The sequence below is a fragment of the Cyanistes caeruleus genome, chromosome 3 (assembly GCF_971803275.1).
Source record: "Cyanistes caeruleus chromosome 3, bCyaCae1.hap1.1, whole genome shotgun sequence".
Classification (NCBI taxonomy): Eukaryota; Metazoa; Chordata; class Aves; order Passeriformes; family Paridae; genus Cyanistes; species Cyanistes caeruleus.
The window spans coordinates 85568767-85640315 of NC_141703.1; the positions used below are offsets into that span (position 1 = coordinate 85568767).

A 71549-nucleotide genomic window follows, 5' to 3' on the forward strand; every position below is an offset into this window, starting at 1 on the left:
AAGCAGACAAATACCTTGGAGGAACAGCAAGGTATGACATTGCCACAGCTGCCTTTATCAGCAGTGGCTCAGGGGCTGAAGTGTGATGAATGCTGATGAAGGTTTCCTTCTCTGCCATCTGACTGTTTATAGACATATGTCCAGATTGCAAGCTCATTGATAAAATCCCAAATTAACCACCCTATTGTTTTGCTAAGAACTGATGGTGCTCACTCTTCTGGTTGTCCCCTTCTACTCTGCCAATATTGCCATGACCTAAGCCCTGTGCCAGCCCATTCCTTTTCCCATGGCTCCCCAAGGCTTGCTAGATTTCGTGTTGGTGGCTCTTTGGGTCATCTCTTGATGGCTCCTGGCAGTGAGTTATCCAGGCCTCTTGATCTTACAGGTGCCATTGCAGCAGACACTTCCCCCTTGCTGCAGATGGTTAGCTCTCAGCTCCATCCACTTTGTCATGCTGCCTTCTTCCAAACAGCATCTGGAGAAGTCTGTCAGGGATTTCTGAGTGACTGCCTGTGATCCTGCTGAGCACATCCAGTGGTCAGCCTAATCTTGACCTTACACTCCCTTTGTATGGATGAAATATTTTAAAAGATGCCTCTGAACCTCAGGCCTGGAGCTTTCAGAGCCTGAGACAGACTGCTTTGCCCTATCAAGGATCTACTGAATGAGCTCAGTTATAAAGTTTTAAATTTACACCCATGCTTACCTAAACTTTTCTGCCATAAAGAAGTTAACCTGAGGCAAAGGCTGAATCTTAATTGCAACTCATTCCCTGTCCCCAGCAAAATCAGTCCTCCTTGGACAAGATCAATCAGAAGGAAAGGGCTTTTGTTTGTTGTTGGGATGGAAGAAATATGGATGATCCTCTTCATTTCCCAGTGCCATTGCCTTTAGCTCTGATAGAAATGTTCTCCTCTGGTGCAGTGCTGTATCTTTTCATGGATGAATTTGGTGGCTGTGCTACTTGTCTGGAGGTCTGACTGACTCATCTCAATATAGATATTACAGAAAATTGATAGGCACTGTCTGACCAAATGATAGGCAAACACTCATGAGATCTCATATGAGATCTGTGTGGCAAAAGCCACACAGGCTTTTGCTTTGGAAATGCTCCAGAGACTTGCCATGCTTTGTATTTTGCAGTGACTTGCATCCCTGATGAGGCTAACATTGCACCCTCCTCCTGGCAGCAAAGTGGCACCACCACCATGAGGAGATGCAGTGTCATGGGGTCCTAACAAAGTCATCTCAAGGGCAGAAGAAGTCTCACTATTTATGAAAAGAGAGGATATCTAATAATTTCTTTTCCCCCATGAATGCCTGCAACCTCTGAACAAGCAGTGACAATCTATGTCACCCTGATGTCCCTCTTAGCAGTTCAGTGTGGCAGCACCACTTCTGCTGCCACGGCTGTGAAGGGGATTGATCAGAGGCTGCCACCCTAGCCAGACCCTAATTCCCTCCAGAATCCTGTCCCAGTACAGGAAGGTCAGCAGATGCTCTGCTCTTACTTCTCTGTAAATAGAAGCTTGCCAGCACAATTTACCTGGTGATGGGGCAACTTGTGACCAAGGTCACCATCATGGGGCAATTTCTGTTCTTATCTCTTCCTAACAGAACATCCCCTTTGTTTTCTGTGCATGCTGTCTGCTCCCTGTTTTACCTACAGCATGTGGCAGGTGCCTGGGAGAAGAGCAGATCCCCCAGTTAATTTCTGCAAAGCTGATAAAAACACTACCTGCTGCATCCCAGGCAGTGCCTGGGGCTGGAAGGTGGTTAATGAGGGAACCAGCCTTCGGCAGGGGCTCAGCAGTTCACACATAGCTGAAACTCAGCATCGTTCCTTGTCAGTCATTAATTTCGTCACCTCGTTACCACATCTGCGGGGGTAAAGACTAGGAGTCACCTGCTCAGGCTGAGGCTGGGGAAGTTTCAGATTAGAGGCTGGGGAGTAGATTTAAATGAGACATAAGGAAACTTTTTTTGTTGTTTATAAGGGTGTTGAGACAGTAGCACAAAGTGCCCAGAAAAGCTCTGGATACCCCATCCCTGGAAATGTTCAAGGTCAGGCTGGATGGGGCTTTGAGCAACCTGGTCTAGTGGAAGGTCTCCCTGCCAGTGGTAGGGGGCTTGGAAGTAGGTGATCTCTACAGTCCATTCTAAACTCTTCTATCATTCTATGATTAAATTTTGAGTGAAGAGTTTCACAATCATCAGGGAAGATCTAGTATATAGTGGATTTCCAGAGCCTGTTGGCCTCGGAGATTTTGTCCTTTCTTCCAACTGTTTCTGAGATTAGCCCAATCCCTGGGAAGAGCCATTCATCTTTTTTTTAGGCTTTCAAATGTATCTTGAGAATTTGAAGGAGGGAAGATAAGTGATAATGGCAAATATGACAAATTCATCCCTGCTTATGCCCAGCACCACCTTTGTAAGATGGAAGGAAAACTCTGTTCTTGGAAAAGCAAGTATTTTGCTCAGAAGTGTTTGAGCCTCAGGGATCTTCGGATATACGAGAGGTTTGGAGTCTGAACAGCCCCTCTAATCCCAAGTCTGTAGCCATCCCCGTTGCTCAGGTTGTCAGGCACACAATCTTGCACTTCCCAAGCTGAACCAAGAGCGTAGGGAGGTGTGATGAGGAGAGACCCAAGCTTGTGGGACAGAAGCCAGGCAGGTCCAGCTGTAGCCAGAGTGCCTTGGCTGGGTGTCAGAGGAGCTCAGTGCCAAAGCTAATAAGCCTGCCAAGAGCCAGGACTTCCTTGCTTGGCTGAAAAACTAGGCTAATGGTGCTTGGCTGGCTCCAGAGCTCTGCTGGAAACTGCATAGCTGCTCTGCCATGTGAAACTGCTGCTTCAGACTGGGCTACTAACTTCTCTTCTGCAGCAGATAATACAGGGATCTGTGGCACTGAAATGGACATGAGGACACAAGGATTGTCCTGGGGATTTTCTTCTCTGCTGTGGCTTGCAGAGAGAAAAAAGACAATTGCCACCTCATTTCCATTATGCTGCTGGGGCTGTTACTGTAATTTCAGAATTCCTTTGGTGGCACTAGGATGGGATCCCTGACAGCTGTGGGGCTTCCATTCTGCTTTGGAATACTGGAAAAATGCATACTTTATAGATCTGACTTTTAGCTTCAGGAAGGGGGAAGATGTAAGGGTGTGAGGCACTGGCACAGGTTGTCCTGAGAAGTTACGGACATCTCATGCTTGGAAATTTTCAAAACCAGCCTGGATGGGGCTCTGAGTACCCTGGTCTAATGGAGTTGTCCCTGTCCATGGCAGGGGAGTTGGAATTATTGAACTTTAAGGCCCCTTCCAACTCTAACCATTCTATAATTTTATGACTCTAACACTGCTTCCCTGGAGTGCTGAAACCCAGTAAACTGTATTTGCAGAGTCATCTCAGAAAAGCACTATTTCCCCCATGAAACAATGAACCCCAAACCCATTGTGAGCCTGGTAGTGTTCTTTCCCAGAACAGCATCTCTGTCCCTGTTATCACCAAGTGTCTTCACTTTTTCTGTGGAGCAGGGATTTGTGTGTGAATGTAGATTTCTATGTGCTGAATAGCTGAGGAGCAGAAGTAAAGACAAGAATATTCTTATGGGGAATGTTTTAGGCTGAAAAGGTGTGTCACTGGGGAATTCAAACCCAGCTGGGAAATAAATTCCAAAGGCAGAAGCCCATTCGGTTTGTCAAAAGGCTTGTCACATCATTAGGGCCGTCTTAAGGCAAGCAGGTAGGGACTTGATGGAGTCATTGTGGGCTCCTAAAATGGCCAAGGAAAAAGTACAACACAGGTGAGTTTTGGGGAAAACTTACTGAAACACAGTATTAATCATCTCACATTTTCTGTGACAATATCCTTTTTGGATATGGTTTGCAAGACCCCTGGGGCAGGATCCTTTCCAATTTAGACACGGTGAAGCATTTGCCTTGGGAGGTCGAGGATGCTGCCTCAGGACATTTAACAAACAGTGGTAAATATAGCATTGTGACATGATTGCCACCATGGATTGTCCAGGCATGTCTCATGGGGTATCATAGGTATATGTTGCATGCCCTCCCTTTTTTCCTGTTTATTCAAGAGGATTTTCACCTCTGCAGTCCCTGGCATGCAGGTCCCGGATGGCACTCCGACAAACAGGCAGCTGCTGGGCGAGGGGGGCTTTGAAGGCAATCACTTCATTAAAAATTTAAATGAGAAAAATTCCATGAATGAATATCTCTGGGGAAGGTGAAGAATTTTTACACCAGTGATTAGGATTAGGAGCAAAATAGGGGAAAACCTTGCCCTTTGTGTTCCTGTGAAGGAGGCTGCAGGTAAGGACCAGACTAGAAGCTGTTTCCCGCAATGCATCTCACAGGAAAAGCTATGCCCTCTTCAAAAGTTTCTTACCTTTGACACAGACAGCAGATTAGCAGGTCTGAGAATGACCACAGGCCTAAGGATGGCCCCTGTGGTCAGTGGAGGGTTATCAATGCAGGTGATACCTCTGGTGATGCAGACCTTGTCTTTCAGGACATTGTCCAATCTAATAGTCCAACAGCTCACAGTCCCACACACATTTATCTTCTCAGCAGACCAACAGGGGCCAAATTTTAGGTTATAAGTAGGCAAGATGCTGAGGGGTACTTGGGAGCCTTCAGAACACCTGTTTTGAACCTAAGATGGATACAGCCACCATTCTTAGAATCCAGTTACTATTGGGAGGAGGGACTTGGAGTGCTAATTTTGTAGACAACCATCCTTTTTTAGCTGTGCATTCTTTTTAGTGACTGCATGGCCTGATGGGATGGTGTAGCTCACTGATCTGCCTGAAAACTGGTGGTCTTTGATCTTTTTTATTATACTTTGAAGGGCTACACAAATTCCAGTTTTTGTCTAATGTAGAGAAAGGTCAGGACAACCTCTATCTAATGTTCTGCAGTCACAGGGTAACTTAAACCACCCATTCAAACACACCTCATAAAAATTGTCATTTGTGTATCCAGTCCAGCATGGTAGAGGGGCTTTAACCTAGTTTCTGGGTGAGCAACCCATAATTTGTGGCCCTTCCTAGGTTCTCCATTGGCTGAATCCCCCCCCCACCCATGTCATGTCAGGACAGGGATGTCACACACTTCTGCCAGTCCCTTGCCCACCTCTGGACCATTTATTTGCATTTAATCCCCTCTGAATTCAAGGGGCAGCTTGATTGCCCCAAAATGCATCATCCCATGCCACTTAGCAGCACCATGCTACCAACTTCATTGCTGGTAAAAACCCACCACCTCGTGTGCCATGCTCCCATCAAAAGCAGCTCTGGGAGGAAGAAGCCGCGTGTTTCCTTTAACCTACAATAAAGCAACGCAGTTCAAAGAGCTGGAAAAGGAGGTTAACAATCTCTTTGAAATGTAGGTTCAAATTCCCAGCACGGCCACAGTCAATTATCAGCAAGTGCTGTGACACTTCTCCTACTGACGAGGAAGAGGAGGGAGGGGAGCATGTGGCACAGAGGTCCAGACGGGCAGCAGCGGGGGTTAAAGGACATCACCAGGGTGGTGAGGAAGGTACCAGGATTTTTTTCAGGCTGATTAACACTTCTGCAGTGCGCCCAGAGTAGAGGCACTGGAGTGGGTGGAGCTGGGCAGGGTGGCAGCACATTCCCCTGCCCAAACCCCTTTGTGTCTGGCAGGGCTTTTTCGAGGGATGCACAGCGCCTGGCTGTTGCTTTCTCCCGGGTGTTCCTCTGTGGCAGCATGAACCACTTTTATTTTAATCCCATTAATGAAAGGCGGTGAGTGCAGGGGTGGGGATGGGGCAGGAGGGGGGTGGGTTTGTTTTGGCGGTGAGGATGGGTGCACACAGGCATACAAATGCTGGGAGACAAAGGCTGTGATTAAGGGCCAGTACTCCAGCTCCCCACTTATTACAGGAAAGGATTTATCTGATGGCCTAGCTTCAGCTCCAGTTTTCCACCTTTTAATCAGGTTCCCAGGTCTGCTTGTCCACTCAAAAAGAGAAGGAAGAGGAAATCTCAGGGTGATGAAGCAGGAATAATACTGTATAAACATGCATGGGTCAGAGGGTTTCACTGCCCCAAAACTTTCCTAGGAGGCAGATCCCAGGGCAGGCAGAAGGATTATGCCCAGCCATGCAGCATTAGTTTCTGGCATGGCAAGAGTGCATCTGTGCTTTCCCGCCTGACCAAGCCAGGGTTGTGTGAAACAAACGTGCTGGAAATAAAAACCTTCTGCAAAATGGAAAATGTACAGAGGAGCAGCTATTTTTAAAATGGACAGCACCTACTGCTGTTATGAAGTCAGCCACATAATCAGTCAGGAAGGGACTTCTGTGGGCTGACAGCTGACAGCCAGGAGAAATGGTTCTAGCAGATTGATGAGAAGAAAATGAGAGTTTTTGGGTACTGGGAGGTGCATGTTCTTTAATAAAGAGAAGAATTTCTGTCCTGTGCTGCCCTGGGCACAAGGCAGATGGGGGGAAGTGACTCTCCCTGTCTTTCCCCATGTGCTGGAAAGGAGGGATGAGATGCTGATAACTCTCCAGCAGACAGAACACCGCAAGCAAATGCAAGCTCACTCACTTCTTCCTCCTCCCTTACCCAGCCTGGCCTTATTGCTGAGCCTCTGCTGAGGTTTTCCTGCTTCTAAAAATGTTGAGCCTGTAATTAAAACGCCCATCTTGCTTGCCAGGGCAAACATATCTGACTGTGGAGCTGAGCTGGTTTGGTGGAGACATCCAAAGCTTGCATCTAACCAACCTGGCTGGCCTTCCTGGCAGGGATGGCTTTCCTGGCACGGGTGGTTTTCCTGGCATGGGTGGCTGTTGATGCCTGACATCAGGTGTCCTTCACACCATGTTATCAAGCTGACAGGAAGCTTGAGTGAGGGCCTCCTCGACTCATCCAAGCCTGATGTGCCCCGATGTGCCCTTCTTCCTCTGTGGGGACATCAGTGCTGTTTCAGGTGTTTGTGCCCTGCTGGTGAAGAAGGGACTTAAATGGGAAATGTGGGGACACATGTTGCCTGTTTCTTCCCATTCAGAGGACTTTGGAAAGGCTATTTAAATAAGAAATTGTAATCAAAGCAATATTTTAATTAGCAATAATTGGAATAATAAATTAAGAATTTAATTAAATAATGAATAAAAAGCAGTTGCAAAATAAGATATTAAGGCAAGGGGACAAAGGAGTAGCAGGAGGGACAAGATCTAACACAGTGCTGGAGCATCACACATGTGGGGCATTCACAAGGAGGTGGGAGACCTTCAGACCCATAATAGGTCCCAGGATGTTGTCCTTCCCCAGGAGAAGAGGACATTCTCCACCACTTTGGCTGAGCCCACACCCCAGGTCAGAAGTGATTCCAGCCCCAAGGGGTGTGGTGCTATAGCCTCATGGTCACAGCCTTGTGATGGATACCAGAGGAGCAGTCATCTCTTAATGGTTGGTGGTGGTGGCTTTTCCCCTACAGTCTATAGTAGTTCTATGAGCAAGATTTGGCCTTCCCTGGTGATCTCACACCCCAGGCTACTGTCTGACTACCTTGTATGCCATCCTGAAGGACAGGGCATTTTGGGGAAACTTTATCTTTTGTGATAAAGAACCAACAGCCTCTTCCAGGCAGCCTGCAAGTCTGCCTGCCTGGGTGGAAGAGGCAGTTGTTCCTCCTGGCTTGGGAGGAACAGGAACATTGCAGCTTCCCAGGGCAGTTTCCTCAGTGGGTCTCTGATTGCACCATTTTATACACAGCACCAAGGAACCTTTAAAATTAAATTTTCTATTTAAGAGCAAGAAGACACCTCCAGAGAGGTTTCTATTTATTCTTTAGGTGCAATGGCTCTGCATGATCTTAGCCCTCTGTGCAGGAGCCCCAGCTCTGCAGAGGAGGGTGCTGAGACTGGATAATGTGTGTCTCACTGCTAGAAGTGCTGTGGTCTGGCAGTGTTCAGCTTTCTGTGCTGTGGCATCACTTCTGCACCCCTTTGCTCCCTCTTACCCCCACAGAATCATAGAATCTTTAGGGATGAAAAAGACCTCTAAGATCATCAAGCTGAACCCTTAAACCAGTACTGCCAAGTCCACCCTTAAACCTTCTCCCTAAGCACCACATCTAACATGTTCTTGAACACTTCCATGGTCTTGTGGTGTCTCCCCACATCACCCCACCTGCTGCAAATCCAGTCTTGCAACACTAGCAGACCATGTCCCAGATTGCTCAAATCCATGATCTCCACTTGCTCCACAAGCTTTGGAGCAGGTCCTGGAGCAGGGAATTTGCACCACATGCTTTCTGCTGCTTCACAGCTATGTGTTCCTAATTTCCTTCAAGTAAACCAGAGAAGCTGTCAAGCCTTTCCATCACTGAAGAGCACAGTAAGCCAAGCACCGTGGGACAAATCCTGCCCCCAGTCTGGAGATGCAACACCCATGAGGGCGGTGGGGATCAGCAGAGCAAGGAGAGAAGCTGTGTTGCATTTCAGACCCAGCGACAGCTGCCACCCGCTCAGCACTAAAGCAATAAATCTGGGGGAGCTGGGTTTATTCTCCTCCAAATTACTTTATTATATTGTGAGCAATCACAAAGCCTTACAATGCTGCAGAGGTTCTTTAAAAAAACAGACAAACACAGCGACAGTATTTGCCAGCTTTTGCTAAGACTAGTTTAGCTAGCAGCTAGCGTGAGATTACACAAGGAAATCTTGCAGTCTTCAATTGGATTGTCACATTGGGTTTTAAATTTACCACAGTGCTGCAAAGACAGTAACTTTGACAGGAGGTGATAACCGTAATGTTTCATCTATGTACAGGCTTAAAAAAGTAAACAGCTTTCTTTAAAAAAAATACATTTTCTGCCAGCAGAAAATAATTCTCTTAAAAAGGCAAGATCCAGTAAAACCCACATATCTTTCCCCACAAACTGCCCCGTCTTGCACTGCAGTTTGTTTCTGTTACCCTCCAGATCTCTGCCCATAGGCAGCCCCATTGCCTTTTTAAGAAAATCAATATGTTTCCTATGATTGTGAAGGCTGGTCAAACATTGCAACGGCTCAGTATAGGGGGAAAAATCCCCAAAACTGATGGAAGGGTTAAAAATCCCACCCTAAGCTACCCAAACAAATTATTGAAATGGAGATAGATGGAAATGTGGGAGTACCAAATTTCAGTATCCAAAGTTAGGTGTTGACTCTGACTTTAATGGAGTCTGTGGGTTTGGGCAACATGGTTTCCACTTTCCAAGACTTTTAGGGGTATGAGGACAAAACCTGAGCTTCTCCCAACACTCTCAAAGACAGTTGTGAGATGAGTTTATATCTGCATCACCTTTACATGGATCTCCCTAACTCAAACATTAAAAGTGGCCCTGATGCAGGGCTGGGTTTAAGAGACCAAACTGCAGTTCAGCTTGGGCAGGACCCCCATCCACAACATCCCATCCCCCCGGACAGAGCATGCCAGATGTGGAGCAGACCTCAGCAGTCACCTCCATTGCTCCTACAAGCAAGTTGAAGGCTTCACACATGGCATTGAGTCGTGCTGTGCTGCCTTCTCCCACTTCCTCTTAGACTGGAGAAAAAGAGGGTCCAGAGGGGTTTTCTTTCGCTAGCATTTGAGCAATGGAGGGAAATAAATGAGTAAAACTTGGAGGACCAGGCTTTTCATGAGATTTCTGTTTATCAGGTTCACTTGGCAACCAAAGAGCTGTGTGAGAAAAAGAAAAGCCACAACTCTGGAAAAAAAACCCCAAAGATCTTTTCTCTGATAAGCAAAGTGCTCCAGGGCCACATGCATTAGTGTTAATTCTTCCCTTGGCACGTTCTCAGAAGTGTTTTGGCACGGCAAGTTGCCTCACATATGCCCAGATGAGCTGCAGATGTTGCATTCAGATGGGGAATGTCAGCCTGGAAACAACCTACTCTCATATCCTCTAGGACTTCATCTTGGTTTGATAATGTCATCAAGAAAAAATCCCTGTCAGAATTTCCTTCCAAGCTTCCCCAGAAAGGGCAGAGGGATTGTTTTCCTTTTTTTTTTTTTTGAGCTAGCCTACACAACCTCTTCCCTTTGCAACCTCCCTCATCCCAGGCTAGTTCCTGGGTGAGATGTGGCTGTTAGCAGACCCCTCTGCTGCACACCACCTCTGACCAATGGCTCACCGAGGTTGAAAAGACGGGAGGCTGCCAAAGCCGGACCTAAGTTAATTAGACATGAAAAGGATCAAGGTGGGAAAACAAGGAGAAATGGGTGGGAAAATGTCTCGACTTACTCAGTGTTCATTGCACAGCTATGCAAATAACATGTAAAACCCAGCACACTGGGTGCACCCTGTATTCAGGTTTGTCTGGAAATGTTTCTTCAAGACTGAAAGTGCATGACAGAAAACAGGGTGCTCCTAATGAAGGCAGCATCCAGAAGGCACATTTTGGGGAGTAATAATTAAAAGAAGGATGATGCATGGGTTTGTAAGCAAGCAGCTACAGAGCTGGTACATTTTGGTGTGTGCTCTCCAGAGGTATAGCTTTGCTCCTACAAACGTGTCTGAGGCATGAGGGGTTTGCTCCAGACAGACTGTTCTGCCCTGGGACCTGCAGAGCGACTTGTCCCTGCATCTTTTTTTTTTTTGATACTTTGAAGGGCTACACACATTCCAGTTTTTGTGGAAAACTGCTCTTGAGCCAACAGGATGAGTGAGGACCTCAATGCACCGGATAAAATCTGGAGCCTGCAGATAACGCAGGCTGAGATTTGAGAGTTTATAAAATCCACAAACAATCAACTATTGGCAAGTACAAATATATAAATTATTGACAGTTTTACAAAAGGCACACTGCAAGCCATCTCAGTCCGACACCTGTACAAGTCCCATGGCCCCCCACCCTCCCTGCCCCACTCCTCCTTCTCCCCAGCTTTCATCACGAAACATAAGGTGCTGCTGCTACGGATCCATGGCTGTCATAGCAACTGAGGACTTCCTTTTTGGTCAGCCCAATTTGTCGGTGGTACTGTCCTTCTTTGATGGTCTTGAGACACTGAATGTCCTTCCCTAAGGTGATGCTTTTGATGGAAGGCAGGTATTTCAGCAAAGTCTTTGGCAAGGATGTTATGCCTGTCCCAGACAGGTTGAGCTCTTGTAGGGAGTTCAGACCAAAGATAACCTCAGCAGTCAGCGACTTCAAGTTGGGATTGTTGGATAAATCCAGAACCTGGAGAGCTTGGAGTTCCTTGAAGCTATGAGGAGATAGCTCTCTGAAACCATGCAGGCCACTGAGGGATAAATGAATCAAGTCTTTCAGCCCCGTGAAGTCTCCTTTCTCAATCTTAACCAGAGGGTTTCCATCGAGATTTAAATATCGGAGAGGAATGCCTTGGAGGTTTGGTACAAATGTTAGCCTGTTTCCAGAAAGATTTAAGTTCTGGATGTTTGGAATGCTCTTTTCATGGTGCCTTGTAATTGTGCTGAGCATATTATTGGATAGATCCACATTCAGGGATTTGCCTTGACCTTTTGAAGCAAAAATGTCCATAGCTATATCCAAAAGTTTGTTATTGCTCAAATCTATGTCACTTAGAGGAGAACTGGAGAAACAGTCCTCCGGAAGGACTTCCAGAGAGTTATGACTCAGATCCAAGGACTCCAGGTACCGAAGCCTGGAGAATGTTGTGGAGGAAATCTTGGCAATTTTGTTGTAGCTCAGGTCGAGACTCACCAGGGTGGTGTATCCAGGGCCAGTAAGCATCGATTCATTTATTGTTTCCAGTTTGTTTGATGATAGATCCAAGTAGGAGGTATCCAGAGGGATTGGGACAGGAACAATGTGTGAGCCTATTCCGCTGCAGTCCACCTTGGTCAAGCTAAAGCTGTCAAAGAGACCAAAGGTTTCCACTTCACAGTGGCAGCCAGGGAAGCAGGTTTTTGTGGTACCAAAACAAGGAAGGAGAAGCAGCAAATTGAACCAGGCCAGGAAATGCATTGTTCTCCTGGAAAACAAGACAATAGAAAAGCAGATTTAATTGCTATAGAAATTACTTGATGAAGGATGTATAACTGTTTGACCTATACAGTCTTGACCTTTCTCTTTACAAAGGGAGAGATTAAGCATACCCTTGAAAAGCATGGATATCCCAGAGACTTTTTCTCTCATGTTATGAATCCCAGTGGCAACTTAATGTAGAAAAAAATTGGGTCAGTAGTCTTTACACACATAACTAAATAAAGACAAAATTGGAAATGAGCTGTAAGAACAGTTGGCTGCTTTAAAGCATGATCTATCAAACATATATGATTTTAAGTGGGCCATGGAAGAAGCTAAGTGACAGCTCAAACACTGAGTCATTTCACAACCTGGCAAACTTCAGCATACAGACGTCCTTCATGTCAGGGCCTTCCTGTGAGATTTGGGAGCCCTGGCTTCAGGACCCTGCATTGTCAGGTTGGAGAAATAATTTAGGAGGCTGTGGGAGCCTTAGGTGTCTAAAGGCCTTACTGGGAGAAACCAAAATTCCATTCAGATTTCATACAGGCAACAACATCCTCAAAACAACATCCAGGATTAACAGCTGAAAAGACCAGCTCCTTACTGCCCAAAAGGACATCACACCTCCCTTTCTTGGACTTCAGATGCAAATTTTAGTAGTTTGGATTTGTATCAGGTGGCTAAAAACAACCCTCCTTGGCCTGGTGGCAGCTCCTACCAGAGCAGAGGAAACAAGGCTTGTTCAGCCTAACCCAGCCTTTGCTGCAGTGGGCCCAGCCACCAGCACAGTGGAGAGAGACAATTTGCTTCATATAGAGTCTTTGGGGAGCCTCTGCTAATTGCATTAAGTATTCTCTCTGATTAACAATGCCAGTAAGCAAGGATTTCTCTCCACTGCTTTGGTTTTGACCCTTCTCCCTCCAAGACATTTCTGTCTCTCCATCATCTCACACAAAGAGAGGCAGGGAGCTGATCTGCACCCTCCAGATTTGCTGAACATCTTCAGATGACATCCTAACAAATCACCCACACAACAGTGGGCAACAACAGCTGCATGATTTCAAGAGAGCCAAAAGAATCTTTAGCTCTGAGTCTCTGGAGAGGCTACATAGGAGCATGTCAGAATCCTGCAGGTCAGCAGAGGCAGCAAGGACTGTCCTCACCGGTTCCTATTGCAGTCATGCATTGCACTCCTCGTGCCTTACAAACAAGGTCTCCAGAAGGCTGGAAACAAAAAAATCTCACCAAACAAGATAAGCAGATCCATCAGCACTGGTCCTTGGCTATGCTGCTGGCCATAAGCAGACACTCATGTGCCAACTGCTCATTTAACAAGAAAAAAAGTAAAATTTACATGAATGTTTCCATCCCCACCTCAGTCTCCCTGGTCTCTTACCTTTCTCATCACTGTTTAAAGCACTTCATTAACTTCCTTGCAGTATCATCTTTCCCACACACCCTTTGATCTGGCTGAGATTCCTTCCTCACCGCTCTTATACCTTCCCAAGACCATTCCTAGAAATTCACACTTCCTCTCCCCTCACCCATCCCTTGTCATTAATTTCTCTCCCTTTTCAGCATGGTCTTCTTGACCCTGCTCTCATTCCCAGGAAACTGACTGGGGACTACTTGTCAATGCAGAAAAAAAAGTGCAAAGTGGGGAAAAAGGTTGCAAAAATACTGTCCTGTATTGTACAACTCACTGATGTGAGTTGTACAGCAGTGTCTCCCAGATCTCCTGCAAATAGAGAGCAGAGACTGAGACTCTGGCCAGGTTGCCTGCAACTAAACCTTTGCTAATGGCCAGCTTGTAATCCTCTGGGGTCCATTATTCTATAGAACAACAGAAAATTGGTAAGACAAGCCCTAGCCTCAGCCCATCTCAACTGTTTCTTGAGAAAACACATATATATGCAGAGGGGACATAGGGGGTAGGGCTCTTCTCTGCAGATGCTTTTCCAGATATCCCTTTCCTAATGACATCAAGGCTGATCCCCTCTGGTTCTGTGCACACAGATATAGCTTGCTGCCTTCTGCAGTCCCTCCTAAAATAAATACTACTGTTTTTATTTTATCAGGAAGCTGCATTTGGATTGCACTGAAATGTTTTATTAACAGGGGAAGTTACAGCAGTGGGGAACTCCTTGTAAACTAAAACTGCAAAACCTCAAATGTTAAATATCTCACGTACAGGGAAGTACCTACATTGGTATCAGCCCAATCTACTGGTATTTCTCTTTCCAAATCCTACCCAGTGGCTATTCCCACTTGATATCCCTATATGGAAAGGACCTCCCAGCTTCTCCTTCAAAAGTGCAGCTCATTTCCTCATAGAATTGTTTTAGCTCTGGTGGGAGCTGGATCATACACCAGGAAGTCCAAAGACACACCAGTGTGAAATTTTACTTTCTGAGCACTGCTAAAACCTTCATTTGCTCCTTCTGGGGCACCTGAACAAAAGTAAGAGGACAAAATCCAAAGCCCTAATTCAACTGGGAACAGACTTCTGATGGGGCCTGTAGCGATATGACAAGGGATAATGGTTTTAAACTAAAACAGGGGTGGTTCAGACTAGATCTAAGGAAGAAGTCCATGTGATGAAGGTTGTAAAACATTGCCACAAGTTGCCCAGAGAAGTGGTAGATGCCCCACTCCTGGAAACATTCAAATCCAGGATGGATGGGGCCCTGAGCAATCTGGACCAGTTGAAGATGTTCCTGATTATTGCAGGGACTTTGACTGGGTGGTCTTTAGAGGGTCTATTCCAACCCAAGCTATTCTATGATTCTGTGAATTGAGAGAAGATTGAAAAACGGTGCTGGGCTTTGATATGCAGCTGCTCAAACCCTTTTGACGTGGGAATTCCCCTTCTGATCAGCCTCAAAAATGATTGCCAGAAGTGGGCAGATACAGTGACTCTCACTGCAACATCCATCACTTCAGCCAGCAGTAAAGACAAAACATTACACAGCTGAAATGCAGTACACAAAGCTCAGCTGAAGTATTTGCACAGCATCTATTGCCTCTTCCCTCCTCACAGCACTGCCACAGATTCTCCCTTACTGGCTCTGCAATTGCTTTGCAGATGGGCTACAATCCATTAGTACCAGTCAGAAACTCCCTTATGGAGCAGCATGGAGCATCATAAGCTAACATGCCACTTGGTTAATATCTCTGATAAAAGATAGGAGAAATAAAGTTACTGGTCATCTTCCAGTCCAAGAAAAAGACTCCTGCATTGCCAGATAATTGGCAAAGAGCTTAGTCAGGTACAGGCATGTTTTATCATTGTGTGGAACAATTAATAGCGCTCTTTGAAATGAGGAAAGAAACACACCGCAGGCATTTACAGTTCTGTGTACAGTGTGTATTGGAAACTGCACCAAAATGCCTTTGGATTGCTGCCCACCAGCTGCTTTGTTGATAGAGGCAGAAAGCCAAGGTATCCCTTTGTAAAAGGAAGAGGAGTTATCCTCTTGCAGCACTGAGGAGTTTCACCTAGGGAAACACCATGAACAAGAAACTACCAGCACCATCACCTAAGATAGTGAGGGGAAAGCCACTGGGAGAAAGCAGCCCACCCTGGGGCTGGTTTAGCCATGTCCTCTTCATTTGAGCTATTGGGCTATTGAGGTATGGAGACCCCAGTGATAAGTTTTGGCCATCTGGCAGCTCTAGGGGGTCTTTTTAAACCCACTGATTGCAATAGGAGCTGCTGGGGGTGCAACATCTCCCCCCACGTTTCAGGTGCCTGCAGTGACTGCAGGGCTCTGGTCTTTATATCTTGCTCATCCTTTCTGCAGGACAAACCTAAGGAGAGCCTGTGGTGGTAAATGGAGCCAGTGTCAGACCAAGCTTCTACAGGATACCAGATTTCCTCTGAACCCACATCTCTCCTTTAACCTGCAGCTGCCCTTATGCCTTCTCCCCACCATGCTCATCCTTTGCAATGCTGTGTGGCAGGACTCACACAGAAAACTCACACTGAGATTTCCCAGCCAAACATTAAAAGCAGAGTGCAGAGGAATGGCAGGCCTCAGATGATGATCAGGGAGTGAGGTGGGAGAGAGGAAAGCTTTGTTATGGTGCTGTTGCAAATTCACACTTCTCACTGCACTTGATTTCTTCTCCTCTCCCTTAAAGACTTTTCTCATTAGGGAGATCAGCTGACACATCCCTCCCTGGATGAAAGCCCATTGCCTGGTCCCCCTCAGGAATGGGGATATTAAGAGGATGCTACCTAGGCTACCTCCAGTTGCCCTGGCAACCAACAAGCTGGAATTCCCCATGGCAAATAAATCAATTACTAATTAAAGAAATAATACAAGGGGAGGTGTTTTAAAGTTTGCTGTTTGATGGAGTCAGGAAACAGCTGCCCCATTCTTCATTCCCTCAGCCTCCTTCAACACGAACAAAGTACTGTCTGAAATGCAGCTGGGGTTGGGGCTAAAGGCCCAAATTCACCCAATGACGCTTGAGGTACATGGGTAAGAAGTGTGAAAAAAACCCCAAAACACCAGGTTGTCTCTACAGTGGGGTGAAGAGGAGGAAATTGCTCCAGAAGGGGATGAAACCAATCTAAGGCCATGCACATCCCTGGAGATATCCCTCTCTCCCTTGTCCACGGCAGAGTAGGATGCCTAGTCTCCCTGGTTACTGCTTCCCACCCCACTCTTGGCTGCATCTTCCAAACCCTAGTCTCTCCCAATAACCAGGTCCACTTGGATAAACCAGTTTGGCTCACTGATCCAACAAAAACCCCTCTGATCTTCCTCCTTCCCCTTTCCTGGGTCAGTATTCCAACAGATTCAGGTAACCATCCACAGGGTTACCAGCTCCCACACAGGAGTGGGGAAAAGAGAACCTGTCTTTTCCACAGTAGCCCACAGTTAGGCCAGATCAGATATGACATGAATCTTTTAAGGCAGTGTGGACAGATCCTGGTATTTTCCATGTTTCTTGCCAATATTAATTCTGGCTCAGCTGCAAGTAGGGAAGATTTCAAAGAAAAAAGGCAAAAGGAAGAGCTGAAGTCCACCTGTCCCAAATACAGTTGTTGTTCTAGGACAGAAGAGTTGGATTAGCAACAATATTTCAGGAGGAAAATTTTGGTATTTTCTTCTGTCTCTTTTATCAGCCAAGTAAAGAAAACCAAGTCTTTATAGTGAAGCTCACCAGGCCCACTTGGCTGCCAGCATTAATTGGGGTCAGGGGAAAAAGAACGTTACTGGAGAGTGAAACAAGTGCATAGGTTATGACAGAGGCCATAAATCCTCCAGACTGAAGGAAAAAAAAAAAAAAAAAGTTGGCTCTGGCTCTCTTTTTAAATATCTTGGAGGCTAAGTGGCAGCTGGGACAGCAGATCCAGAGCACCAGAACGCTCCAGAGTTGCTTCTCGACAACAAAATTGCATAAGAGACCTTTCCCCCCTTTCTCCACCCATTAATTATTCTGTAAAATTAGAATAATTACCGACTAAAGTGCAGCACTAGCAGCAGCTACACTTTTCCAGTGTGGACTCTCCCGGCTGAGCCCAAGTGACGCCACAGATGCAATCGCGGTCGGGTCTCCAGATCCCAGATGCCAATTTGAGCAGGCAGCAAAACTAGCTCAAACCAGCCTACAGCCAGAGACCATTAAATCCTTGCTGCAGACACACACCCCTCCCATAATAAAGAGACTGCTGCTGACAAGGTTACACTTTCTTTGTTGCTGTTTTTTTTCGTGTGAATCTATTGAAAGTAAAGGTCATTCAGGCTTCTGCTTCGCCTGCTTCAGACTGGCTCTTCCCGCAGAAGGGTTCGCCACACAAATGCTGCAAAGAACTCTCAATAAATATTATTAAATAATATTTAATACTTTATGAGTAAATATTATTAAATATACACTCACAAAAAAATGCTGGTGTAAATCGGAACAGTGTTTTCCGACCCGCTTGTTACATTTTGTTATTTGTTGCTTTGGGCAGCACTTTGCAAACAGTCCTGGTTTTATACTCATTGTTTGAGACTTCTGGGGTTTAGAGAGAGGAGAGCTAATGGGAATCCAAGAAGTATCTGGTTTTTATGTTTGATCCTGCATTTGTTAGATGGGCTTGAGAGAGTTCAGTGGAGTTACTCTAGGTGTAACTCTCTCAGCAATTTGGACTCAGTCCCTTGGCTCTTCCAAATTGCACTTGATTTCATGGAGGCCTCCATCCAGAGACATTGCACAAGCCACTTTTAGGAGATAAGTTATCACCTTTCACTTCACACTGATGGTTTTATCTGTGGGACTTGGAAAGCTGCTTAGAACAGCAGAGCTATCCCAAATTTTCCAATAGGATATAAAGACAGGGATTTTCAGCCCTATTTCCCTCACCAGTGCCTGCAAGCATTAGGATGAGGGGAAACTCACCCACTGGGGTGGTGACTTTAGCCCTTATGGCTTAATGTAAAGAGACACCAAGGGCTTGAGCAGGAGTGAAAAGACATCCTGCAGGTGCCTGAACACTTTTTGCTCCATGTTCCTGCTCCCTCAGAAAAATCAGAATGAAATGCAAGGAATGCAAGAAGAAAAACAATAATAATAAAAGATTTCGCTATGAATTCCTTTATGCTTTAATTATTTTGCCTGGCAAGATCATGGAGCAGATCCTCATGGAAACTTTGCTAAAGCACACAGAAAATAAGGAGGTGGTTGATGATAGCCAACGTGACTTCACTAAGGGCACATCCTGCTGGACAAATTTCACAGGTGTCCATGACACAGTTACAGAGCTGGTGGATGAGGGAAGAGTGACTGGCATGATCTACCTGGACTTGTGCAGAGCATTTGACACTGATCCACATCTTAATCTCTACAGAGAAACATGGATTTGATGGTTGGATGGCTCAGTGGATAAGGAATTGGCTGGATGGTCACATTCAAAGAGTTAAAATCAACAGTTTGATGTTGAAGTGGAAATCAGTGAGGAGTGGAAAAATTGCATAAACAGAGACAAGACGCTACTTCCTGATCTGGACAAGAACCCCACTGCTCTGCATCAAGTCTGTCTTTGCAAGATTTGAATCTCACCAAATCCCATGTAATAGAGGTTGTGGACAGCCAGAAGGGGCAAAGAACAAAAAAACCAAGATGCATTCTACATTTTTCTATCTTGGCTATTTCCATTTGCTTTCCTCCTCTCTGGACAGAAATTGCTGAGCCAAGACTGCAATGACTTTCTAGCATCCAACCATGTTCTCCATCCTTTAGGGAAGATTTTTGTAGATGTTACAGGGGATGGGATAGATAAGATCACCAAAGACAAAGCTAAATTAAACATCACAAGCATCAAAAGCATTTCATAACCCCAAAGGCAAAGTCAAGCAGCCCCTCAACCCACCACACGGGCTACAGAGAAGATGTGTGATCTAGAGGGAGCACCTTCAAACCCCACAACTCCGCACTATGGATCTGTTTTCAAATATAGAATCATTTAAGTTAGGAAAGACCTTGAGTATCATTGAATCTAGCTGTTAACCCAGCACTGCTAAACCCACCACTAAACCATGTCCCCAGGTGCCACATTTGCACATCTTTTAAATATCTCCAGGGATGGTGACTCTAACACTTCTCTGGGCAGCCTTTTCCAATGCTTGACAACCCTTTCAGTGAAGAAATTTTTCATAATTTGCAATATAAACATCCCCTAGTGCAACTTGAAGAAGTTTCCTCTTGTCCTGTGACTTGTTTCTTGGGAAAAGACACTGCAATGCTTGCTTGGCTGAAAGTCTCTGCTCTATTTTTTTTTTTAAATGTAAAAAGAATATCTTTTATTTAATAAAGAAATTGAAAGACCTATTAAAATAAACTTCGTTACAACTGTTAATGTCACAATTCCCATCTGCTTTGCAAGAGGCCACAGATAATTTATCATCCTAGTGCTTAAAACAGCTAGTAGTTTATTCCACTTGTGCAATCTTCCCCCCCAGGCATCCCTCATTCCCCCTGGAGGAGGAACTCAAGGTGCAGGGTGGTGTATTTTGGGATCTGACAAAAGGAAAACATGTGCAGGCAGGTCTGCCAGCCCATACAGTAACTTCTAGCTCATTTACATACGCTGCTGAAATGAAGTTTCTGCTGCACTAAAAGCTTTGTGCCTTGAAAAGATACATTTTGTGAGGGAAGAGTAGCCCAACTCCAGGGAATTTTTCCTCAAGTGGGAAAATGTTGGTGCCACATGCAGCACAGGAAAATTAAGAATTAAATTACCGTGGCATCAGGATTTGCAGAAAATTCCCACTTCTCTGCTTAGCCCAGAAAGCTGTCAGCTTAATAGCAGTTTATTTCCAGGTGGAGGAATTAGTCTCCCGTGGCTTTTGAAAGCAATTTTGCTCTCCAGCCTCAAGTCAAACTGTGCTTGTGCCCAGAGGGGGCATTCCCAAAAGGAAATTGTTTGCCAGGCCTCCTGAGTGGCTGGGGGCAGGGGAAGGAAGGTGTTGGAGTGATGCAGCACCACTGCAACATGAATGAGAGATTCACAGGGTTTTCTGGGAGCAGACAGGATGCGAGTATCCCAGCCCCACCATTGCCTCCTGGCTATTCCAGCTGCAGAACCACTCAAACTGGGAGTGTTGGCAGCTGTAACTGGTTCCCAGCAGCCCGGGATGCATGGATTCTGCAAGGTGCCTGCAAGGGATGTAAGAGCTCAGGACTTTCTCCTGCTCTAGAATCACTGCCAGCATGACCACCCCAAATTCTTTTATCCCTAACAACTCCTATTTCTCATCCTCCCTGCTCTGCTTAACTGTGAGCATTTCCAGGAGCAGAAGGCCTCACTACCCTGGCACTCACTGAGTATGAGACTTCATCTCTGCCAGGAACACAAATATTTTCTTAACCATCTCAAACTCGGCCCAAACAGAATTTTTATCATAGCAACATGCCCCAGAATGGGAGGTCTCCATTATTTTGGCACAAACTCGGGAACAGACCAGCCCTTCAACGTGGTGCTTCATAGCCAAAGGAGAGGTTTACACAGAGTTTTGTGCCAGTCCTAGTGCATTTTGCTGTGGGAAGACCTGGTGAAGCTACCTGCCCCATCACCTCCAGTGCCCAAAAAGCAACCATGAGGCACAAAGGGAGCCTGCAAGTATCCAGGCTTTATCCAAATCACAGCAATAACCTTGAGAGGATTAAACCCTCCTTCTTCCCTAACTAGTTGGTTATTGAAAGTGAAAATGATCCTAACAAGCTTCTCCTGGAGCCTCAGCCCTTGGCGATGCACACCTGACAGCCAACCCCAGACAGTTCCTGCACTTGCTCCTGCTACGATGATACTTTTTCTCCACACTCCACCTCCCAGAGACATGATATAATTCCAGAGGAATGCGCTCCAGGATGAACACCATATGCCAGCAAGGAATGTTAAGAGGTGCAGCACAGGGAGAGGAAACCTCCTACCCACAATGGATACCTGGTTTTAGCTGTTAGAAGGGCTGATCAGCCATGTCACTGTGCCCAGCTGGGAAATGCCACATGCCATGCACATCCCTGGGATGGCATGTACCATGTTCCATGCCAGGGAAGAGCAGGTTTGCAAGGAGCCACCAGCAGCTGTGAGGTCAATGAGGGAAAGGTACGATGCCTATGGATGTGTACCCCACACACCTTATCTAGATTGCATCCAATCACCCCAGAGGACCTGCCTGAGCTGCAGAGACCATGCTGTGTGGGTAGACATGGGTGGGTTCCCGCAGAGAAGATGAGCTAGGCGGGGGGGAGGAAACAAGAGAGAGGAGGAAAGAGAAGGTGATACATCCCAGGCTGATGCCTCTGCTCTCCCTGGTGAGACACAACACACCAAGAGCAAACAACTCATCACAGCCTCATCATCCTGTATCTCTGTAAAGCCTGTGTCTCTAATGGCTTTACAGCGCTTTCTCCTTGAATCATAGAATCATTAAGGTTGGAAAAGACCTCTAAGAGAATCAAATCCATTACAACAGAGGTGGCTCAGATCAGGTCCAAGTACTGCCTCCAACAGCATGCCTTTGTCATGGTGCAGCCAGCACTGGAAAAAAATCATGAGAAAGCATAGGGAAAAGAAATTCAACCTGGCTGGGCAACACCTTCAGCCCTGGCAGAAGGATTTTAAGAGGACCCCATGCAGCTTTAGCTCTGAAAGGCAGCAGCTGCCAATCTCCCTGCTCCTAACAGCCCTGCAGGGCTGCTGACTTCAGTGAGGAAGGGCAAAACGAGGGGTTAAGCTGGGTGCCCCTTGGCACTGCTCCAGCTGGCCCAGGGATTCTCTGTGGGCTTTTTATTTATTTTTGTGCCTGGTCTTTTTTTCCATGCACAATAATCTCCGGGCCCCTTTGCTGTCTGTGGCTCTCAGCATGCAGCTGCAGACCCTCCACTGAGGAGATAATAAATACAATCCTGGCCATTATTGTTGCAAACAGCACAGCTGGAGGCTCCCATCTCATTCTCCTCATGGCCTTTCTTTGCTCCCCCTCTCCAACAATTCTTGCAACATGATGCTGCAAATAATGAATGCCAGTGAAACTGCTTGGTGGAGCATCAGCTGGGGCTTCAGGAGCTGTCCCCACCCCAGCGAAGCATGTGAGACATTTACTAGAGCCAGTGGGTCTCCTACAAGGTTTGGGAAGGGGGGATTTGGGCAGGAGAAGGGGTGTAGGTAGGGCTGATAAAGGGTTTACCGGCTGAGTGTCATGCCCACCATGATTCCCACTGCAGATGATACTTCATTACCCCCATGATGTGCAGTATCTCCTCAGCTCTTTTCATCCCCTCCTTGGCCCAGGATTCTCCAGTCCCTCTTGGCTGGTGGAGGATTTTGGAGAAAGATCATCTCAAGTGGGTTGGGAGAGCCATTTCCCCAGCAGGACCAATGTTTCACCACTGATGGTGCCGTGAGTCCCCATTTAAGTGCCTCAGTTTCCTTCCCAGCACTTTAAGGATGACTAGCAGGAGGTCTGAGAAGTGTTCACGCCTGTGTGGGGATGGTGGTACCATCCCCAGGTTTAATTCCCACCAGTTTAACTGGGAAGGGAGCACAAGGCCTGTGGCTCTCACCCCACACAGAAGTCCTCAGCCAACACTGCCACTGTCATAACTGGTCCAGCCAAATGTTACCACTCCCTTTGGGCACCATGTCCAGCTCCTGCCTTCCTGAACACTCTAGGGACAGCAACCCTGCTTTTCCCTCTGCAAAATGGGCAGCCAGGCCAGGGGAGAAAGAAGGGGATGGATGAGACTGGACAGGTTCAGTTACCCTATGATCATATAATTCTTTGAACTGGAGATCGGTTGCAGGAGGTTGCAATGTTTTGGTCCTGGACAGATACAAACTGAGCTTTTGCAGTAAGATTAAAGTGCTTTGGAGAAAGGATCTCCCCCATCCTCCTCTGTGAAGTTTGCCCTCACCATGCCAACTGCTACGGACATATCATTCTCAAGGATGGGAGGAAAATAGGCACTTTTGGAGTCAGGGACATGTCCTGCCCCACCTGGAGACAGGTGACACAAGCCCCATGCACATGTGTCACCTCAGACGTGAGGAATCACAGGGGTTTGACCCATCAGTCACAACAGGAGTTTGAATCTCAATTTTTCCTGAGGAGGATTATCTTATTTGAAGTAAAAAAAAAGAACTTCCTTGAAAATGTAGTCCCCATCCCTGAAAGTGCTCAAGGCCTGGTTGGACAGGGCTTTGAATAAGCTGGTCTAGTGGAAAGTGTCCCGGCCCACAGCCAGGGTGTTGAAACTGGATGATCTTTAAGGTCCAACCCAAACCATTCTGTAATTTCTCTCCCCACCCCTGGGTCTGAGCTGCTGGCAAGATTCAGGGGAAAGGAGAAGAGACTTTTTTTCAGACAGACTGCAAAAAAAAAGAATCAGGAAGGGAGAAAGGGGAAGGAAAAGGAACCCCACAGATGCTGGCACTCAGACATTACACACAGCACGTCTCTCTCTCTCTGCTATGGTGAAGATAAAGTGCTTTTTTCCAGTTTGCTGCTGCTCTGACAGGAGATTTCCAGCCTGGTTAATGCAACTCAGGAATGTCCCATGCTAAGGCAGCCAGGATGGTTTAATCTCTTGCAGTGTCTGCAAACAGACGGGAAGGCTGGGGAGATTCCCAGAGCACATATTTCCTTCCCCCCTGCTGCACACCATGAGTACAACAGAAACTCCCAGAAAATTTAAAAAATATACAAAAAAAAAATAAAAATTGAAACAAAAATTAAAATCCCAAGATTTCCTTGTGATGAATGGCTGAGCCATTCATACATTTGCCTCGATAAGTCCAGGTGCCAAGTTTTAAGACAAGAAACAGCTTGCTTAAGCCAGCCTTTATCTCTTCCCAGCCCTCAACATCTCCGTGTTCAGAAGTTTCTTTTGATAGCCTGCCAAGGCAGCCAGCGCTGTGGCTACCGTGCAGAGCCTGGGGGTGCAGGGGTCAGGAGGGCTGCCGGACAAGGATGCCTTGTCTCATCCCACCCTCCAGACTCTGCTTCTCCCCACCAACCAGCTAACAGAAAAGGAGAAGGAGGAGGAAGGAAGAGAGACTGAAAGAGGATAAAAGAAAAGCAGTTAGGGATGGAGGGAAAACTCTAAACCTCCGGAAGACGGTGGCTCACCTTTTATTCCCAGCTCGGTCTTGCACAGGGGTGGCACGCACTGCTTCTCACTGTGTGGCTGGGGGAGCACAGGATGCTTTTCCCTCTATTAAAAAAAAAAAAAAAAAAAATCCACAAAAATCCCTAAAAACTTCTGCATGGGTTTTTTTTGGGTTTTTTTCCCCTTTTCTCCCAATTTCTTCTCATCCATTCAATGCTGGTTTATTCCTTGCACTTAGTTGCAAATTCTTAGTTGTAAAGAATAGGGGTGCAGGAGACCCTCACTCCAACCCTGCAGCCTTTCCTGCCAGTCCAGCTTGTCATCAGAAATTAATGTCCCCTGGGATGTCTGTCACGTCCTCCTTCCCTCCAGGCATTTTGTTATTGCTCCCCACTGCCTCTGACAGCAGCTGCTCAAATTCATTCACAAACCAGCAGCGTCTGCCCTGCCCCAGGATGCCGCAAGGGAGAATCCGTCTGAGCGCTGCCACCCAGCCTCCTGCGTGCCCCGGTGCCAAACAGCGCTCACCCACCGCCTCCGGAGGAGCCAAGCGGCAGCTCCTGCTCGGCCCATTTATACCCCGCGGGAGCAGGCACCTCCCACGTCCTCTCCAGGCCAGGGGCTGGGGCTGGCTCCTCGGGTCAGGATGGGACGAGAGCCGTGCCCCGCGCCAGGGCGAAGGCACACACTGACCCGCTTTGCCTGCGAGCGCCTGGCTGCCGACAGCGAGCCCCCGGCCAAGTTTAGCCTGCAAATCCTCCCAGGGACGTGCCAGCTTCCTCCGGTGCTTCCAGCATCTAACACATCCGGCGTGCTTCTTATTCCCGGAGAGATCGGCGAGACGGTCCGACCCTGCCTTTTTCCCCGGCGCCTCTTCCCCCGGTGTTCGCCCTGCTCCTCCCGGCTGCGATAGCCCGGCGCTGCCAGCCGAGCTGCGGAGCGGCAATCAATGCGATATTTCAGCGCCAGGCCGGCGATCGGCACCGCGCAGCAATGGCACGGTGTCCACCCAGACAAGTTTCCTACTGTAACTTCAGTGAATGCTGTTATTCAGGAGAAGGGCAGCTGATTTATGGTGGCAGGCGCACGGGGAGAGCTTTCCATTGGGGAGAGCGGGGGCTGCTCGTCCCGCTGCCGCGGCCAGCGCCGTGAGCTCGGCAGGGTTCGCTGTGCGCTCCTTTCAGCCCCGCTCCAGCGCCTTCGCTGCCGCGGAACCGCATCCACGAGCCGTGCTGGCTAGCGGAGGCGATGCCACTGCCCCGCCACAAAAGCCACCGGCTCCGTCCCCACCGCGCCCCTCCCAGCCCTCCCAAACCCCAAGCAGGAGGAGTGAAGTTGACAGACCCTTTTGTTTCCAGAGAGCTTGGCACGTGTTGTGGTTCACCGAGCTAATAAATCTGCCGTGGGCTGCGCCTTTTAATGACTGCAGCATTAATAACAAGTTTCCTGGGAGCTGCTTAAAAGTTTACAGGGTGTGTGCAATATCAGGGGAACCCCGGGCTTTGACCTCCTGCTTCAGAAGTCACACCCGGCAGCTTCTTTCATTCTTCTTTTTTTTTCTTTTTTTTTTTCCTTTTCTTTTTTTTTTTCAATGAGAGAATGAATAAATCTTGCTCGGCTTCCTCTCCCCCCTTCCCAAACACACCTTCCCCGTCAGCTTAATCCACTTAGAGATGGGAAATTCCCGGGCAGGAACGCCTTTGCCATGCCTTTATCAATGCAAACCGGGGGGGAAAGGACACCCCCCCACTCTCTGCACCTTTCAGCTTCTTCACCCCATCCAGTCGACCCCTCTAAGCTTTCCTTTCTTTCTCCTTTCTCTGCTTACCTTGAGTAAGCTGCAAAACCCTGCGAGCCTCCCAGCACCAGAAACCCACCAAAAAGCTTCTCTTCGCTCCGGAGAGTTGAGGGGAGGGCCCGGAGAGGAGGGAGAGGAGGAGGAGGAGGGAGAGGAGGGGAGACAGGGAGCCCTGTGTGAAATCAAAGCCCCGAAGCCGGGCACGGGAGGCGGTGCGGAGCCTCCAGCTGCTGCTCGGATTACTCTGCAGCCGTGGCAATCCCGAGACCTCTACAAACCACCATTCCACTGGGGGAAGGAGAAGAGAAGATCCCTTCTCTTCTCCAGCTGGAGACGCTTCATTCCGGGAGGGGAGCCGGGCTGGGGGCTCGTACGCACTCCCCTCATCTCAAAGCTCCCCCTCTGGAAAAACCAGAGATGGGGAAAAAAAGTAGTTTACCTCCACCCCAGACCTCTGTCCTTCCCCCTGCCCTGCACCCCCGGCCGCTGAAGCCCCTGGCGAGGAAAATCTCATCACACACAAAAAAGTTTCCGCACTCAGGGGCTGGGGAGGGCTCCGCAGCGGGCACAGCCGGGGCTGGCCCTGCGCATCCCCGGGGAGGCGGCAGGGAGGGCTCGGCCCATCCCGGTACAGCTGCCCCCCTGCCCAGAAATGAGCCCCACGCTTCTGCACTCCCGGGGAAGTTTGCAGGGAGGTGCAGAGAGGGCATGCAGGGGCCAAGGAGGGGACGGAGGGCGCGAGGAAGGGATGGGGGTCAGGGGGGGGATGCGGGGGTCAGGGAGGGGATGCGGGGGTCAGGGAGGGGGTGAGGGCAGAGGGAGGGACTCACCGGGACCGGGGTCGGTCCCCAGCACCGGGCCGGTTCCCACGGCGGGAGCGGGCGCCGCCGGGAGCCGGCAGCAGCAGGGCTTGGGGCCGGCTGTCCCCTTCTTCTCTCCTCCTTCTCCCTCCTCCTTCCCGTCCGAGGCGTGCAGCTGGCCGGGCAAGCTGGCTGCCCCCTTCCCCGCAGGAGGAGGGAGGAGGGAGCTCAACAGATGGCTGCACACAAGGGAACATCTGGGAGGAGGAGGAGAAGGAGGAGGAGGAGGAAGGAGGCAGGAGGCAGGACTTGCGCTAGACTGTGCCACTCCTGAGCTGGCAGACCCCCCTTAACAAGGGAAAAGGCGGGGGGAGGTGTCGAGCCGGCTTTGCACACACACACGGCCCCCCTCCCTGCTGCTTTGCATCCCCCCTAGCTAAAATTCCTTGTCGTTCCTTTGCTTTCTTGGGGATCACACCGGAGTTGCCCTTTCAGCACAACCTTGTTTCTAGCCCTGACCTCTGCAGGGCTGTATTTGCAGACGTGAGTTCTATTCCCGAACACTGCCTTCATTCAGTTTTCCAGGCATTTAGTGCCGAGGCCAGCTCCAGCACCCCAGGGCGCAGGTAGGACCAGGCAGCACCAACGCTTGAGCAATGCCAGCGGGCAGGAGACCGGGGCCTACAAGTTGCGTGGTGTAACCCTCGAAATAGAATAAAGGAAAAACAAAACAAAACAAATGAAACCAGATATTAATCCACAGTGTGGGGCACAGAGTCTGAACTGAGGATAGGCAGTGCCTCGGGCTGTGAATGAGCAGCCCTGAGTCAGAATTTCTTGGCTATTAGCTGTAGCGGCCCAGCGGTGGCTTTAGTCACGATGGTGGTACTGGAAAGGGGATCAGAAGTCACAGATTCACAGAATGTTCTGAGCTGGAAGGAACTCACAAGGATCATCAAGTGCAGCTCTAAGGTGAATTGCTCATACAGGGATTGAATGCACAACCTTGGTGTTTTTAACACCAGGCTCAAACCAACTGAGCTTGTCTCAGGGTGTCACGTGCCTCATGTCATGGTGCCATGACATTGGAAAAGGCAAAAGGGACTGCAAGGGTCCGTGAATCACAGAGGACATATCCTGTGGCTTGCTGCAGCATCTCATATTCAGCATCTTGTACCCCTTGGTACATTACTCGCCTGTGCAGGTCTTAAGATATGTATCTTAAGATAAAAAAATTTAGGTTAAGGGAGTATGATCAGGCTTCCTGTTGTTTGCTTTTAGTAGCATTGAAATACCCCACTTGCCCTATACTGATGATCAGGATTTGCTCAGACCACAACCTCCAAGCAAGCCTGGTGCTGGGATCTGTATTTATGATGAAAAAGTGTTGAAAAGTGGTGAAAAGGGTTTGGTTTGTTTTGGTTCTGCTCAGCTGCTTTCTCCAGGAACATCACTGCATGAAGATTTGCTGGGTGACCTCCCTGCCCAGCAAACGCAGCTCTGGTCAGAGGGGCTGAAGCTCGAGGCAGGAGGTACTGGTGGCATCAGGAAGATGTCATCGTTGTTCCTCTCCACCCTCCGCATTTCCGAGTATGGCTTATCCAGGATATGTGCTCACTCTGCCCCCATCTCAGGAGCTGCTTTTCGGGAATCACCATCAGATTTCCTGAGCTCTGCCAAGGAGCAGCCCCAGGGAGCCAGAGAGAGGAAATGTGTGCTCAGGACTCGGCTGAGCCAAATGCTTTCTGGGGAAAACCATGGGAAAACCCCCTAGTCTGGGTTGTGATTTTCCATGTAAACATCATGGTGATATCTCCAGACATGAACTTGTAAGGATCCATTCAGTAGGGTCTTTACACTGTTCAGTTTTTGTAGCTCTGAGTAGGGAATTTATTAAACTGGAAACTTTTGTTTAATTTTCCATTTTGTTCATTTTTTCTACGCCTTATTCTAGGCCTTTGCCATGTCAAAGCTGACATCCGTAAAGCAAAAGGCCAGTTCAAAGGTGAAAAAATTGGGAATTAAATCCTTTGGCTCAGATCCAGCTAATATATAATATCTATATATGATATAAATGTAGATATATTACACATATGTACACATACACATCTATATCTATATATATACATATACATCTGTATATGTATATATATATACATATATATATATATACACACAGACACACATAAATATATATTTATATAGTCATATACATATAAAGTCATGACAAGGGGCAGTTCTGGGTGATCTAGAGATAGGGATTAGACCTGCTGTGGTGCTACCACAAAATTAGTTATGCGTCCATCTGATTCTTGGCTACTTTAAACAACTGTACCAGTGTCTCACCAGCATCGCAATTTCTTCCTAAATTCTAATCTAAACCTCCCCTGCCAGACAATTTGAAGCCACCCTCCCCCTTGTCTTATTACTACAAATCCTTGTCAAATGTCCCTCTCCAACTCTCTTGTAGCCCCTTTAGACACTGGAAAGTGCTCTAAGGTCTCCTTGGAGTCTTCTCTTTTCCAGGTTGAGCAAACTCAGCTCCCTCAGCCTGTCTCCACAGCAGAGGTGCTCCAACCCTCTGAGCCTCTTTGTGGCCCTCCAGAACCCTCCAGCAGATGAAAGAGTTAATTATCATAACATCGTTTTTAGAAGATGTTGAGTCTTAAGGTCATGTTTCCCACTATCACTATTTCTATTTCTTTGCCACATGAGAGTATATTTTTGTAAAGATAAAACAGGGTTTCCCCAGAACCCTGGACTGAATCCCATGGACTGAAACTTCCCATGCAAAACCAGCCATGCTGTATTTGGACAAATTTCCCCATCTGTCTCAAACAGTTCACTGCCTGGGACACCAGGGAAAGGTGAAATACAGAAATGGAACTTCATTTTTCTCTCTCCAAATAGCCCTCCTGTACTGCTGGTGCAGAGACCCTAGCAGGTCTGGGAACCATAGGACATCTTCTCCCAGTTATGTTCTTCCAGGACCATGCTGAGCTTTCCTCAGATCTTCTGTTCCCAGAAAACACCACTCAGTTCTGTGTTTTTCAATGTTTGATAACATCATGGCTAGTTAGACTTGTTAAAATCCAGAGAATTCTTAAGCTAAAGGAAAGGCGTCTGAGTCACTCTGACTTTCTCCTGAATGAATCCTAGTAGACATGTCAGGGAAAAGAAGTTAAAGTAAGAATAAGGATGACATAAACTAGATTAGTAAGAGGAGCTAGAGTTGGAGTTTTGCCCCATGATCTCAGAGTCCCACCCTGAGAGCTCATTTCCCTTCCTCTGAATATGCAGTCGCAGGAAAGGAGGTTTTTCATGCACCAAACCATTGGGAAAAGCCACAAAGCCAGATCAGCGGCTGTCAATCCCCAACTCTGATCTTGTCCCTCACATGAGAGTACTCCTGCAGAGGAGGAAGCTTTCCCTTGCTGCTGTTCAAGGGACTGCTCATGAACTCTCTCCTTTGTGGTGGAGATGGAAGAAATGGCTTAGGAAGCTGTCCAAGCTCGATTGCCATTGATGTGATTTCTCAGAAGGAAGAATCCACAGCAGCAGCCATCAGGATTACTTGTGAAAGAGTTCAGTTACTGCAAGAAGTTTAGATGAAACACTGGCGACAGCAGCAGCTAACAACATCACCAGTGGGAAAATATGAAACAAGCAGGTCTACCTGTCTGCTCTTGGAATGTTTCCCATCCTTGTGGGAGTCCTGTAGTAATTAGAAGCAAAGATTTTTTGAACTCCTGTAGCAAGTAAGACTTAAACAAACAACCACTTGCAGCTGTGTTTTTTATTTCATTCAGAGGAGTGTGGCAGACTTGGATACACATTGCACTTTAATGTATACAGCCTTGGTTAAAAAACCAAGGTTTTTCCTCTCCCTCTCCCTCTCCCTCTCCCTCTCCCTCTCCCTCTCCCTCTCCCTCTCCCTCTCCCTCTCCCTCTCCCTCTCCCTCTCCCTCTCCCTCTCCCTCTCCCTCTCCCTCTCCCTCTCCCTCTCCCTGAACACTTTCAGGCATGGGAGAGTCACAGCTTCTCTGGGCAAACTGTGCCAGTTTCTCACCATAGTAAAGAATTTAGTCCTAGTATCTATTCTAAACCTACCCTCTTTCAGTTTAAAACCATTTCCTCTTGTCCTGTCACTACATGCCTTTGTACTAGATTTCTCTCTCCATGGACAGCGGAGGAGGCTTGGGCACTTATGATAGCTTTATTCCCACTCTGGGGCTGAGCATCTTCTTTTCAGGTATTGTGGAGCCTAAATAGCCCACCCAAGTGGGCTTTTGTCCATCTGCTTGTATTAGTTGCTCCTGGAAGTGGGTGGTTATTTCCCAGCAAGCTGCTCACTGGAATTTTTGTTTCTTTTTTATAAATGTCGAGACTCTCATTGCAGATATTGACTTCACATTGACATGAAGTCAATATTTAGCTCTTCAATTAATAAATATTTAGGATTGCTTATTTCAAATCAGTGTATCCTGAGATTTTACTACTATGATCCATGGTTAAGCTCTGGGGCCAACAAGTGGAAAAACTCTGTCATGCTTTCAAGACCTGTTTCTGCAATGGTATTGGTGGATTGAGTTCATTCTGCTACTGAAAGGCCACATCCTCATCTATGTTGAATGCTACCTGGAGTCATGAAGGCTCATAAGGTCACACAAGGAAGGAAAGAAAGCACAGGGATTTTTATATTTGTTTTTCTTCTCAGTTTTTTTGGAGCTGTTTCAATTGATAACAAGAAATCAACCTGTAACTGTAAATTGAAGGGGTGTTTGCAACCTTTTAACACCCTGTCGGGATTTTCACTCATGTCCTTAAATCCTAAATACTCAGAGGTTTCTTTGTCTCTATTCCCCATATAAAATGGATAGAATCAGAATCGTTTTGAGAAGGTGGAATTCTCTGAATTCAAAGCCAGACTGCCTGGCACATATTTAATCCACCCATCCACAATGAAAGAGTCTGAGTGGTGTGTTCGGGTAATTAACACCCTACTCGATGCTGCAAGATGCTTTGGACATCCCATCCCCAAAGATGATATTGATGCATAGGTTGAGGTCCTTTATCCAGAAAAAAACAGAGACTTGAAAATTCTGTAGAATTCTGGTCTGCAAAATCAGGCTAATTTACATTGACAAGGTGAGAATCAGGGAGGAACAAGGTAAAAGCTGTGAACTGTGCATACAGACTACAGACACAGATCTTAAGATCCAAACTTAAAGAAAACCTTAGGCTGGAAGAGCCCTTTGGAGTTCTCTGATTCAAGACTCCAAAGTCCAGCTTTCATCCCAGAAAGCTCTTAAACACACATAATATTTTGAATTTGTTGAAGCTCCAGTGACTTCACATCTACAGAGGATCATGGGTTTCACTAAACACCCAAGGCCTTTGTTAAATGTGTGGGTACAAGTCCATTGCTGAAACAAGCCATGCAGCAACATGTATTGAGGAGAAAAAGGAAACAATAGACAAGATTTAGATGATTTTATATTTTAAATGCTGTTGTTGGAGAAAGATGTTGACAAACTTGTCTCACTGCATGAGCAGTGGTTTCCTGGTCCCATGAACATTTGCATCCTGCAGTTCTCCCAGTGTCCCCCACAGTTTTGGTCAGGAAAGGGTAAACTACAGCCATGCTGGTAGAGCCCTGAGTACTGGCTGGTGGACCAATAGGTATTTTCTGGCTGATTAGTTGGCTGCTGCCTTGCAGGATGAAAAAGAAATTGCCTTTCCATTAAGGGACCCATTAAGATAGATTAATTTGCATTTAATTCTCCTTTAATTTGCCTTGAATTCTCCTTTTCCCTGGTTGATGATATTAACGAAACTTGTAGGAACTTCCTGTCCCCCAGAGAGTGGCAAAGACCGTTTTCTGGAAGCGGATGATAATGGCCAACATGCTTAAAAATGTTGATGTTTAAACGCTAGGCAAAAGACTGTGTAGGCATCATTTTGTTCACAAACCAGGCTAAAGGACCAAAATCACTCCAGTCCCAATAAAAGACAGCATTTTTTTTGTTCTTCCACTTTTCTCTTGTCCCAGCTAAAATTATTATTAATTTTTTTCTTTTAATTTGAAAAGAAAAATTCACCTGTGCACTGAAGCCTTAGAAGGAACTTTTTACCCCAAAGCACAAAATCATTACTCGATGAAGTTAGCCTTTGAACAACCAAATTTCAAAAGAAAATATTGATTTGGCACGCTTCAGCTTGTCAGTTGAGAAGATTAAGCTCTATAGAGTGGGAAATAAAGACAACAGGAGGCCAGATACTGTGAAAATCTTTCATCTGGTAGAATTACCTGCTGAGGGAACCAAGCGATGCCCTTGTCACTGATACTTTTAAAGTTAGATTAAGACAAGAATGCAAACACCTACTGTCTAATATCTAGATCTTGCTTCTTGTAATCTTAATGAAAATACTCTGACTAGAGAGGGCACAGCTTAGTCCTGCCCTTTATCTGTCCGCTAATCACTCTTTTACTCCCCTGAAGCTACCTATACTGTCCATTGCCATGGTAACCGAGCATGGTATGTATCTCAGACAAGATGACATATGCATCTTTTCCTGCTTTAATAGGTACTCTGTTTAGGCTGCAGTCTCCTCTCATTGCCCAGTTCCCCAAAGGACATATAAATGAGTTGGCATCTCCATGAGGGAAGAAGCTGCCGAGGGAAACTGTCATTCAAACCTCAGACCTTAAATCTGTGATGTGTTCCTCTGAGGTTTAATTACAGGTACTTTTAACTGAGTGGCAAGGAAATGCTTTTAAAGAAACAATGTTCATTGAGCTTAAAGTGTAGTTACCCAATAGCTGAACTTGCCTAGAGAAATGGGAGTTATTGCTTTCTTGGCTTTGCCAGGCAGGTCAATCATTAAAGTTTAACAAATGAAGCCAATATTTCATCTCAGCAAGTTTGTCCCAACGAGCATTGATCCATTGGCTGTTTGTTCATGCTCCAAAATGTATGCTCATCAATACCAGAAACCTTGTGAACCCAAGGATGGGGTTGTAATGAAACAAGCAGACAGTTGTCAGCAGTGCTTAGAAGATTTACATCATCCTTAAATGAAGTGAGGATGGGTTTAGATTAGATATTTGTTATATAAGAAACTTGTTATGGTGGGGGTGGTGAGGCACTGACACAGGCTGCCCAGAGAAGATGTGGGTGCCCCATCCCCTAAAAGTGTTTAAGGCCAAGATGCCGTGGGGATTGGAGCAATCTGGTGCAGTGGAAGCTGTCCCCACATGGCAGGGGGGTTGAAGCAAGGTGATCTTAAAGGTGCTTCCAACCCATCCCATTCTAGGATTCCATGGTATTATAAAGTGAGCTTCAGAGAAAGCCTGAGATTTAAAGATAAATTCAGAAGCTGGTCTTCCTCACAGAAGGATGTGTGGGGTGGCATTAGCTGCTACCAGAGCTTGTATCCAGCCTTGCAGTCCCTCATCAACAAGTAGACTTTATTTCTGCTGCAAGAGATAAGAGCAGCAGAAGCTCCACTGACATGATAGCTGGATTAATAAGTCATGGTGCCTTCTGTGAAGAGCAGGAACAGGCACACACATCTTTTGATTGGAAGAGTGTGCAGAGAGGGAAAGAACTTGCTGAAGCCCCTGATGTCTTCCTGACTTAACACCAACCTTGACAAGCATGACCTGAGGATGTCCAGCAATGAGAAGCTGGTTTCATGGTGCAGCAAGCTACGGTCCTCTTGTTTTCCCTCCTGGCCACTGAGCTCATTGTGTTGCCTTCCTTTTGTTCATCCACTTCTCCTCAAGGGGTAAATGTGTAGGTTGAAGGTGTGAGTCTTGCTTGACTTTTCTTGCCAAACAGAAGCTGAATGAAGACACAATTGCTCTGCCTAAATTAATGGGGATGTAAACACTGGCAATGGAAGGATGAAAGCTGCCTCCGTAACACAAGATATAGTTATACACAACTGGATATGATGGGGGTAAAAGGTTTTACTGCTGGAAATGCGATGTTTTCTGTCTCAGTGGGACTAAGCTAGCAAGGCATAAAGGCCCAGAAGGTTTTGTTGATTTTTTGACAATTACCATATTTCATATCTGTGGGTAAAACCCTACCTATTTGGTCAGTTTCATCTCCATCCTTCACTTCCTTTTCCTCTGCTGCCGGCAGCAAAGCTCCCCAGGAAATCAATCTCTACCCAAATTTCAAATCCCAAATTCCAAACCCTAAGCCCCCTGGTTTTCTCTGAAGCATACTGATGACTCAGAGTGTTCCAGGGAGTTGCACAGCAAAGAGTGGACTCCACGGGAGAGAAAAGCTGCATTTCCCTTCTGGCAGTAGTGGAAGTGTCTGAGTTATCCCAAGATAAAAGCCGAGGAATATAAGGCAGCTCTGTTTTACTGGGAGGCACATTTCCAGAAAGCAGCACTGAGAATGACATATAAACACCTGAAGTGCAACTTTGCTGTGCTGGTGGGGCTTGTGATTATTATTCCTGCTAATCTAAAACCACATTTGTCTGTGCCAGATGTGAAGAGGCTGTATGGCCAACAAAGCTGGGTATCTTGACAGATTATTTTTTCCCTGAATAATACAATAATTTTCTGCTGGATCTTCCTATAATCTTCTCCCCCTGAGTGCTTTAGTGAGGCTACTGGATTCTATTGTCCAAATTGTTAATATTTTTGGCATTATTTAGTTGAATGAGTGGTTAGCTGAGACCAGGGCTTCTTAAAGCTGTTCCAATTTTCTCTTTGGTTCTTCTCTTCTTTTGACCTGAGTCCTCTCTTCTTTTTTTCCTTTATTAATCTAAAATGGCTCCACCCTGCATCTGCTTTTGCCCAAAGACATCCACAGTTCCTTCTGTTTGATACACACTTGGCTGAGGGCAGGGGATCCAGCTGCCCAGGGCAGTGCTGTAGGTGCCTAAGGCTGATACATCTCCATGAAGACACCTGAGTCTCTGAGTAAGTGATTTTCTGCAAAGCAGCATTACCGAAGGAATATGTCTTTCAAAACCTCTTCTGGAGGAAGATCTCAGGTATGCATGTGCTGCCTGAGAAATACAAATTAATCTTTTAGTTCTCTTCCAATTTCTCTCTCCTGTTGCTGTCTTTACTCCTGCAGCAGTCACTTCAGTGATTATTGCAAGCTTGTGTAATTGCTTGGTGTCATTTGCATAAGATAAGGATCTTGATGGTATAACACCCATTGTCATGAGATTTGTCTCAGTTTGGGTTGTTACTACACAATGTGGGAAGATGAGGAAAGCAGCTTTCTGACTTGAGGCCATTACTTAACTTCCTCCCTACTCTTACTGCTCCACAGAGCAACTGTAGTTACAATGCTTTTAGCTGGAAAATGTCTAATTTTCTTACTTTCCATGGTTAGTCTCAAAATAAAGATTGTTGAAAGCACCTTTAATCACCATCCTTACTCCTTTTGTACTCATAGCCAGACCATGGATATTTAATCTAATCCTTCCCACATTTCAGCATTTTTCACCGCTTGCTTCCTGTGCAATTTACTTTAGCCATTCCTCAATTGCTTCCATTGGATTTTCCCCACAGCACTTCAATGTATGTCTTTATAGTTTCACTGGTGGCAGTAATGTGCATTAGTTTTGAGCCCTCCTCTTTTCCTTAGTCGTAGGGTGATCTCTAACAGTTCTATGGTGACATATGTTGCTAAAAAGGATGGAAGGGCTGCTGTATAATCCCTTCTATGTTGTCAGCTGATTTGATGCCTTTTTTTGTTTTGTAAGCCAAACTCTCAGTCTGGGTCTGGGGTGGTTGTGTCCAGGTAGATCATAGAATCCTTTAGCTGGGAAAGACCTCTAAGGTGATTGATGCCAACTGAACCGGCACTGCCAAGCTCACCACTCAACTATATCCCTAAAAGCCACATCTACACATCTTTTAAATCCCTCCAGGGATGGTTATAAGAGTGTTCAGCCAATTGCTCTTTCCATGGCTCCGCCTTCTCCCTTACATTTTCTCCCAGGCCATCAGGATTCCTCTTGGTGCTCTTAGCACAGGCACACTGTTGTTCCCATTGAACACAATCTTCTTCCATCTCAATTTCACACCTTATTTTCCTGGTGCTTCTCTATAACCTAAAGAGGTTTACTTGCCTTTGGAATTTTTTTCTATGCTTTGTTTTGTGCTTTTGTTTCCACTCTCCCATAATCCTTGGCTCTGTTTGCATTTTCCCTCTAATGCTTTTGTTTTGATGTTTGTCCAGCTCCTCCTTGTTTGCTTAGGCCTCCCAGTAAGTTCCCTACTGTGTTCTCTATTGCTTCCTTAAATATTTCCCATCTGGTCTCTACTGAGAATTCTTTATCATTCCACAGTAATGGCCTGAAATGCTCCCCAAGCATTACCTCCTCTGTCCCTGTCAAAGACTTGTCTTTTCACTTTGCAGGATCAAATTTGACTCCAGCGTCGCCTGTCTTTCCCTTGGGCTTCAGTGCATTCGTCATCTTTTCAATAAGTAATTCATGATCTCTGCTGCCCTTCAGCATTGCTATAGACTTACACATCCAGCAGTGACTCTGTTGTGCCTTTTCCAGATAATCATGTGGTCCATCTGTTTCCCTGTGTAACCAGCTGGTGACCCTGTGCAAATCCATGAGGGACCCAAATGCCACCAGTGATCAGGCTATGCACCCCACATCAGCTACTTCAGCTTCTTACCAGTCCAACTCCTCCTGTACGGCCCAGCATGTTCCTTTGTTTATTTCTGTTTTCCTCCTCTATGTTTCCAACTTCCACCTTCACAACTGCTTAATAATCTGAGGCCTCCTTTCAGACACCGTATTGATAACATTTATATTTTCCCTTCCCTGCAACTTGTTTTGGTGCACAACAGCAAATCACAGCCAGGCAGAGATCTCTGCAGTAAATATTGCTGTGATGATCCTTTCAGGCATGAGTTTCCTGTTGTTTGCAGCAATCCTCACACTTTTTTGCTCACAGAGGCAATATTACTCATCTGGGAAAAACAAACAAACAAAGAAAACCAGAAATAAGTAGGATATCCAAATTACCTGTGTTTCCTGGGTGTCTGGTTTGGCAGCTGCGGATGTATCCCTCAGCTGTGGTGCGTCCTGCTCTGGGGTGAGAGGGAGGTCCAGGTGCCCATCTCACAATCCCTGTGGTGTCTTCAGCCGTTCTCCAACCTCCATGACTATTTCCATGTGTTTGGAAACCCATCAGTCAGATTGAATTGCAAAACTCTTCATGCAACAAGTTATGGATATAATACCTGGTTATGCCTGTCTGGTATGTGTGAAAGCCTCACGATCCTTTGCAGGACTTGTTGGCATGGGTATCAATGCCACCTTCATATCTTGCCTTCAACAAATGAAGTTTAGATTCTTTTGACTTAAAAATATGACTTTTACTCTATTTACATGCATCTTCAGATATGTTGAAGTGAATTTCTTTAGCAGATGATACAACTGTTTTGATTTGATTTGTTTTGCTTTGTTTGTTAGGTTTCTTTTTTTGCTTAAACAAATTTTATTTAGTAACATTACGAACATTTTATTTAGTAATATTTGATGTGACATTTTTGGGTCATTCCCATCCATCACCTAAATATGGAGACACCAAGCATCTGTATTGTAGCACAGGAGCAACCTGTCTTACTCTAATTTTTTAAGACATGTGGCAAAATGTTAATTAAAATATCCTGAGGTAGAAAATACACAGAACAAAGGGGCTCTAAAATGGATTGAGTTTGAAATTAAGCTACCTACATTTAGGTTGTCTGCATTAGGTGTTTGCATGTAAGATGTACATCTGAGCTCCCAAAGCAGGGAACAGAAATGCAGCTGCTGCCCAGGTATAGCCATCCAGTGCCACATGAGATGCTGGCTGGGCTTTCCTGCTGTCCTACAGCTGCCACTCCCTTAGGGCACAGGAGTGAACACATCTTGTGTCCTGTCACTTGGCACCACATGGATGTGTCAGACACCTGATACCACCTCTAAAGGCTGTTGTTGTTTTCATTTGCACTAGCTCAGCCTCTAAGCAACACCATCAATGTAGTCCAGATCCAGCTAACCAAACAAAGGTGCTGGGTTTTAGAGGCAACTGAATCCCTTTGAAACTCTATCAACTCTGCAGGCCAAACCTCCTCAGGTTGTGGCACACTCTCAGTTGCCCACAGAGACGTTTATGTGCCTCACCATGGAGCAACAGGGAGGTCAGCTGCCTCAAAGAATGATGTCATCACCTTAAGTTAACCTCCTTCTGTTAACCATCCCAAAACATCATGAGTTTTGATTAAAAATGGACACTCAAATTTTTAGTAGTTCATTGTAGAATTCTCCCAAAAACAACCAAACCCAAATCACCATTTCATTACTCTTAGTTTTGTCATTTAAACCACTGCAAAACCATATGAGATGTGGCCAGAATGGTGGTCTTTGGTAGTCCTTTTGTGTGGTGCAAATGAATAAGTTCAGGGCAATTCCCACATCCATGGAAATGTTCAAGTCCAGGCTGGATGGTGCTCTGAGCAACCTCTGCTAGTGACAGGTATCCCTGCCCATGGTAGGTGGGTTGGAACTATGTGATCATCAAGAGCCATTTCCAAGTCAAACCATTCTATGATCTGATGAATTCCAAAATAATTTCACCAGGAATTTCCTTTTAGCCCCAGCTGGTATCTCGGCAGACAGATATTCCTTGGGATCCCAGACTGTAGGGTTCAGTGTGCACAGCAAACCACAGAGACCAGTGATGTCTGATGGCATTTCTAAACAACTGAAGCACACCTGAAAGCACTCTATGGAGGAAGGAGTTGAAATGTGACAAGCAGAGCATCTTCATCCAGCTTTCATCACATTCAGTGTAGAAAAATCAATGTGCAACTGGTGTTTCTCAAGAGAAGTACATCAAAAGCGAGTGTTGCGAATGTAAATTGGCTGTGATCTTTCTGCAATTAGAGTTAGTTCTCTTTTGTGAAGTGCTAGTGCCAATGTGTATATTGATTGCAAATCACCTTCCCTCCTTAACAGCTAAAATATTCCTGCCCTGGAACTAACCAGGACTGAAATAGGACAATGAAGGATGAAACCATCTGTAGCTAATATTTTTTCTTAACCAACCATAGCTGAATTTCCAATGATTTGGGGATCCCAGAGCTGAAATGATTTACCATGTTCATTCAAGTTTATGTGCTGCATCACTAAAGCAATAAAATTTCACTCGTTATGAAGTTCACAAACATGGCACTGACTATAGCAGAGTGTTTCTTCTAAGGCACTTCCACTCCTGACTCACAGCCTCTTACAGTAACAGTCAATACCTAAATAGAAATACACTTAGTTATGAGTGAAACTGATAGACTGTTCTCAAAGATGCATTGCTTGGAGTCTGCATTTAGGAAAATCAATGATATTTATCAAATTGCCAAAGCTACTCTACAGGATATAACGATCAGTAAAACCATGGTCAGACCAGGGAGATGCCAACATATGACTTCCTCTTCTGGTGATTTTCTTGAGTGCTCTTTTCTGCTTATAATTTCGAGTGACTTGTGCTTCTGAGACATGTTCTGCATCCAAGATAGAGATCCAAAAGCATCCAAGATACATATGTTTTTTTTTGGCTTGGACTGCAAGATGGTACAGACCAGACCATGGTTTGCTTAGACTAGCTCTTCCCCAGGCCAAGTCTTCTCTGATAAAACTGAGTTTTTCTTCTGTATGGGTTTACATCTTGTGTCAGTATTTTAAACAGGCACTTCCATTTTCCTGAGCTGTGGTTCACAAATGCTAAAACTGAGCTGTCACAACAGGTGCAGGAGATAACTGAAGGCCCTGATGGCATCCTGACCATTTGAACTCCCATATTCAAGCACTGGTAGCTCAGCACTACTTGATGCTGATGTGTGATGTCTGGGATGATGAGTAGAAGAAGGTTCATGCATTCCACAGGAAGTGACTTCAATGATGCTTTTCGCTTCTGCTTTCCTTCAAAATATGTTAAAATTATAAAGTTTAGCATCAAAAGTACAGGGTTTCAAAGAAGTTTGTGGGCATCTGGGTGCCTGTTTCCTAGTAAAACAGGTGTTGATATACAAATTCCATGGCTTGGAAAATACCAGCTCTTTGCAGAGATGCAAAGTAATTGGTCTGAAGTCCAAGAATTTCTTTCTCTGGGATTTGAGCATTTAACTCTCCTGTCTCCACCTCAGAGCCCCTAGGACTGCTCCAAATAATTTTGTAAGATTTTTTAAAATTTTAATATCAAAACATGGAGACAAGCTTTATGTGAAATCAGCATATCACAGTTTGGGATTTCACTAGTAGCTAGAAGACTAAAATTAGTTGTGTCCTGGACAGCATCAAAAGAAGTGTGGCCAGCAGGTTGAGGGAGATGATTTTCTCCCTCTGCTCTGCTCTGGAGTACTGCGTCCAGCTGTTGATCCTCCACTATAAGAAGGACCTGGACCTGCTGGAGTGAGTCCAAAGGATGCCATGAAGAAGTTCAGAGAGCTGGAGTACCTCTCCCAGGGAGTCAGGCTGAGAAATATGGAGTTGTTTAGCCTGGAGAAGAGATGGCTGTGGGGAGATTTTAGAGACCTTCCCAATATCTAAAGGTGCTACAAGAGAGCTGGAGAGGAACTTTTGACAAGGGGGAATGGCTTTAACCTCACATAGAGCAGGTTTAGATTAGATATTAGGAATAAATTCTTCCCTGTGAGAGTGGGGAGGCACTGGCATAGGTTTCTCAGGGATGCTGTGGTTGTCCCACCTCTGGAAATGTTTAAAGCCAACTTGGATGGAGCTCTGGTCTAGTGGAAGGTGCCCCTGATGGGGACAAGAGATACTTTAAGGTCTCTTCCAACCCAAACAATTCTGTGATTTAATGGAATAACTGTGAAGGCATGTAATGGAGATCCTCTCCCCATGTTATTCTGTTCCCAGTACATCACCCCTCTGTCTGTGGTGTCACCGCCAACTGCAGCATGAAGAGCACCAGGTGGTGTAATATGAGAGGAGAAGCCTATGGCATGAAAAGACTGAGAGACCAGAACTGGTTTTTTGCTTGAATTTATTGCAGCCAGAGTTTTTGATCTGTGAAAACTGCAACCCCTGCTCTAATTCCCTCCAGCCTTAGGGGTGGAGGTGGGATGAGGAAGATGGTGTACAGTTTCGGAAACAGCATATCATCTTTCTTGTAGTCACAGATTTTAACACTGAAGAGACATTAACTATCACCTTTATTGTCTTTCCTCAAGGCCCAGAAGTCCCATGCTCTGAGGTGAGCTTGTTATCACCACCTAGCATTGTTGCATTCCTCAATAAGTAGACATGGCAACGAAATAAGCATAAAATCTCAGCAGCAACTGAACAACAACATTTTCGTCTCTCAACCTCCCCCCAAATGCACATACAATTGAAAATGAAATTGCACCTCTGGGCTGAGCTGTAGCCACTCTCCTCAGAGGCCCCTTCAATACAATTGGCAAGGAATGGGGTCTGGCAAGGCTTAGTCAGCTCATGTTTGCAAAACGCTTTGGAAATGAAAACTGCTGTGCAGAACTGAGTCATGCAGTTGTGACTGTGGAAAAGTGGAGTGTGTGGAGCTTAGGGATACATCTGGATGTCTTGTGGAGAGCAACTGGGGCCTGTGGGTTAAGTGTGGAGTTCATATTAGCAGCCATAACCAGGACTGAGCACTGGGGACCTCGACACTATAGACTGCTCTTGGAAAAGTGAAGTTTTGTGTGGTTTTGCCAACAGAGCAGCCTGTCTGGGGCTGACAGGCATTGTGCTTTGGACATACATTTTTCTCCCCAGGACAATGGCAGAAGTCTGGCTGTAGCCTGTGGAGAGAAGCACTGCTGCCCTGAATTAATGCTAACCTCACACAGAGTGGGGATTTAATCTCATCAGTAAAACCAAGTATTTAGAGAAAGACAAACAAGACCACATAATGTTTCCACATCCAGGACAGTTCTCATCTCCCGTATTGCTTCACTACCAGAGTAACTGATGCTCTTCCCATCTCCTGTTCCCACTGCTGTGTTGGTGATGAATCTCATCTGATGGGTGAGAAATTGGGACAAAAGGGTAATTTTCAGGCTCCCTTTTCTGATGCTTCAGCTCAATAAGTGAGGAGCCAATCAGCCATTTCAGGACTCACAGCAACCCATGAGTGGATGGGTAAATGGATGCTGTAGGTGCCTCTTTTGTGTATCTTCTCTATTTCTTCCAAAGGACCTGACCCACATATACCATAAGCCACTGCATTTGAATCTGCACTTTAGGGAACCTGATAGTCTGTCTTTATGCTGCTTTTCTTCCAGTTACATAGTTCTGCACTTATATTTCTTTTTTTTTTTTTTTTCAAAGTGGTAGAGGCGGGAGAGAGTGGGGAGAAAGACCAACCAGAGGGAAAAAAAAAAGGCAGATTCTTCTGTTAAAACCCCTTTGCTTTCACTTTGGTATTGTGAGCTGTTCCAAGCAAACTTCCATCTGCAATATCAATTTGGGTTGATCCTTCCCTTGGTCTGCAGGGAGAGGTCTCTGTTAGCCAAACAATTATTCTTGAAATAATAAAAACTTGCAGCTGGAACAAGGAGCCTGGCTGACGCAGACAATAAATCCAAGGAAGGCATACAGAGAGAAAAGATCGCTTTGTCTTGCCATGCTCAGAAATCTCCCTGGCTGTGTGGCTGTGTGCTTTCACCCCTCTGCAGATCAAACCTTTCAAAATTAAGCCAGCTGCTGACATGGAATAAAGCAAGAGAATACAGAGGGAAAGCTTTACCTGAGATATGAGTGGTGCTTTTAGTAATAGAGGAAGGTAGGCAGCCTGCAGCTTGCAGCCCTCATGTAACAGCTTGTGTAAGGACTGAGGAATTGAAACAGAAACCAAAACAAAAATACCATCCTGTATTACTCTGCAGATACAGAGATCTCCTAAGTTTTGGCCTTAGTAATGCAGAGAATAATATCCCAGCAGATGCTGTTATAGCAGAACTGCATAAAACCAACAAGCTGGGACGCCTTCAGAATGCATTTAAGCCTAGAATTCCCTTAAATGTGGGCTTAAATCTGTTCCCTGCTCAGCAAACTGATATATGCAATGCGTGTGATCACCTGATCCCCAAATCATTTTTATTGCCAAGAGCCTCAAAACCTTTGCAAGCATTAACATGACAAAAGACTACACATCAATACATACATGAAGTACAATACAGTATCTATCAGAATTCCTATCAGATCCCTTCAGCTTTGGAGCGCCAGGATGTGGCCAGGAAAGCCTTGTTGAGGTCTAGGAAATGATGGGTGAGTCTAGGAGAATTAGATATCTGATGTGTTTGACTGAGCTTAGGCTCTGACCTTCACAAAGAGAGCAGGGAGAGGGTCTTCTCTTAAATTTAATGATGACCAAAGCCAGAATATATGCTGGTTAAGATTTTGATCCAAAGGTGCACTGAATCCTCATCATTAAAGGGTCCAACCCACCAGAAAAATTATTTTTTTAATCCACTACTCAACATTTTCCAAACTGGCAGGAGCAAGTTGCCCCTTCCCTGTCTTCACTCTCTTTGGAGACAGATGCCCCCAGATGGTTAAACGTTTTGAGACACAGGGATGCTTGCTGCCGTGCTGTGTGTCTGAGGCAGCCAGTCTGCTTCAGGGCCTGGCAGAGGAGCAAAATTCCTTGGCCTGGCCCTCGACCACAAGTTCATCTTCACATACCAGGAGCAGGAACACTGCTCCCAGCTTTTCACAGAGCCAGTGCTACCACTAGACACCAAATCAAGAATAAATGACAAACATTCACACATATTTTGTTTTCGAAGCCAATGCAAACAAAGATATTTTGCTTTTGTAACCGCAAAATTCTGCCATTTAGAAAGAATTCCTTGCGTCTCCTCTAACACTCACTGTTCTCTTCTCTTCTTACCCCCCTCCTGTGTTTCATGTTCTTCCTGACCTTCCCTCATCACATCCCAGAGCAAAAAGCAGGAACAAAGCATATCCATACCAAATCCTGGCACCCTGGAGGCAAGTCAGATGTGTGTAGTGATATTTTGGGGACATGCATGAAGAAAAGCCCAGATGGACAGGGTTATATCTGATTCAATCCGGACGCTCCTGTCAAGAACTACCAGTGATGTAAAGCATCTCCTAAAACACTGTGTGCTGGAAGGGAAAAAGAGCTTTAGCTGTTCAACATTCTTCCCTCCCTACTGCATCCCAATACTGACACCATTCCCACCATTGTTGTCTTCTGCCTTCTCACCCCTTTGCTCATATTTAGAAAGACCTGAAATGCGAAGAACTTCAATGCCAAACAGCAATAGAGGAGAGATTATCTGGAATAGGAGGGCAGCTGTTAGAAGGTCTCCCTGTTGGTTCCCATCCCTTCTTGCTGCCCTTAGGGAGAGCTGGATCCTACTCTAAAACCGACCTCCAGAGCCAAGCATTTGTTACCAACAGAGCCTGGCCAGGGACCATCTCTACTGGATTTGGGCATCTCAGAGCCTCCTCATCTCTTTTTTCAAGTTTGGTGCAACCCTCTGCACATGCATTTTGGGTCACATCTCCTCTCAGTGATTCCTCCAAGTGCTATTTCTCAGTGAGAGAAAGAAAAACAAACTGATGTTCTTCTTTCCTTACTAGACCCTGCCCTGACCCCTCTTATACACCAGTCCTTGTTCTTTCCTGTACTCAAACATTGTGTGTTTTTTACCCTAGCACCTCTGTGTAAACTGATACCATTCCCAGCAAACTCTTTCTCTTGTTAATGGGTTTAGTTTGCCAAACTGAAATTTGAGAAATTCAGATCAGAAAGAAATAGAAAGAGCAGTGGAAATTCCCCAGGGAACAGAATTGAAGGGAGAAGTGGGAGGTTCTCAAACAGAAGTGTGGAGACTTCCCACCAGAAAATTTCATCTGACCAGCAGCAAGGAGTTTGCTTTTGGATCTTAGATAAAATCCTCCTGGAATCTGTATTAATCTAAGAATTCATATATATTTTCTGTAAAATATGAATGCACTCTTTAGGCTGATTATAGAAAAAAAAAAAACTATCAAGAAGTTAACAAAATTAATGAACAAGCTCGGAACCTGACCACAGGAGGGATTTTAATACCATTAATTCTTCCAAAAACTCTAGGACAGTCACTGGGAACATCTCCATTGCCACTGAATTTATGGGAAAGAATTCAGTTACTGCAAGAACAGCACAAATGATAGGTAGATACAGAGGTAGATGGATGAAGGCAGGGAGGGAGGAAAAGAGACAGAGCACAAACAGTTGTGGTTTTATTTCTTCTAACTTCATTACCCAGATTCTGAACAAAACAAGATCAAAACCCTTCAGTAATCTGTACAGCTCTCCATGTGTGGAAGTGTTAAGACAAACACTGGAAAATTCTTACACCTGGATCTTGCTTTTCTGTATGGAAAGCATTTGTAAATATTAAGTTCTTAAATCTGAGAAGAGCCACAGATGGTCCCTTCCATTCCAAAAGGAAATCTGCCTTGTTTGGGTGGTGAAACAGATTCAAGTACCCAAGCTGAAAACATACAACACCAAATGCTAGAGCAGGTGTAGGGCTACCAGCCCACAGTCTCTGTCTGAAATAAGGGCACAAATAGGTTAAATATGCCTCTTTGGTAAAACATTGCAAAGAAAGCACAGAGTTCTCTCTTGCCTCCTGTATTTTGGTAGATTTTTACTTTTCATCATCAATATATGAAATCATAGAGACTTTAATATTTGGTGAAACAAGGAGGGGCACCAATAAAACTTCCACACTGGAGTTTTAGAAGTCAGACTTTGACCTGTTCAAGAAACTTATTTGGAAAATACCTTGGGAAGCAGCCCTTAAAGGAGTCCAGGAAAGGTGGTCATGGTTCAAAACAGAAAACTTGAAGGCACAGGAACTGTCCCTTTGTGCTGAAAGATGAGCTGTCGAGGAAAACGACCAGCATGGATGGGCAAGGTGTATCACCTTTGGAAGGAGGGTCAGGTACCTCAGGAAATGCCTAAGGGAGTTGCTAGGTCATGTAGGAAAAAATTAGATAGGCAAAAGCCCAGTTAGAACTCAATCTGGCCGCTTCCATAAAGAACAATAAAAAATATTTTTATAAATACATTAATGGCAAAAGAAAGGGCAAGAACAACCTCCATTCTCTAAGAGATGAGTGAGGGAATTTAGTAGCTGCAGATGAGGAGAAGGCAGAAGTGCTTAACACCTTCTGTGCCTCAGTCTTTAGTGGGAAGATGGCTTGGATGTTTATAAATCTATGGGCCCAGATGAGATCCATCCCAGGGTGATTAGGAGCTGGCAGATGAGCTTGTGAAGCCACTCTCCATAATTTACCAACAATTCTGGCTCACTGGTGAGGTTCCAGATAACTGGAAGCTGACCAACATGATGCCCGTTCACAGAAAGGGTGGGAAGGAGGATCCAGGTAATTACAGGCCAGTCAGCCTGACCTCAGTACCCAGTAAGGTAATACAGCAGTTTATATTGAGTGTCATCATGCAGCCCCTACAGGATGGCCAGGGTATCAGACCCAGCCAGCATGGATTTAGGAGGGGTAGGTCGTGTTTGACCAACCTGACCTCCTTTTATGACCAGGTGACCCACCTGGTGGATGCAGGAAAGGATGTGGATGCTGTCTATTTGGACTTCAGCAATGCCCTTGACACTGTGTCCCACAGCACACTCCTGTCAAAGCTGGCACCTCTTGGCTTGGACAGGAGCACTCTGTGTGGGTTAGGAACTGACTGGATGGCCGGGCTCAGAGAGTGGTGGTGAACGGTGCTGCATCCAGCTGGGGGCCAGTCACCAGTGGTGTCCCTCAGGGGTCTCTGCTGGGGCCAGCTCTGTTCAGTATTTTTATTGATGACATGGATGAGGGAATTGACTCCTTCATTAGTAAATTTGCAAATGACACCAAGTCAAAGCCTGCCTGTTCTCAGACCCTGGGACACAGGCCTTGAAGCCAAATATGGGAAACATGATCACCTTTGGATGGTTCGGGTGACAGTAGGTTGGTGTGTGAGCTCTCGTGTCATAGAACCATAGAATCATACAATCATAGAATGGCCTGAGTTGGAAGGGACTTTCAAGATCATTTAGTCCTGAAACCCCTTCCATTTCCAGGGACACATTCCAATAGACCAGGTTGCTCAAAGTCCTGTCCATCTCAGCACTATTTAGAACCAAACTTTTCTTCTGAGTGGGTAGGTGCCTCCTTCAACTACAGCAGTATCCTGTCATAGACACCTGTGGAAGTTTTGGGGCTCTCCAAACCATAGCAAGCACCTCACCAGGGGTGCCCAGGCTGTTCTAAATCGGTAAATAGACACCTCTACTTCTGCTGGAGACACAACCATGGCTCTGAGTTAACTGAGAAAAGGCACAATGCACACAGTAGGAAAATATTCAGCTTAGTGGTTTTGGCTTAAGCAGAGAGCATTTCTCTCATGCCAATAGCCTTTCAGAGCTGACTTCAGCAGGCACCTCCTGGTTGTACCTCAACATGAGCTTCAGCTCAGGGAAAAACTCTCTAGGGGAATAAAGAAGGCATTCAGCCCCACCAGCAGCTGGTAAGTGTGAGCTTGGGTGCCTAATTCAGTTTTGAGAATCTTTGCCCCTCCTTTTTGTGCCTCTTTGCACAGGAGAAACCTGGCTATATGCTGACCACACTGGATGTCCTGCAAAGCTTTTCTCAAAAAAACACCCCTTCTGTCTCTCCTCAAATTATATCCTTGCAAGAGAGCTTCTGCTTGGATCAGAGAAGAGCAGTTGAGTCCAGGCTTAGAGTGAAAGTCAGAAAAAATGCTGCTTTTTTACAAGACTGATATTCTCTCCTTATTCTCTCTGCCCCTTCCCACCCTTCGTAGGACTCTTTGATATTGCAGCTTCCTGTTAATTATTCATCCTAGCCTGTATTTGCCTAGGTAAAGTTCACATCATGAACTGCCTCAACCCGCCTGCTCTGGCCTCCCTGGGTTGTAAATTGGCAAGAGCTGAGACAGTGGTGACGAACGATGACCACAATGAACAGGCACTTCTTACTTTCTTATGTAAGTGGCTTCAGGACATTTTGCAATGGTTCCAAGCACACATGAACTTTGCTACACTGTGCCTGGCCATGGTATCATCGTGTTCCAGAGGAGTTTATTAGGTCTAGACTTAAATTATGGGTGACATATGAGTGAAATAAAACACAAGTTAGTGAGGTAATGATTAAAGAACAATCTCAGGTCATGCAGATCCCTTTCTTCCTTGTAGGATGATGGGTTGTGTGGTGAGATAGGGCACAGGAGAAATGAAGGATGCATGGAAAGGGGTGACTAGAGAGGTCCTTTGGACCTTTCATGTATCCCTCTCCTGGGTACCCCAGATCTGGAATGGCAGAGTCACAGGAAGGAAGTACCAGGGCATGCAAATGAGGTTCAGTTATGAGAGGTTTTGAGCTGAGCTCCAGTTATCCTAGTACTTTACACTGGGGTGTTCAACCTGATTTAACTTCGTGGGAGTCACATAAACCTTACTTGTTTGAACACTTTAAAGAGGAGTAACATTACCGGTTTCAAGAGATGTACATCAACAGAACACCAGCACAGACAAAATTAATTAATTCAGCCCCTGAATCATCTGGGACTAATACACTGGAGTGGGAAATATCTGCTTTGCACGAAGGAGGTCAAAAGGGGATACTAGCCAGGAAAGGAATTTGTGGTCACTGTAAAAATATCCTTGAAATGTCTGAACAGGCCTTAGTTAGGAACAGAAGAGACAGCAGAATTGAATCTGGATTGCATTCTGAGGGCAACCCAGTGCATATTAGATGCTTGGTGCTAACTGCTCTAAATAGTGCTGTATCCTGCTTGGAGGAGCAATTTGATATGCCAGGCACTTTGGTGTGATTGCACCATAGGTGATGACAGGAGTCCTTCATCATTGTCTGAGCTCGAAGGTAGAGGGTAATGGAGCGTCAGGACTGTGGGAAAGAGCATCCTCTGGAATTAGACATGGTCAACATGCTGTTGCTGCTGTAGCCAGTGCTGCTGGGGGGGAGGGAGATTAAATTTCTGTAAGCTTCACCTGCCTGAAGGAAGGTTGTAGCCAGGTGGAGTTTGGTCTCTTCTCCCAAGTAACAATGACAAGACCAGACAAAGTGGCTTCAAGTTGTACCAGGGAAGTTTATATTGGATAGCAGGAAAAAAATTCTCCCCAAGATGTTGTCAGATATTGCAAAAGGCTACCCAGAGAAGTAGGGGAGTCACCATCCCTAAAAGTGTTCAAATGCGTGTAGATGTGGTAGCTGGGGACATGGTTTAGTGGTGGGTTTGGCAGTGCTGTTTAATGGTTGAACTTGATTGTCTTGGAGGTCTTTTCCTTCCTAAATGATTCTAAGATTCCAACCTGAAGGTTGCCCAGCTGGAGCTCCAGCCCACAGGCTGAAAATACCCATGTGCAAATCTTGGAATGGTACTGTACAGCAGATGAAGGCACGATGATGCAGGGTTCCCTCACTCCTGGCCCACTCATCCTTAATGCTGTTTGCTCAGCTCTGGCTCTTTCCACTCAGGAGGAATTTCTCTAAACTGAAAAATGATAGTGGTGATGGTGGTGGGAAAAAAAGTTGCCTCTGTCCCCTCCTTTAAAACGGTCACACCTATTTAATGAGGCAGGCAAATAAATCAAGGGGTTTATTGCCAATATAGTGGGAAAATACACTGTTCTTAAGCATCTCTAGACAACACAGAATTTTGATTAAGTGACCTAATTTCCAGTGTGAAATACCTGACAACTAACTGCGTTAAGTAAATAGCCGTCGGATAAAACCCGGGGCTGACACTGAGCATTGCTCTGCTTCCATATTTTGGGGTGGATAGGTGGGTGTCCTATACATTCATGCTCCCCTCTGTCTTACAGAGCCAGTTTTTGAGCTGGGATAACCTCTAACTGGATTATATCAGGGTATGGTCCAGAAATGCTCCCAAAAGTGAATGGCTGTTGAAGGGGAAGAGTGCCTGTTGCCCTTCAGGGGCTTCTCATTCTGTGAGAATGAGCTTAATCCCAGGGTTAGATTACCTAGTGTGGTACCTAGATGGATTCCATGGGTACCCCAAGAGCATCACTCTGTGCTTCTACTTTAGCCCAAAATGACTTCCTTGCTCCTTTACCCATGTTGTCTTTTGCTTCCAGACTTCAGCCATGCTACAGCACCATGTGTGGGGTACCATCTCCTGCTGAGAGGAAGCCTTGTCTGTCAGTGGGACAGGGTTTTTCTCCCATCTCCTCACCCTAATACAGTCTAATACACCCTAATACAACCTAAATACACCCTAATACCCTATACTGTCGTAGCTGAGGAAAGTACATTTTGGAGAGGACTCAGATGTTCCCTCCTTCTGAGAGATACTAAAGGAGTCCAGAATTTTAACTGCTCTGCTCTCAACCCTGTGACTCTTCCAAAAATCTGCCTCCTTTCTCTGGAAGCTGTCCCAGCTCCAGACTCAGCAAACACTCCACATTTGTTAGTGAAAAGGGAAAAAATCCAACATGAACCAACAAGTGCAGAAACATCCAAGTCTCATATGAAACAAAAAGTGGCTTTACGAAGCTTAGCAAAGGCTCATATTTCCTCACAAAAGTTACAATTTAGATTTCTTTTTTTGCTTCAACTTCCATTTCCTAACTTCCTCAGACATTTTGTGGGCTTTTATGGCAGGTGGGGTTGATGCATTGCTCTGTGTTGCTCTCTGCCCTGATGAAAGAGCCAGCTCTGTTCCTGCAGTCCCTGTCCCAGTAAAGGCCCTGTTGTCTCTAGAACACTTCAGGGAAAGTTTGCTGTGACTGCTTGGCCGGGCACATGGCCAGCAAAGGCAGCCCCTCTGGGCTCATCAGGAGAGACCTTGTACTACATTTTCCACTATACTTATCTAATCTTGGCTTGCGTCCATCTAGTGTTTGTGCAGTAATTACCTCACTAGGCAAAACAGTTCCACTGCCTAATTATCTTCACTCTCAGGAAATTGTTCCTAATAGCCAGCTAAATTTAATCTCCCCTTCCTTGCTCGATCCACCGCAGCTAAACCTGCACAGCCTTTGTCCCTCTGTTTACAGTCCCATACATGAAGTGATTGTATGGTGTTATCTGCTCTTATTCCTTTGGGCCAAACAATCAAAATGACTTTCTAGAATTCGTATGAGTCACAACCATTGTTCTTAACTAATTTTCCTTGGGCTGGTTTGAATTTCTTTCTGCAATCTTGCAGACCATATCCAAAACTGAAGTGTGTTCAGCTCCCAAGTGCATTGAGCTCATGAATCAGGTTACCACAAAACAGCTTTTCCTTACAAAAACAGGAATGAGAAAAGAAGATAACTATTCTTTGAAACTTCACCAAGATCTTGAACCATAGAATCATGTCATCAATCAAGCTGGCCCTCTACAATCAATGAGTCCAACTAATAACCCAGCTCTGCCAAGCCCACCACTCCAAATGCTGCATCTACACCTCCAGACATGGTGATTCCATCAACAGCTCTGGTGCTTGAAAACCCTTTTGGGGAAGACTTTTTTCCTAGTAGCCAATCTAAACCTCCCCTGGTGCCAACTGGAGGCCATTTCCTCTTGTTCTATCACTTGTCACTTAGAAAAAGCACCACAACCCCACCTGGCTGCACCCTCCTTTCAGTCAGCTGTCAAGAGCAATAAGGTCCCCCTCAGCCTGCCATTCTCCAGGCTAAAGACCCCCAGGTCCCTCAGCTTTTTCTCATCAAACCTGTGCTCCAGATACCTCCCCAGCTCTGTTACCCTTCTCTGGACACCCTTCAACACTTCAATATCTTTCTTGTCACAGGGGAACTCAAAAATTTTCTTTAAAATTTTTTGCTGTGGCTTTCAATGGTTGATATATCCTTAATTTTCAAAGCAATATCAATATGAGGTCAATGTTTCCAGATGACCAAGAAACTGGATCCTTGAACAAAATATCATGTAGTTTGCTGAATGAGTTGGCACTTCAGATCTCCCACCAGCTTGAATTTAGAAATATTTTTGGTGAGGGACAAATGTCAGGGACATTCCTATCTCGCTTATCAACTTGAAGCCTTTCCCAAGAGCCTTGAAAACAGCAGCAGAGAAAATCCTAAATCACCCAGTCCCTAAGTTGGACTGAAGAAATTCATGTTATTTTAGGTCTGTGTGCTGGAGGTCAGTTTTATAGAGGAGGAAAGCCGAGGGCTAGGTGAAGCAAGGATCAAATGAGGTTCTCCTGTGGTGTGTGCTGTGTAGGGATTTAAAAGGTGTCTATTGAGGGAAGTTATCTGGGACATCAGGGAGATTCATATTTGACAGCCATTGACTGGGGAGAGAATGGTGCATGGGGCTTGCTGGAGAACTGCCACATGAGAAAGAACAGAATCTCTTTTCCCAGCCCCTGTCCCCTGAGAGAGAAGCCGCCTTTCCTTGCACCCCTTTGCCAGTACAGAGGACTAAGAAACCCCATCTTGAGTTGTATCCATCTTCTACTCAACAGAACAGCAGCAGGATCAGGATGTGGGGTTAGCCAAGTATCTCAGTGGGACTGCTTGGGAGGCAAGTTTCTGTTGCCTTCCCATCCTGTCTGGTCCAGTGTGACCTCCCAAAGGTGTCCTTTGCCACAGCTCTGTCATGTAGAATCCACATACCCACAGCAGCCTGCTTCCTAGAAGCTCTATGTACTTGCGTTGATTTTTCACCAGCTCTTTTACAAGAAGTCTCTAATTGCCATTTTCCAGTTCACAGACACGTGCAACTGCCCCAGTGGAACCTCATGGTGGGAGGGAAAAGGGTTATGTGTGAACTAAGGGGATTGCACCATCCCGGTGGAACCAGTTTCTCCAATGAGCCGCATCCCGCAGGGCTGTTAACACCTCTGTGCTGCTGCCTTCCCATGGCTCTCACGTCTCTGCTATCCCCAAACCCTCTTGGGAAGGGCGTTCTTCTTCTCCCTGGGAAAGCTTGCAGCTGATGGGGGAGCTGGGATCTCCCCATGCACCTTCTCCTGCTTGGTGCCTGAGAAGTGTCAAGTCTGCTTTAGCAATGCACAGGCTTCCATGGAGGAGTTAACCCTTGCCCTTACCTCCAAAGGCTGCAGCTGCAGGGCACACACAGCTGGCATGTGCTGACAGCTAAGCCACGAGCTAAGGAGGGTTTGCCCCCACTCTGCCTTTAGGTCTCCAAGTATTTGGCTTAGGGATTTCACCCCTGTTTCTTCAAGGGACCCAGTACAACTACAGTTTGTGCAGGGAAAAGGTACTTTTCCCTCATTAAAGGTACTCCATAGCAGTAAAGAAGAGGATCAAGGCCATGAAGGGGGTGTTACCACCAACCTTCACGCTGAAGTGTTTTGAGAGATGATTGTAGATGAAAAGAGAAAGTGCCTGTGTAAACTCCTCCAACCCACAATGAGTCTTTGGTCTCAACAGCTGATGGAAAGACCATTACCCTCGTGAGAGCAAACAATGTATATGTCATATTGAAACCAGGGGAGGCAGGAAACAGAGAGCCCCATGGTGCTGTTGTTGAACAAAGCCATTTTTCAGAGGCAGGACTGGGCTTTAAAACAGAGCCCTGGCTTGTGAAAAAACTGACTCAGTGTGTGCTGAGATTTGTAGTGTCCCAGGGAAGAAGCCAGCTTTGGTAGGATTTTTTGTTATGGTAGGAGCCTCTAGTTAGTTTTCTGTAGCAAAACCATTCACAATGACAGACACACACAGGCACACACATGCACATACTCACACACACAAATCCTCATGACTTTTCCCTAATGGGCAGAAATTTAGTGATCAACATTTTGGCTCTTTTAAAACCCCTTTGAAGTCAGAAGCCGAGGTTTTGTAGTTATTTTTTCTAAAGCTCTCTGTAACTGCTGACATATGCTGCACATATGGTTTTAATGTGATCAGACTTCCGATCTGGGTTTTTTTTCCTTTCAGGCTTGACAAAGTACCTACTCACCAGCCACATACCCATGAGGAAGGGACTTTTAATAAGTTTCTCAGAAAGAAATATACTCCTGCAGATTCATTAAACAAATATTACTCTCTCCTTTTGATTTCTTTTTACTCCCTTTGAAATATGTGGGAATTTGCCAAAAGCAGGGAAACTTTAGGTGGGACCATGCTTTCCTTCCCTGAATGCCCTCAGGAAAAATTACTCAGGGGTAATTACACATCTTTGCAGGTGCACTGGGAATTCACACATCACTTGGTCTAGTAGGACAGCCTGCATCTGCAAGCATGGAGCTGTGTTATTATTTGTAGCATGGAAAATGGCTGGAGGGCTTGGTGGCAAATGAGATGCCCACGGGCAAGATGAGACTTGTAGCAGGGCTAGGAATTCAGCCCCATCTCCCAAAGATGATGTGTGGTCCACTGCAGTCATGGAAATCAATGCAGATAGCACAGATCCTCTCTGGGGTTTCCTCTTAAATACCATTATTGGGGTTAAGGGCAAGTTGTAAACACCTTCAAGGTAGCAAGGACAGGTCAGGACCTTCACATCTTGGAGACTAGTGAAATCTGCATGAATCAATAGACACAGGTAAAGATTCTCCTCACTCTTTTTGGCAGTTCTGAAGATCTCAGTTGGAGTGTAAAAACAGAACAGTCTACCCAGAGAACAGATCCTGCAGCACAGAGGCTGCTACTGGTGCCCAAAATGTATCAACATCTATGATGCTTATGAAAATTTGGCCATCTCATTTTTTTTCTGCGCACCTCTGATGACTCACACTTTTGTAAAATCATAGAATGGTTTGGTGCCTCACCACCCTTATGGTAAATAATTTGTTCCTAATATATAATCTAAATCTCTCATCTTTCACTTTGAAACTATTCCAGTATCTTTTAATTTTGCCCGATTAAAATCTTGTAGTTCTGTCATTTCTCATTCCCCTTAAAATGCTTAATACTACTTTGAACCCTGCCAGTCTTTACCCATGTAATAGTTATCCTTGAGTGATTCCTGTGGCTGTGAAACCTACAGGCTCATTAGACACTGGGTAAAATCAGAAGAGCTGGTGTGAAAATGCTTCCTACCCTTTCCATCCCCCTCTGTAGCCAAACAGTCCTGAAGGAACCTGTTTCAGGAGCCTTGTTTTATTGTATCTGCTCCAGCTCAGCACTGCTTTTTTTTTCCAGTAGTGAACTTTGCGTTTACCCACATTGATAAAAATGGTTGTGAACTTTCCTGACCTATTGCCTGTAGATTATGAAGTTCATGAGATGTACGATTAACCCCGGGCTGTGAAGTTTCTAGACTGAAGTCAGCTGATAAAAGCAGAATGTGAAATCACTGCTGTGCTTACTTTGCCAAGATAAAGTTTTACTATCAGTGAGTTTTTAAACGCTTGCAAAGTACTTATGTAAGAGAAGAATAAAGTTCATGCAAATACCTGGGTAGTCATGTGGGAAGGGAAAAAAAAAAAAAAACCAGAGGTGCAGAGATGTACAAAATATTTTGACTAGTTTATAAAACTCTATGATAAGAAAATGCTGGCGTCACACCCTCAGTTCTCTGGCAAACAAGTCTTTTATGACAGAAATAAATTAATGAGTAAGCAAGATTTACTCTTGAGATTTCCATTGAAAATATGTCTTGTACAATCATGCTACTTTATGCAACACCAGCTACTCTACCAGTCCAACAAGCATTTTTAAACTGGCTTGCCAGTACAATCTCAGCTTTCCTCTCCATGTACCATTTCCTATCTCTGGGAAATAAGCACTTTTTTCCCTTCATTAATTTCACCTCTACCCTTGAGGTGCCCACAGGTAGAAAGAAAGTAGTCTAATTTGTACAATCTGATTAAATGCAAAACACTTTTTCTCAAAGTTTGCTGTTCTCACTTTAGCCTTAGAGAAGCTGGTGCACCCAACATCTTGCTGTGTCAGCTATATCAGCTGGGTAACACAGCAATGCTCATGTTGCAAACCTGTTCCAACTCAGCTGGTCTGGTGTTTCATGTCATTTGCGTGCCTTGAACTCTGTTAAGACAGCCTAGGTTAACCTTTGTAACCTTCAGCCCTTGCCTTTGTGACCTCAATTGCCAAGATGCCGAGTGGGATTTAGATGACAGGTCACCAAAGTGTCCTACTGCATGTGATAAGAGCAAAGAGATAGGCTTTAAAACATGAACTGTGGCACACTGGGGCTTGATGGGGTGAGGGACTCATGTCCTGTGGGGACAGGCTAAGGGGGTTGAGGTTATTTAGCCTGGAGAAGAGAAGGCTCAGGGAAGAACCTTCCAGAACCTAAGGGGAGCTTATATGAAAGATGGGGAGTGGCTTTCACATGTCCAGAATGTTGTAGGAAAAAGGGGAATGATTTTAAACTGGAAGAGGGGAGATTTAGATTAGGTATTAAGAGGAAATTCTTTAGTGTGAGGGTGGTGAGGCACTGGCACAGGTTGCCCAGAGAGCTTGTGGCTGCCCAAAGGGTTCAAGGTCAAGCTGGAGGGGATCCTGGTCAACCTGATCTAGTGAGTGGCAACCCTGCCCATGGCTGGGGGATTAGAACTAGATGGTCCCTTCCAACCCAAACCGTTCTACCATTGCATGGTTCTGTGATTTCCAGGTATTCCTTTCCAGTTCCAGGTTGGGTGACCCAGCTTGGGGCACACATGCTCTCACTGACACTCCTATTCATTTCTCATGAATTCTTGGTGACATCTAGGCACATTGTGCCTTGGTGAGATCTGAGCAAATTAAAGGTTAATTTGTGATTGTCTCACCGAGCAACAGCCTGCTCCTCACCTGAGAAGAGGTTAAGAAGCAGAGGGTTTTGGGTAATAAAAAGAGTTAACTCTGAACTAATTGCAAAATCTGGCTTTATCAGCTGCCTGTCACGTACAGCAGCCAGTTCCCTTCGCTGAGAACCACCCATTACTTTCTACTGACTACAAAGTAATAAATTGCCAGGTCAATGACATGTCTGAGCATCAAACAATTGTATTGCAGAGATTCAGATGACAATAAAGTGGTTGTAAATATAGCATTTTGCTCAAGGCTGCAAAGCTCCAAGTGCTCCAAAGCATGCTGGGTTTTTCTCTGCTAGGCAGCTCTGCTGAAGAAATGGTGGGACAAGGACTTTTTCCTCTGCAAAGGTCACTCTGGGAAGTCCTGTTTGTTTAACCATCAGTTGCCCTGTCAGGACAGTTCACCAGAAGTGTATCCCTGGTGTTCTGCTCCTTTGAAAAGCCATGGGGAAATTCAGAGAAACCTTTGATTTAAAAGTGAATAACACGTTTGCAATTGATGATGACAATACAGAGAGCTCTTTAACCACCAGCAATGAACTTGTGGAGCTGCAGAGTATCTTTTGCTGAAAAACACTTGTGTTTTTTGTAGGAAAATGAGACATATCAGAAGGAATATTTTGCAAAATAACCACATCCTGTTTTGAAGATACTTAAGCAGAGGTGTATCAAAAAGGTAGCCTAAATGAAACATCCGATGATGCCCACACATGTTCTGATCCTTCAGGAGCCCACATCCATGGACTCAGCAGCCTGAGGAGCACAGAAGGGATCTGCCTTCATGTCTGTACGAGGCAGATATACAGTACAGGACCCAAACTCCCTTGGGGGCTGTGAAGAGCTGTCATCTCACGCCTTTCTCTAGCCACCAGCAGCAATAAGCTCCTGTGTAGTTTGGCTGCCTCACTGTATAAGGCTGATATTGGATGACACCCTTTCTGGTGTCTTCAGGACATGCCTAAATCCAGCTGTGGGGAGGGGACAAATTCAGCTTGAGGGTCTCACCTCTCTCAGTATTATAGGAGAATTTGGGCTGCACCGAGCCCCAGGAGGTGTCAGTCCAACCTGATGTTCCAAGCAGGTGTGGATACAAGCCTGTGGAAATACATTATGACTGCCTTTTCAGGTGTTCATGGTTGGTATTAGCTTCACCCCAGCTGGCAGACAGAGATAGTCTGGTCTGAATCATCCCTGGCTGTCAAGAATATTTGGTTTCCAAAATGTGTTCCCTGAATACACCCCCAATGCACTCATGTCCTCAGGTCCTAAATCTCCTCAGATTCCAGTCAGGAGTCAGTGGGAATGTACCCACGGGCAGCCCCCAGCTTTCCCTTTTCTCAAGCATCAGTCATACAGCAGACAGGCTGCCCATGGAGCTGTGAAATGTGGAGATCCCAATCTGATTTATTACCAGGGATCTGCTCATTAAAGACACATACTTTCCAGAAGTCCTCATGTAAACAAAGAACAGCTTCCACAGGCTCTTAGAGGAAAAATCATAATTTCCACTGCCCATGCAGTATTTCTCTGACAATATGCTCACAGTGTCTTTCAGCCCAGCAGCCAAGGTTACAGCAAATACCTTATTTCAGCCTTGCAAACTAACACCCCTGGTTTAACATTGCTTTAATGAATCTCAGTGAGGACTCAGAGGGGGAAAAAATGGAACGGAAAGGGACAAGTATACACTATCTGTCTGACGACGTTGTTAATTTTATACTGACGATGGCAAAGCCCTGAGGTGCCAGAGTGCTCTTTGCTGATGGTTGACAGAGACTTCATTCACAGCGCTAAAATTGTGGCCCTCTTGTAGTATTCAAGGTCCCTTGGTCTTCCTATGCAGAAATGCCCTTGAGGGCAGCATTTGCTTTCCCATGCTTTTGGCTGGTCAGGGGCTGAGGCATCAAAAATTGCTAGGACACACGTCATCAAGCCCAGTGAGGTCAAAGGACTCATTGTGTGTGAAAGCTTTGGTTAGAGAAGGATTTGCAAAATCAAACCCTGACTGACTGTGAATTGTGCTGGCTCAGAGTAGCCGCATCCCTGGGATGTGAGAGAGTTATTTGTTGCAAGTACAGTGGGAAGAACTTGGAGCTGTATTAGGTTTTAACCCTGATGGCTGCTTGGCTTGGTCAGATGAAATTTGTGTTAAAGGACTGACAACTTAAATGTCTCTTTTTCTAAAAATAAATTAAAAAAATAAAACCAGCTTGGATCTTGTATTATCTGCAAGAAAGAACTGACTGTGGTGCTCCTTTTATCCTCATGATCCTCTTCACTCATGATCATCTATATCCATTCCCATCCTCTGGCAGTTCCCATCCTTTGGGTGAGAGAGATCGGGCACTTTCTTAGTTCTTTATTGTGAAGCACCAGGGACATGAAAGCAAACCCTGGTTTCCTACCCTTCACAGAAACACAGAACCATTAATGTTGGAAAATACTTCTAAGATCGTGGAGTCCCGCCATTAACTGAACACTGCCAAGCCCACAACTAAACCATGTCCCCAAGTGTCACATCTGCATGCCTTTTAAATGCCTCCAGGAATAGTGACTCCACCACTGTCCTGGGCTGCCTGTTCCAGTGCTGTTCATCTCAGAGGAATTCCTTAGGCAGTGGTATATCCTGCCTTACTTATGAACTGAGCCAAATAAATTGTAATTGGACTAAGCAGATTCTCAGAAAAAATATCAATTTTTGAATTTCCAAAAGAAGAAGTTCATGTGTTCCAACAGTTAACCACTTCTTTGTTATTTCTGTCTCTACCTTCAGGTTAGTGCATCCATTCCTATTAGATCAGCAGACCTTGCTTATGCACTCTCAAATGTCTTTCTCAATATAACTTCCAAGGATATGTCCTTAAGGAAAAACAGTAGCCAAGCGCATCTGGAGATGCTGGATGGGCAACATAACACCTTTGGCTCCCTTGCTTCATAGCTAAGTGCCTGCTCACTGGGGTTCACTAGGCTGTATTTCAACTTGGGTCTCACACCTTAGATTTCCTGGAAAAACGCTGTTGTTGTTCCAGCATCACTCTCCGAGGGACCTTTCCCTCATTGCTCTCCCTCTGTTCAAGTCATTAGCTGGAAACTTGGACTCAAGACTATAAATGTGTGACCCTCCCTGCCACTGATTGCTACCCTCTGAGTGAGAGATTAAAAAACAGGGAAAGGAGAACTTGACTGTGGGAATGGTGGGAGTTCAGGAAGGGCTATATTCCTATAAAGAAAAGCCTGCACTCATGGGGAAAACTGAGCACAACAAAGCATAGCCCAGCTCCAGATAGGTCTTGAAAAAAACAGCAGAAAACCTTCTTTTTCATGCTAAGCCCTTCCTTGTTGGTTTTAACCAACACTGATAGCAAAATAAATGTAAAATAAAACCAATTCTCTTATTTAGTAACAGGGGTCTTATAATTGCACAGCCTCTTCATGCCTTTAAACAGAGAGCTCCTTTGACATATTCCTGCTGGCAGTGAGCACTTTCTTTCCATGTGAATGGCTCTTATTTCCCTTCCTTTTCCTCAGCCTCACTGTACCATCACTGCACGCACAATATTTAACCCAGCTAACCTCCTTTTGGTACATCTATTTCCCATATTCAGAAAATTTCCCATTCTTTCCGAGGGCCCAGAGTTCTTTCACTTGGACTGCTTTTTGAACCAGTCTCTGTAATGGGATAGGGTGATGAAGGGAAGAGTTCCTCCAAATCAGCAATATTGGTACAACTGTCCCTGCACAGCATCTGATAAAAACACTATGGTCAGGGAAATGGGCTGATTCAGCCTGAATGATTGGGATGGGGAAAGTCCCAATTTGCTTGGCTCAGCACAATATTTTGGGCCAGTGCCCTGCATGATTATTACTGCAATATCCTTCCAGATCAATCCTAGATATCAAGAGGAGCCCATCTTCCTGTTTACTGTGCATCTGAACAAGGCCAGGGAGCAATATGCAAGTATCTAAGGCATTTCAAAGCATTTAAGGAATTTCATGAATTCCAGCTACACTGGCAAAAGGCTTCCTCTCAGCATAATTGTCCAAGGAGACTGCTGTAGGACATATATTGTCTAAGGAGTCTGAGCTGACTGAATTAGGCCATTGTGTCCTAATCCCCTGGAAGTCCACAGGGTAGCTGTAGCCTCCTGCAGAGGGAAGTGGTGGAATCACCAAGCCTGGAAGGGTTCAAAAATCATGGTAGATGTGCTTGGGGACACGGCTTAGTGATGGGATTGGTGGTCTTAGGTTGATAGTTGGACTCAGTGATCTTAGAGGTTTTTTCCGACCTAAATGATTCTATGATTCTTGGCTTTCTCTCAGTAGGTAAGGCTGTTGAGAAAGATGTTGGTGATAAAGGAAATGCTTGACTAGCAGTGACATGTCCAGCTTTCCAGGATCCTGGCAGATATGCTGGAAACAGAGCCAAAGATTTTTGGGTGCACAGGGCACATTGCTGCCCAAGGAGCTGCATCAACCGCTCTACACTGAATGCACTGAGGCCTTCAGAGAATTATGTCCTGCATCCAGCCTAGACACCTTCAGGTAGCTTGAGGGACATCACAGACGTCTGGGGAGGAACCAGTCACATGGAGGTGTGTCCTTGTTCTTCTGGGCTTTGACATCAGAGTGTCTGAAAGCCCCACTGGGTGTCTGGAATGGGTGATCCGGTTATGTCCCCTCCACCTTAAGCACCATGGGGTCACTCCCACCAGAAACTCATGCAGTCCTTCCTGCTGATCATTTATTTTGCATAAACACATACAGATCAATCAACATGAAGGGAATTCATGGCTTGTCCTGAATCCCTTCCATAACATTTAGCAGCAACCATTGGTTTTCACAGATATTGATTGCTCCAAATCCCCAGATTCCATGGTTTTAACTTGAAAACTACATTGCACTGGAATCCAGACCCGCACTCTGGGATTTATTTCAGAACTTAGAGAACATGAAAATGTGAAAGCCAGTATAAGTGACCTCCAAGGGCTTTCAGGATGAGTACCTCTTGAACTGCCTTTTGGGATTTGTGGCTCTCAAAGGAGAGGGGAAATCAGATGTTGTGATTTACTCCCACTCCTAATACCCTACACTTCAAGCATGCTACACTACTCTGTGGCTACTCTGTCCCTGGAAGTGTTCAAGACCAGGTTGCATGGGGCTTTAAATAGTCTGGTCTAGTGGAAGGTGTCCCTGATGTGTCAAATCACTTTGATGATCACTTTGGTGCTCCTGTGGTTTCTGGGCTTCACAGTAGGGTTGAACTGGTTTCCAAGTGAAAAATTCAACATCGCATTAGCTTCTTCCTATGAACTTCCCGTGTTCTGGGAAAACCATCAGATTGTCTTGACAGTGGAAATATTCCTTTGCAAAAAGGCTCTCAGAGATAGTGGAGCATTTGAGGTGCTTGAGGAGCTCTTTCTTGCTTTTCCTCTCCCTTTTTAAGCTAGGTTTGTGAACTGACACTTCTGCTGTGAAAAAATAACATACAAAAAAGAAGTACCAGGATTTGGCTGAGAACTGCTGCCACTGCTTGTGACCACAGGATGGAATATGTACATCAGTCAACTAAATAAACCCTAGAGGCCAAAAAAAGTTTTTTTTAAAATGCTGTAATATTCTTGGAAAGCGTAGTATTCGCATGGTCAGGGTCCAGAGAAGAGAGGAGAAGGAAAGGTGTCATGGATTAATAAGGAGCAAAAGGCTGTGCACTGGGACAGAAAAAGATACCACGAGCTTCTGTCAAAGAAGGAGGCAGCACTTCCCATCAAGTCACCTATTTGTTGTGCTGCTTTTTCCCACCAAGATGGGCTTCCTGGTGTGGTGTCTTCTTGTGAAGATGTTTCTCTCATAGCCAGGAGTTCTTGGCTTTGATCTCTGTTTTGTTGTATCTTCCCTAGAAGCCCTGCAAAGATGGGAGGTGAGTGTACAGAGAGCATGGGAAGCCCCTACGCCACATGACACCCCCTCACTCATTAACTTGGCTGAACTGTAGATTCAAAGGCGCTTGCTGTGGAGCCAAACCTAGCTTCAACAGCTGTGACCCTTCCCTTGGATTCCATTCCTTTCCATGGGCTGCTTCTCACCCTCCTAAAGTGCTTTTTTTTTTTAAATAAGATTATTTAATTTAATGCGATTATTTATTATTTACTTGGATCAATTCACAGGTTTAAAGTAAGACCCCCAGCCTGTCAGGTGGAAATGATTCAAAGTAGTACCATGCAGCCAGCTGGGGAAAGCCCATTTGGGTGGGGAAGAGGTGGAGAGAAAGGAGTTACATTTGCTTCACCAACAAAAACAAAGCTGAGGGAATGAGTTGGCCGCTGAGAGAAGTCCACCCCTCTTGGTGAGAGGCAAGGAAGATGAGGAATGGGATGATGAAGGGAAGTAACCCCTTCTTCAACACAAATAGACTTGGCTTACTGCATGGGGTCAACCACAGCCCAAAGGTCTTTGAGAGGCTGGCTTTGGGAAGAGATGAAGTTCTGATTAGTCATGGCCAGTGGCAACACCCACAAGCACTTTGCATCTGGTCCTGAAAGTGGCTTTATCCACTTTTTATTCCCTCCACACCACCAGGCTGTAGACCAAAGGAATCTACAAGAGCCTGTGCTGGGAAATTCCCTTAATTTTGGTAGGAATGCATCATTTATCTCTTTCACCTTTTTAATTTTACACTTCTCTTGATAGTGAAAGCAATCCAAAATGAAGGTGTCTTTGACATTTTGCATGTGTTTACTTAAATTCAGTGTTCCTGTTTCTTTTGATTAATTCTGTTTGTGCTTGTTTTATTTGGTTGGTGATGGAGTGTAGGATCATGCATGTCTGAAAGACTCTGTAATTGCATTGCCTGTCTTCTGATAGTGCAATTAATCAGGCATATTAATCATCTCTGCTTTCCAATTATTGCCTCCCGTGTAGATATATAGGCCTGAAAATTCAAGCTTGTATCTAGATCTTTACAGACTTATTCCTATTAATAACAGTTACAGATGTGGTGACTTCCTCCATAGCCTCTGGCCAAGAAGTGGCCTTTTGTGATGATTTATTTATGCTGGCTTAATTTGATTTTAAGAATTTGGTCATTTACATGGTTTAATTGATGGAAATTATTTCCCTGATGCTTGAAGTCTTATATTTGATTTACTTCCTGAGAATGGCAGTCTGTTTGTAGGTGTTCTGGATGGACAGTGATTTGTGCATCTCTGTCATTGCTCTACTTTCTAATAGCCTACAAAAAGGTTGTTAAAAGTATTTAAGTTGCATATTAAGAGGAGTTTTGAGTAAGATATGGCTAGACTAATGTATGACCTACATGGATGGCAATACATGGGTGGATTATAAACCTGTCAAAAAGCACTTTGGCTTTTAGTTATGTCCTTTGGCAGGAAATTAATGCCATTCCTCCATGAGCTCTATTAACATATCCATGCTTCATCTGAAGGAATGGGTAAGATTTATTGTCCAGCATTTGGCCACAAGGAGCCAAACTGAAGGAGACTCCCAATGCTGTGGTTCTGTTAGGTAGGAGAAGAGGCTCCTGAAGTGAACAATGTCTATGGACTAAGGAGTTAACTGGGAATTCAGCATAGCAAAGGTGAAATTTTCCCAGATATTGTTTATGTGAGAAATTTTGGTGTCTTTGGCATCTCAAATTCCTCCACAGTGTTGTCCTAACACACAAGGACTGCTACAACAAACAGAGAATCCATTTTTGGTGTGGTACCTGGTCTTTCACCGTTCTGAAATGCATGGCTGGGAACCACCAGCATGAACCTTTGTGTGAAGGTAATTCTTTTTGTCTCTGGCTTAGGAATTATAAGGTGAGGACTGGACTTACTGGGTGCTAGACTAGACTGCAGAAGGACCATAGAGTGTTTTCATAAGCAGGTGGTTTGGAACAGCAAAGTTTTCAACCCAGGGAATTTCCAAACCACTGAGGGAATGACTCATGGTAGATAAAAGTGAAAATTACTGTAAACAGTTCATCACACTTATTATGCAAATGCTTGTGTTTACACTGACAAACTCAAGGAGACCACTCAGCTTAGTCCAGGTGTAACTACAAAGTGAAGCACCATCAGGGAAGTACCATTTCTCTTGGCTCAGGACCTCCAATAAACCCTGTCTGGCCACAGGACAGATGTGGCCAGGTGCCATACTACAGGTGATGTAGTAAAAGGCTGTCCTCAAGGACAGAAACTTGGTTTGAAGCTTTTACAGAGAGGTTTGGCCATGGAAAGATCTGTATTACAGCTGTCCCAGGGGTACAGAAGCTTTTTCACTCTTTGCTATCCATTTTATTGCCAACAGTTCTCATTTCCCTAATTTAATTAGCTAACGAAAGACCATTTACATTCATTAAATAAATCAGCATTCTGGTTCATTGTGAAGCTAATGATCCAGCCTCTAATTCACACAGTTACAAGGAACTTGATAAACAAAAGTAGCTGCTGCTAGCAAGCGTCTGCCCTGGTGAAATCCAGCTTTGCCAGCTCCATCCATTCAGCACTGGCCGCATAGAGAGTCCAGTGCCCCTTGCTCTGTCCCTTTCATACCTGGATGCTGTAGAGCTCAATGGAAGATGTGTGTGGCCCTTGTTTTTTACCCTTTCAAAGGCATGAGGAGTCCTTGCTCTGTGTGGTATGCCTGCATACCCACAGAGGGTAGGTGATGTATGGAGGGCTGCCTGAAAAAGCTTACTATTTAGCTAAAAATAAAGCATTTGGGGGAATTTGCAGCTTTGTAGGCTATTGGTTTGGTCCTGGGTACTGTGAAGGTGGGAGGTCTTAGACAGTTTCCAGAAAGAGAGAAACATCCAGTTCAGAATTATGGAATAGATAGTTTGGCTTCAAAGGGACCTTTAGAGGGTATCTAGTCCAACACCTCTAGAAGGAGCAGGGACATCTTTAACTGGATCAAGTTGCCCAAATTCCAATGCAACGTGGCCTGTAACATTTTCAGGGATAGGGCATCCACAACTTTTCTGGGCAACATGTGCCAGTGCTTTTCCACCCTTACAACAAGAAACTTCTTTCTAATATCCAATCTAAATTGACGCTCCTTCAGTTTAAAACCATTCTCTCTTATCACAACAGCCCCTGCTCAAAAGACTGTCCCTGTCTTTACTGGCCCCCTTCAAGTACTGAAAGGCCACAAGAAAGTCTCCCTGGTGCTTTCTCTTCTCCAATCTGAACAACCCCAACTCTCAGCTTGTCTCCAGCCCTCTGAGCATCCTTGTGGCCTCCTTTGGACTCGTTCCAACAGGACCACATCCTTCCCATGCTGAGGACCTCAGAGCTGGACACAGTACCCAGGTGGGTTCTTAATGAGAGTGCAATAGGGAGGGAAATCACCTTCCTGAACCTGTTGGACATAAGTGTTTGAAATGAATAAGAAGTGGACGGCTAAAGATCCTTCATGGTGTAGGATCCAGAGAGGAATTCCAGGGTGAGTAAAAGGGTGCAGCTGCCCCTGCTGCATGGTGCAGAGCATGTGGTGGGCTTTGGCTCTATTTGAAGGGGATGGTGAAGGGACTGTGGAGCTTGCACTGGACATAGTGTTGAATATAGGGGTCACACAGATGGAGAATCTCTTAAGGAGATGGGGCTCATTTCCTCACCACTTAGGTAAAGCAAATTATTTCTCTGGAGAAACTACAAGAATCTGACCAGAGTCTCATATCTTTTACACCAGTAATGTTGGAGTCACTCCAAGTTCCCAGAATAATCCAAACTAATAGGCAATTCTGCTTCCATCTCCTTAAGACTAGGTGTCCAGAGATAGATGACCCTATATGAATCAATTCCTGCTCACAATTTCTTCAGGCACAGGACAGCTGTGCTTTGAAGTCTGAAATCCCAGCTTGATCCATCTGATGGAAGTGCCAAGACGTCAGAATGGAATTTGGCTTTCCAGTCACTGCTGGGAGTTCCAGTCACTGCTGACAGCTCTCTAGACCTTGACTACACTGTCTCCCTGACACCCCTGTTCACTTTGCAGATTGGTCCAAGGCATTCAAACTCTGCCATATTTCTTAGGAACTTCTTTTGATGAGCTTGCTTTTGAGATAGTTTTGTCATGGATTTCTAAAGGAGACATCTGAGCCAGGACCTTTTCCCAGCTGACATAAACTACTTCAGCCTTCAGAGTTAATTTAATTAAAATTAATTAAAGTGAATTGAACTATAATCCTGTGATTTTACTGTAGTCTTGTCACCCTCTCTCTAAAGTCAAATAATTTCCAAATGATGAACTAGACAACAGAAAGCTGACAAAAATGTAAGCTTAGCTGCAGCATTGTTCTAAACCATGGAAATACATATTTTTTAAAATATATTTTAAAACCAAAAGTCCTGGGAGTGTTTCCAATTTTTTTTATTTTTTTTCTCACCATTGAAAATAAAGTCTATCTATGTACATTAGTACACAGAATAATTGGAAAGTAGAATTAGACAGAAGGGTAGTGTAATAGCTATCTAGATATCTGTGGAAATGTACAATATCAGGATAGAAAATGCCCTTGTCTTTGGAAGCCACTAGTCAAAGTGTCAGAGGGAACTTTTCTAATGCATGGAAAGGAAAGGCAGCAGTGCAGCTTGACTCAAATTACCCTGGTGTATGTGTTCCAAGTGGATTAGATGTATGAACCTCTGGACATCTTTTTCCCTTAACTATAAAGAGAATATGTAGACTAAATGCTCATCTTTTGGTAAATGTGTAGACCTAGGGGATGTGAATCATAACCTGACATGTGTTCAAATAACTGACAGAGATTGCAGAAAACAAGGAGAATTCTCCAGGTGCATCGACCAAGCAAATGCCTCCAAGACCTCCTGGCAGAGACACAAAACCTTTTCCAGGAAGCTTTCTGCTGTCAGCTGTAGGACTTCAGTTTGTATGCTTAGGTCACAAGGACGGCAAGCTGAGAGAACGAGACCTCTTCAGAGGGCAATTCAGAGCAGCAACATGAGCGGGTTGACAATAGGTGTGCTGAATAGGGCTGTCAGGGTAGGCAGTAATCACAGCTTGTTACAATGGGAACAGCATCTTCCTTATGTCCGCCCACCGCCACGAATGTCAGGGCTGCCACCAAAACCAGCCAGGAATCTCCAACAGGAAACGGCATCTGGCATCCCACGAGCAAAGATGTAATCACCTCTCAGAAACAAAGCCCAGCATTAGTACTTCTTTGTAGTCCTGGCTTCAAAATCAATTTGGGTTGAAAACAGAAGGCAAAGGAAAACTCTGGTTCCAAAACACACTGAAAACAATGAAGGCATTTTTGATTTACAAGATGTTAAAACATGAATCCTGAAGTGAAATACGGTATGGTTTTGCCCAATATGTCTTTGTTCTCGCTCTCCCCATGATATTGCATCACAGCAAAGCACACTCCTTGAAGTTTAATGGGAACAACGAGTTTCTTTTTCTGAGGTGGTAGGGCAAGATATTATTCTTACTTATTTGGATGGATGTTTGTGTTTTGTGAAGGACCTCCCAGTAAGTGTCTGGATTCTGCTGTTGCTTAGTTTAATAAATTGGACTTGGAAGAATTTGAAGCAAAATGATTTGGGTTTGAAATAAGGAGGGTGCTGCAGCTGAAGTAAAGTCTCAGAAACAACTTGTAGCTGTTGATAAGGCATGGTAAAGGTGAAGGAGGTTTCTTTCCTCCTAACACAGGCACAAACTCTCTGCTGGCACCTCTAGCTATGACTAAATAGCTAGCTAATATACAAGATAGCTTGGGGTACCCACTAGACAACCAGCTTGTCTGGGTGGGCTTCCAGTGAAGTGGAAGGACATGTATTTTCCTTCTCTCTGTATCTGTGTGTTTTAATGAGGCAGGTGTTAACTGTAAAACACAGGCTCAAGAAGGCACAGACATGGATGAACAGCAGTTTCTCCCTTGCTGAGCTAAGCTTCCCTTCCCTTTGAGTTATTTGAAGCTTTAGGGCTTGAATTTAAAGCTAAGGACTAAGACCCCTGACCATCCACATTCATTCTGGAGTCAGAAATAGGATTTCATGAATTTCCTAAGATGTGACTGTAAACTCTGCCTTGCATGGCAGGTTTTGGGACAGGGAGACATAATCATGACCGTTGCACACTCATCTCACCCATCTCCTTTTGAATCTGGCCCTATACACCACATTCCCGGGTACATGCAGACCGAGTCCTTGTTTCCAAGGTTAATTACCATTCCTCCCTTAAAGGGAATTCCTTCACTGTTGACATCTATCATCCAAGTGTCAATCTCGCTGTGTGAAGGTGTATTGTGCTGCGTGCTCTGTGCAGAGCCAGAAGTGTCTCAGTGGCGTTTTCTGAAAGTGCTTTTGGGTAATCGTCCCTGGAGGGTCCCTTAAGCACATTCAGCACTATATAAAGCAGTATCACCTCTGCCAAATTAGCATTTTGCAGAGCTGTGCTCCCCTTCCTCTCCAACTTTTTCCCTCTCTTCACTGAAAGACAGACTGAAAGAAAGTCCTTCCTCTCCTCAGATAGCTCCACCACTGCCTCATTCCTAGTAGGACCTAAATCAGAACTGTGTGCCTGCTGTGTGCTGTTATTTTTCATTCTGTTCTGTACCCTGCTCCTTTAGTGCCCTTCACTGGACTTGATGCAACCCTGAGACCCATGTCTCCTGCAGCTCCTACCAGCCATTTATCTCCACATTACCAAATGTTTTAAATAGTCAAGACTATTTCTACACTGATTTTAGGAGCTTTGAAAGATTTCCAGAGGCTCAAAGTGTGCACCCTGTCTCCCTTTCCGTGTGCATTGTTGCAAAATCTTCCTTAAAGCTGCAGCTTGGAAGTACCCAAGTGTGGCTTAAAGGTGCACAGGTCTCAAGCTGAGTCTTTCCAAACTTTCTTTTTATGTAGAACTCAAGGCATGCTGGTTCTCCCTCCTCTTCTGCTGAGTCCCTAAGGTAGGGAAGGGCTCTGCATCGGTACTGTGAATGCTCCAGGCATTCCTGGGTGGTGGGGAGGATGCAGGATATGTGATTTACCTTTTTTTCTGTGGAACGGCTGCATGAAAAGCCACTAATTGAGTATTTAGCTTCAAGGTATGTTGTCTTTGATGGCTTTTCTTCTTTCCCTCCCTCCCTCTGCTGCCTCTCAATCCTGTAGTCAGGCTGCTGCATGCCATCCCTTCCTCCCTGCCAGCACAGCTGCTCTGCTGAGCGCTGGTTTGGGGAACAGATCCAACAAAGCAACAGAGCCAAACCAGATTTATTTGGGATAATCATTTGCTTCTCTAATTCTTTTTATCTTACCCTACTTAGCCATAGCTTTGTGGCATTACACCACGATATTGTAGGAACAAACACTTGGGAGAGGGTAAGGGACAAGGGCTGGGAGGCAATTGTTTAAGCTGAAGTTGCCACCAAAAAAATGTATCAAGAAAGCACAGCATGAAATCTAAGGCCTCTAAGTGAAAAAAACCAGGGATAGTATCATGTTCCTTTAAATCCCTCAAGGAATTTGACTTACTGGACAGAGATCCTTTCTGCAAGTAAAAGAAAAAAACCAAAACCACAAACAAACAGCCCTTTATAAATTAGGAAA

At 45.3% G+C, this 71549-nt stretch overlaps 1 protein-coding gene and 1 long non-coding RNA gene across 11 annotated transcripts; one reads left to right on the forward strand and one right to left on the reverse strand.

Annotated features, from left to right (window-relative positions):
• Positions 1-10784: 10784 nt before the first annotated feature.
• TSKU (tsukushi, small leucine rich proteoglycan) lies at positions 10785-27511 on the reverse strand. 8 transcript variants are annotated; one of them, XM_086882389.1, is made up of 3 exons: positions 27241-27511; positions 24608-24692; positions 10785-11985 (listed from the first exon to the last, which is right to left on the reverse strand). In XM_086882389.1, exon 3 carries the CDS (start codon positions 11976-11978, stop codon positions 10920-10922), a length of 1059 nt encoding a protein of 352 aa, XP_086738515.1. In that variant the 5' UTR covers positions 11979-11985; positions 24608-24692; positions 27241-27511; the 3' UTR covers positions 10785-10919. The 8 variants fall into 8 exon arrangements, with proteins under 8 accessions (XP_086738515.1, XP_086738512.1, XP_086738514.1 ...); XM_086882386.1 differs by having other exon boundaries at positions 27216-27511; XM_086882388.1 differs by lacking the exon at positions 27241-27511 and adding an exon at positions 26416-26516.
• A 20784-nt stretch (positions 27512-48295) lies between these two features.
• LOC111926538 (uncharacterized) lies at positions 48296-55247 on the forward strand. Of its 3 annotated transcripts, none has more exons than XR_002863049.1 (3): positions 48296-48768; positions 49123-49248; positions 55160-55247. It is a non-coding gene; the product is annotated as an uncharacterized LOC111926538 (long non-coding RNA). The 3 variants fall into 3 exon arrangements; XR_015283965.1 differs by having other exon boundaries at positions 48296-48402; XR_015283966.1 differs by lacking the exon at positions 55160-55247 and adding an exon at positions 50600-50681.
• The last annotated feature ends 16302 nt before the right edge of the window (positions 55248-71549 follow it).

Bases quoted from the DNA above. Each gene is read 5' to 3' on its own strand.
- TSKU (XM_086882389.1), bottom strand. From the start codon at position 11,978: ATGCATTTCCTGGCCTGGTTCAATTTGCTGCTTCTCCTTCCTTGTTTT.